This window comes from Dendropsophus ebraccatus, chromosome 1 (assembly GCF_027789765.1).
Source record: "Dendropsophus ebraccatus isolate aDenEbr1 chromosome 1, aDenEbr1.pat, whole genome shotgun sequence".
In the NCBI taxonomy this organism is placed as follows: Eukaryota; Metazoa; Chordata; class Amphibia; order Anura; family Hylidae; genus Dendropsophus; species Dendropsophus ebraccatus.
In genome coordinates, this window is record NC_091454.1 from 97799232 (window position 1) to 97865454 (window position 66223).

At 40.0% G+C, this 66223-nt stretch overlaps 1 protein-coding gene across 1 annotated transcript; it reads left to right on the forward strand.

Annotated features, from left to right (window-relative positions):
- The first annotated feature begins 3617 nt into the window (after positions 1 to 3617).
- SLC38A1 (solute carrier family 38 member 1) lies at positions 3618 to 53602 on the forward strand. The gene is made up of 16 exons (XM_069955982.1): positions 3618 to 3822; positions 18052 to 18241; positions 21603 to 21681; positions 22873 to 22988; positions 32748 to 32821; positions 33142 to 33234; positions 33887 to 33965; positions 36567 to 36649; positions 36944 to 37002; positions 37126 to 37248; positions 39133 to 39212; positions 43373 to 43473; positions 45274 to 45392; positions 48616 to 48757; positions 49423 to 49520; positions 50598 to 53602. Exons 2-16 carry the CDS (start codon positions 18123 to 18125, stop codon positions 50685 to 50687), a joined length of 1455 nt encoding a protein of 484 aa, XP_069812083.1. The 5' UTR covers positions 3618 to 3822; positions 18052 to 18122; the 3' UTR covers positions 50688 to 53602.
- The last annotated feature ends 12621 nt before the right edge of the window (positions 53603 to 66223 follow it).

A 66223-nucleotide genomic window follows, 5' to 3' on the forward strand; every position in this document is an offset into this window, starting at 1 on the left:
CGATTGGTTGGCCAGATCAGATGACCCTGCCATATAAAACGCGCAGCCGGCAGTGCTCGCTTCAGACGTATGCTGTGAGAGACTAGGGACAGAGCTGCTGCTGGTCAGGGAGAGCGTCAGTGTAGGATTTAGCGTTCCAGTAGGTAGGGAATACTAGCAATACAAGCAATCAGACCTTTTCAGGGCTTCAAATAATTTTTTAATAGTATTACTACAGACTGCTGGCTGGGACTTGCAACCGCAGCAGTGTGAACAGGTGATCACGTGGATAGCGGATAATGTGTCCAGTAACTTATCCATCACCCAGTCTACCCAAGGGAGTGGAACCCTTGCTCCATTAGCTCAGCCTCCTTCCCCACAGCCTGGCCCCTCCAGGGACCGAAGGGATTCAGACCACAATGCTCCCAGGAACTGTTTTCTGGACCCTTCCCTGAGTCAGAGCAACTGGAGCAGTTGATCTGTCCTGATGCCCAAACTATGCAGCTCACACAGTCAGTGGGTGATTTGCAAGCGGGGTTGGAAGAGATGTCTGATGATGACAATGATACCCGGTTGTCAGTGAGGTTGTTGTCATGGATGTAACTCAAAGTGAGGAGGAGAGTGAGGAAATGGAGTTGACAAAATGACTTTAGGATACACACCGCCACAGTTAATAGTTTGTTAATGCTGTTTGTGCCTTAAAGGGGAGGGTAACTATCACTTCATAGAACGATTGACTATAACTTTCATATTGACATGTCAGCCTCCTTACCCCCAACAGTTGCCAAAATAGGGCAGAGGTGGTCAGGTCGTCACCTTTTTGTTTCTGTTTGTCTATCCTGGAAGTGATGATCAGGAAGGAACAGATGCCACACTCTGCTGATGGCCCTCTGCCCCTTCCTTTAAGCAAGTAGGGTTAGGGTCAGCAAGTTTGGTGACATGTCAGAAATTTGGAAATGATGGTTACCCTTCAGTTTAATTTGTTGGGATTTATACATATTGTAAGTTTGCACAGTATGAGAGAGAAATCTATCTAGTTTGCTCATGCTAGTTTGTTAGCACTTAAACCAGTAAGCACTTAGAATTGTGAGTTGTCACATTAGTTAACTAGGGAATGGGATGTCACTACTGATGGGTTCATAGTTTTCAGTTCATAGTTCACATTGTAAAAGTTTAACCCCTTAAGGTCAAAGCCAATTTTCGTTTTTGCACTTTTGCTTTTTCCACTTTATGTTTAAAAGGCCATAGCGCTTGCATTTTTTTCACCTAGAGACCCACATGAGCCCTTAATTTTTGCGAAACCAATTGCGCTTTGCAATGACAGGCATTATTTTTCCATAACATATGCTGCGAAACCGGAAAAAAATCATTTGCGCTGTCAAATTGAAAAAAAAAAGGAATTTGTTTTGATTTCGGGGAGTTTTGCATTTACGTCGTCCGTCCTATGGTAAAACTGACTTGTTGTGCATGTTCCTCAAGTCGTTATGATTACAACGATATGTAACATGTATAACTTTTATTGTATCTGATGGCCTGTAAAAAATTCAAACCATTGTTAACAAATATATGTTCCTTAAAATCGCTCTATTCCCAGGCTTATAGCGATTTGTCCTTTGGTCTATGGGGCTGTGTGAGGTGTGATTTTTTGCGCCATGACATGTGCTTTCTACCGGTACCTTGATTGCGGATATGCGACTTTTTGATCACTTTTTATTACATTTTTTCTGGATTTGATGCAACCAAAAATGCGCAATTTTGCACTTTGGAATTTTTTTGCGCTTACGCTGTTTACCGTGCGAGATCAGTAATGTGATTAATTAATAGTTCGGGCGATTATGCGTGCGGCGATACTAAATATGTTTATTTATTTGTTTATTTATTTATTTATAAAATGGGAAAAGGGGGGTGATTTGGACTTTTAATAGGGATGGGGATTTTTTATTAATAAAAAAACATTTTTACTTTTATTTTTACTTTAACTAGAAGTCCCCCTGGGGGACTTGTATATAGACAGTAATGATCTCTCATAGAGATCAATGCTGTGTATATACACAGCAAAGATCAATCAGATCGGTGATAGATTGCTATGGCAAGAAAAAATGAAACTTCTGCAGAAGCATATAGCATTATTTATTACCTATCTATCTCAGTTTTGAAACTACCAAAAATCCTTTTGTTTTGTGTTTTTTTGTTCTGTTTTCTGTTTCTGTATTTCCTGGTTGAGCAGATGTACTCAGTACTAAAGGTTCCAGAATGCATTGCTGTCCCTCTGTTTTAACCAGGCTGTTGCACAGAATTAGGCATAATGGTGCCATTAGGCAGCCTCAGAGGCATGAATACATGCTGCCCCTGCTGTTTCCTGTCCATTTCCGTTGTGTTTCCATCAATTTCTGAGGTTGACAGGTTTTCACACGACCTTCCCTCTACCGAACTTGGGTCACCTGCAAAAATGCTCGAGTCTCCCATTGACTTCAATGGGGTTTGTTACTTGAAACAAGCACTCGAGTATCGGGAAATACTCGTCTCGAGTAACGAGCAGCCGTGCATTTTAGTACTCGCTCATCTCTAGTTTCTACTAATGCTATCAGCTCAACTTATTTAAAGCGAATGTACCATCAGGTACATTCACTTTAAGTATGGAAACGGGTATCTAACATAGCACCATCTTTTTTAAATTATCACGTATTAATAACACACAGTTCTTTTTCTTTCTTGTTAATACAAGTTTATGAGGTGAAGACTATTTCATGGAATGTATAACCTGTGAAGAATTGTTTTCTCCATTTCTAGGCATTCTGTAATTTTCTATGAAATGACATCAAAACTGCACTACACATTGGGATACAAATGGCTAAAAACAGCATTTATTCTATTTATCTCTTTTTTTATCATTTCCCATTGATTATATAATCACAGTGAGGCTCATAAGTCAATGGATCCAAACAGAAAAATGGTTTATACAATATAGTTGTGTAGAAACCATCTATTTTTGGAAAATGAAAAGTAAGGAAGAACCCAAAGTAGACCCACAGATGCTGGATTGGTCAACCTCAACCCCATGATTTCAATGCCACAAGATGATTGAACAGTTTTTACTTTAAGGGTGCCTTCACACCTACCGGATCTGCAGCGGATTTTCTGCTGCGGATCCACAGCAGATCCACAGTGGATTTGACTAAATGAATGAACACAGCATTAAATCCGCACTGTAAAATCCGCTGCGGATCCGCTGCTGATACGGTGTGTGTGAAAGCACCCTAAAAGGTATTTTTCAGGGAGGGTTTTATATGGCACTAAAATAATAAATCTGGTAATACTGTATATTCAATTCACAGCTTTTGGTCCTTTCCCTCTATACATAATATGTAATGTTGCTAGTGTATACACAAAAAGGGGATGGAGGATGAGGTAAAGGAAAGCAAGGTAAGTATATAGAATTTTACAATATGTTTTTGACTCGTACATCAAGTAATATTTTTTTCCAATGCATGCAAATATTCTTAGCTAAAATTAGTTTATTATTCAAGGAAGTGATACTGAGAAGGTAAATACAGAAGACGTTTCATGTGACTCATGTGGAAATCCTTGAAGTGGTTGTAATTGTGTGGAGTATTGCTACCAGTATGGGGAGCTAGCTGACAGAAGGCTTCATCTTCAGCCCTTCCCTCACTTCCCAGCACACATGCTTTAAGTCTGATGCAATCCTTTGTCTGCTCAGTAGAGTACGCACATCCACTTGGCCAGCTAGCACTGACTCCTCATCCCAGTCAGCCTGTGATCCAGGAATCTAGCTTTGGATGTACTGCCCGGTCATCAGACTAGCTGCTCTGCTCCAGGACCCAGGTAACACCCTGTCTCCCCATATATTTCTCCTCAGCATCTATCTACCTGGATGGCTTTACCTTGTGCCATGTACGAATAGGGAATACTGGCTTTTAACCTGAATACAGGCAGAAATGAGATGGACATGTATTTTCCTTTTATATATTCCTATATTTATCTATATGTTGCTCTAGAGTTCTGTTCCTGGGAGGTGATGAAGTAAGATGTCTAGGTAAACAGCAGCACGTTTACATCCTATGATATCCTCATTGAATGGATGCTGGACTGAGCTGCGATTCACTGCAGTGTACCAGGACTTCTGCTGGGCACATCCTTCATAGATGCATTGTATCCACAGAACTATATATGTATCATTCTCCTTCATTGTATTCATGTATTGGTTGGCTTACACAATGGGATTATAATGATTGACCCAGAACATAGACTACTATCTTGTGATGTCTGAGACTATAGGCATATGGTCGGTAGTGATGATGATGATGATGGTGACACACATCATGGAGGGTCCCCATCCTCTAACATAGACAATATGAACTACATGTACATTATAACAGCTGCCATCTTAATTGGTGGTGGGTTATTTGTCATGATTCATTCATTAGAGTCATACAGTATAATAATGTAGCATGTGGCGATGGTGAGTGGTGCCCTTTAACAATGTGCTGCTATCACATGATGTCGTGCAGTCACAATGTATTCATTACGGCAGGAGGTGAGACTGACGTCACGGGCACAATGTCATGAATATGCACATGTCCCCAGGCAATTGTCACATAATTCCCTCCAGTCAGCACGCTACGCAGTAATAGTCCAGCAGTTGTTACATGATATTTGTATGTGACATTACATTCTACGTGATTCAGCAGCATTTCGTACCTATATTTGTGTTATAGATGAAGAGATCAATGGTCTAAAATGTACTATTCCAATTTCTGGTTGACTGATAGGAAGTGACGTTTTAGGAAGGCAAGTTTTCTATCCACCATAATCCTCTCAGATCCCACACTATAATCCAAGGCACAGATCTGTAAGCAAGGCAGAACAGGCAAAATGAGTTCACTGATTTGTTTGCTTAAAAATATTCACATATGAGAAATACATATAAAATATATATATGTATAAATAAATTTAGTTTCGTCTAAGAAATACAAAAAAGGAGGTTGGCAGCCTGTAGAGAATGCATAAGGGCATCTATTCGTGACGTCCACAGGGTATAAATAGATGTCTGGTATCCCACTTGCAGAGACAGTCACCTAATTGCAGGGTTAACCTGAACAGCAGCCAGCAGTGATAATCCTACACATCTCCACATGTCCCCAAGGGCTCCAACTACTCAGGACTTACCAGTTTTCTGAGTGTATCAGTTTTTACAGAGTGTATTTAGTGCATAATGGTTTTACATTTTCAACTTTCCTCTTATTTTTTCCTTTGTATGTGATATATATATATATATATATATATATATATATATATATATATATATATATATATATATTTCCCTTACAGAAGAATTATTATAATATGCCTATCCTGAGACATTGGCCCATGGTGTGTGTCCATCTGTTTATATTTTACTGCTCTTAGTCTAGTTATATTTTTGTATTTATTCATTTTCATTTTACTGATTTGTTTTTATGCTGTTTATTTACAGTTAAAGTTGGGAAATATTTACTTAGTTGGTGTCCTAAACTTAGACTAAATGGTCTACGGATAGGTAGTTTAGCAAATGGCATAAGCCACATTGATAATTCTGGCACATCTGGCATCTGTTATATTTTTACAGTGCAGGCAAATTGTGTGCAGTGGTATTCCTATAATAAACAGAACCTGTCAATCACACCGCACTCCCACCAGTATTGGGCTTCTTGAATTTGTAACCAATAGGAGAAACATGGCAGTATAGAATAGTGATATTACTTAATAATGAGCATAACTATTATTATCATACCTTAATAGTTATAGACAGTATCTTCAAAATGCAATTTGTCTCTAAAACAAAAAGTGTGTCTCCCTGTTCTGTTCCGCTGCTAAATGGTATTTTCAGCATCTTATTAACATGTTTCCTGGAATGGTTGAGTAAAAACCAATATCGTCCTCACCAAAGCTCTCACAGGCTTTGCCACCCACTTTTTCCAGACTCCTGATTAGCAGTAATAATCACTCTTCAAAACCTTAGAAAATATGGGTAATAACCCATAATAATATTTAGTAAATGCTTTAATACTTTTACTTCTTTAAGAGTTCTTGTCATTAGAGACATGTCAAAAGTTTTGATCAGTTGGGGTCTGAGTGTTCAGACCATGACCGATCAAGAGACTGAACCAGGAGAAGTACACACACAGTGTATTCACTCCCGGCTCTGTGTTATGGACCACCACCTAATGTAAGAGTCCTATTTCACGGCCTGATCATAAAGTGTAAGCAGGCGGGCGATCTGCTAGATCGGCGCTTGTTTGCTGAACAATTACACAGGCCGACTTTCAGCCAGCAAGGGCTGCACAGACATCGTTAGTGATATCCGTGCAGCCCCTGCCTTTAGTGTAAAATAACAAAGTATTTACTTACCTTACCACTATCCGGGCCTTACCTGGTGTCCTTGGGCCTTTCCCAGTCTCTGCAGCTGCAGTTCTGCCTTCTGTTCCAGTCTCTGCGCTGATAGGCCATTCAGCCAATCATTGGCCAGGGTCCTGTCTCGGCCAATGATTGGCTAAGCGGCCTGTCAGTGCAGAGACCGGAACAGAAGGGAACATAAGGCAGAGCTGCAGAGACCCGGGAAGGGCCGGGAAATGTGGTGAGGTAAGTAAATGCTTTATTATTTTATACTACAATCATCAACCGTGCATCACTATTACACATAGCGATGCACGCTCAATGATTTTAGGTCTGGACCTAAAGAAACGATGAAACGATCATCAGTTGATCATTCCCTCTATTACACAGAGCGATGATCAGCTGATTCGGCCGATTATCGCTCCGTTTAATAGGGCCCTTAGTTTGTGGGGCCATCTAGGTCAGACAGACACAGAGCAAGGGAATGAACACTCAGACCCCAATTGATCAAAACTTTTGACATGTCTCTGGCTATGGCTAGGCTGTGTTCACACGCCGTAAAATAAAAGTAAAACATGGACATAATGCTAAGAGAAAAATATGGCTGTATTTTCAGGGTAATAAGGTGTTCTGTTGAAGTCTATGGGGAATTGACCTGTAGTGCACACACAGTAGAAAAAAAATGTCTGTAATTGAGTACTGGTGTAAAAATAATTAACACGCCTATTTTTTACGACTTTTTTTTTTATTTTCACTCTTTTCACTCAAAATTACATCAGTATTTTCATATTATTTTACTGTGTGTGAACATAGTCTAAGGCTCACACTGTATTTTGGTCAGTATTTAGTCTGTATTTTGGTAAGTATTTTAGTATTTTCAGTCAAAACCAGAAGAGGAACTGCTAAAAAATATTATAGTGGGAAGATTTGCACTGTTGTCTGTGTTTTGTCTGTGGTTTTCACTAAAAGGCTTTGTTACCACTTCGGGAAAATATCAGGGAGGCAGCTGTCTTAGGCAGCCGCCTACTGCAGCTGTCTTAGGCAGCCGCCTACTGCAACATAGACGGCCGCCTACTACTGATAGTATTACGGAGTGGGAACATAGCCAAATACTGACCAAAGAATATATGTGAGAACATAGCCTAAATAAAAGGATAATAGTCTAGTTATGGGTAGTCAGGCTGTGTTATAACAAAGCAGTTTACTCTAGAGCACTGTGTTCAAGCATGATGTTTGGCATGGTCCACCAAATGTCTGCATTTACAGTTTTACAAATTTCAATACAGGTGAGGTAAAGGTATTTTAATGTATACTGACTAAACCTATGCGAAAAGGAAACTCTTTGACGGACATTTTCTAACATGCGCCCCTGGCGTACACCATGGAGAAAGGGCAGTACATCAGTCATATCCGCTTCTCACCTGATAGGCAGGCGGGAAGGGGGGGAATGACAAGTGGCCTCCTCTAGCACCTTAATTATCATGACTTACATTCCCCTGAAGGTGTAAATCATGACACAAATTATTATCCGTTTTATTATGATTTACGCCTGCGAGCGGGAATGAATCATAATAAATCGGGTAATAATTGGTTTCTAGAGTAATTACGACACCTCCCAAGCAGGTGTAGATTTGCTGCGCATGTGCCTCTTAGTAAATCCAGCTGTGAAAAATGGGATGGGGCTCTATCTAAGACTGGCTTACGAGTACACCAGTCTTGATAAATGTCCCCCTTTATGTTAGACTTTGGACGTGTTTGATGTATATATTTGGAGGATTTCCTGGTATATACATGGATCGTAAATTCCACACATCGAGTCAACTTATTCTAAAATGGAAATGAGAAAGTCAATATATTCTTAGAGAACACTTGGCTTTACCTGTTAGTAAGTTTTGCTTTAAATCGCACATAGGCCCTTTTTGCATTGGGTAAACTTTGAAAAGCTGTAACAAAAATGTCTAACCACAAAACTTGCACAGGAAGTCAGTGAGCCCTCTGTGAGTGATACCATCTACACACCCTTTCTAATTTCAGCTTATTTCTCTAGAAAGGAATAAAACCGAACATGTACCCTTTTAAATTAGGCAGAAACATTGGGAATGTTGCTTTATCTATTCTGCTAATGTATATTTATAGGTTGTCCTGTATCAAGTACTATAATCTGTTCTGTATCTCCCCTATACTGCAATTTAGTTCAGATACCAACCACTTTCCCTCACAAGTGGATCTCTCTACATAAACAATTCAGTGGCTCTGCAGGTTAGTCTTGGCTTTGCTACATGGAACCCCTTTCAAGGTCAAAGCTTTAGTAGCAGAGCATCTACATAATGAAACACTGTGTACAGACACTTGATGGGAAACCTACTAATTTTATAAGTCCAAACATCTGCTCCCCTGAAGCTTTCTATAGGGTCTCTGACATTAGAAGCTTTCTATAAGGTCTCTGACATTAGAAGCTTTCTATAAGGTCTCTGACATTAGACTTTGCTGAAAGGCGACTTAGAAATAGGAAATCCTGACACCACTTCTGCACAACCACAGCGGACAAACCGCCAACTCTTTACAGGAAACGAGCAGAGTAATAATAAAAAAATATATTTACATATATGTTATATATATATATATATATATATATATATATCATATTACCAACTGACATGGGCTCTACACAAAACAGCAACAACAAACTAAGAAAATTATAAGATTTAAAAAAAAAAAAAAAAGAAAAGGAAAAAAAAAGTAAAAAAAAAAAAGGATTTTGACAAGGATTTGGGCAGTAACAGTATTAGCCATGTGATGGCTTGCAGCTGTGCTCTAGTGTGTGCACAAAGCATTCCTATATGGGTAATCAGGTGGCTGCAAAAAGGTAGTGGCATAGTTCCCATGCAAATCTAAGGAGGCACAGATCAGCATCTATACTATATGACTGGTACAACCACATGAGGTGGGGGGTAACTTCCTGGAGACTTCTTTAACTTATGAACAGAGTATGAAATGTCAGTCTTTGTACATTCCCTCATCGTTTTATCGCTCTAAAAGTCGTTTGTGTTTAGTTTTATTTACCAGTGAACAAGAATAACAGTAGAAGAGATGAGGTTTCAATGGTGGGTGACATGAGGCCTGCCTAGCTGACGTTAATCTGCTGAGTTGCAACAGATTTGACATAGGTTTAAACTAAAGAGTGCAGTCTAAAGGATTAAAGCATACCTATTATTTGGCTGGTGCGTCACTGGGGAGACAGAACAGTAAAATATTTTTGCTCTCACAGTAACTTAGAAACCTTATTGCTCAGATGAGGAGTAAGGAAAGATGTGAAAGTGCATTTGTCAGGTCCAATTCACGTTCCAAACTGCTGACACTGTCAGATAACTGGTAGGTCGAGACACATGGTAGCTTTAATATATCCTGCTGTGTCTCCAGAATGTAGAAAATGCATTTATTACCTAGTGCAAGGTGTCTGAAGATATAGTGATATATAGTTTGGGGGGAAGGAAGTACTGGATGGAATGACCTAATTAATCTGAACAAATGTATGAAAGGTCAATATAGAGATCACTCTATTGTTCTTTTTATACTCAGAAATTTAACAAAAATGTAATTAGAGCAAAGATGATTTCTACAGCAACATTGAAAAATAGAAAAAATACATCCTGAAAGAGCATTAAGCAAACTGTCTGCCACAAGATGTTTTTGTCAGTAATTTGTAAAATAATGTTAAAGGAGAAGGCATAGTGTAAAAATCCAGGTCAGGCAGGGGTGGGTGGTAACATAATAAAGAATCTGTACTTACAAGACCCCCCCTGGGGGCTGCTGAACAGTGCACGTGTACCTTAACGATCCAGCACATGTGCAGTGTTCAGACAAGTGATGAATAGGAGAAATCCTGACCAGGGGCATTGCTAATAATGAGGAGAGCAGGAAAGAAGGTAAGAGAGGCGTTGCAGGCCTAGGACACAGACACTGTAGGCCACACCAGTTTGACACAGGGCCGCAAGCTTAAAAGTTGTCCTTTAGGACTGCATCACCTGCTGAACTAACCGCAGGACAGATCTTGGATTAAAAGCAGCTATTCAACGGTACAAGCGATTTTAGGGGGGCGGGGGCAGATTGTGGGTACAGAGTCGCTTTAAGTAAACTTTTTACTTTTTGTATAATGAACATGTGGGCCACCATCCCTGTGGATAATGAGCATCCAGGGTTGTAATTGTGTTTAACCCTGATCTGTGTAAACTACTTGCTAGAAACTGTATTCTTGCCCAGGGTAAAGGAAAGCCTAGCTAAACTTCTGTCAAACAACCTTTTACCATCTTTTAATAGCAGGCTGTGCAGGTCCTCACTCTGTAGCTCCTGCTCTAAGAACAATATGTTACGAATAGCTCCTACTCTAATGGCCAGGATTGGAAGAATCTCCAGTCTTGACCATCCCCTGAAATAATCAAGGCATAATCAAGACAGACTACAGCATCTTTATGGATTAATGTGTTTAAAAAGGTACTAAAATATTAAATTTAAAAAGAATAATAATAATTTTATTTATATAGCGCCAACATATTCTACAGCCCTAATGGTAAAAATATTTTTTTTTTACTACTGTGTACATATCACCAAGTCAAAAAAGCTACAACTGCAAGGTACTGCATGTTGTATTACCTTGCACTGCCTTTACGAGTTGTAAAGCAACTGGAAGTAAAAGTCAATGAAAACATTGAAGAGGTTGCAGCATTGCCATGGGAACCTTGGCTCCTTCAAGTAACTGATCGGTGGAATGCCAGACCTGGAACCCCACTTATCTTATCAGGCTGGTTTCACACTGCATTTTTGCAATCCATTTTTTTTTATCCACTTAAAAAAAAAAAAAAAAAAAAACGGATGCATTTGTGTGCATCTGTTTGATCCATTCCCCATGGACTTCCATTATAAAAGAAACGGATGAAAACATCGTTTTTTTAACATACACAAAAACTCATTTTTGTGTCTGTTTTTAATCTTTTTTTTTTTTTTTTTTTTATTAAAAGTCAATGGCAAAAAGTGGATGAAAAAAATGGACTACAAAAACGCAGTGTGAACCCAGCCTTGGGCTATGTTCCCACAATTTATTTTTTTTTGACCTTTGTCTCCAAATAACAGCTGTCATTTGTACAACAACCGGTATTATGAAATAATGGCCGTTATTTGGACTCATATGGCCAAAAAAAGATGTGGAAACATAGCCTTAAAGGGGTAAAAATCTGCTGCTGAGAGATTAAATACGTGTTAGATTTAGAAGTCAGCTTGTACTACAGCTACAGTCTCATTTCAGTATGTGTCTGCAAGGACAAGTCAGCTTCTCCAGAGGTCTTTTAAGGCTGTACAGCATCCTTTCTCTTCCTGTTCATTGTATGGCTAATATTAACACATGTATATTACAAAGTATTATCACTACATCTTATGACATTGTGTAACATACAGTTACAGAATATTTGTACAGAACCTTTTCAGGTACCCATTAAGGAGCAGCTGTTGTTTCTGTTCTAGGACACACTGCCCTTCAGAATCATGTGCTGGCAGATACTGAAGTAGATAAATGGCCCGGTGGCAGAACTGAATGATGGCAGTCATAGTAATATTAAAACATTGCTAATTTCGGTTCACTCTAATTCTCTGCTTTCCATCTGAAATCTGACATACTGTGCAGAATTCAGAATGTCTAATTCTAGCAGGCAATGCCCTATGTAGCTGCCTGAATAACACCAGTGATTAGAAGGTGACACTTCCCAGTACCAGGAGACCAGTATGCACCTGGAAAGCTTATATGGCTAAAAACACTACTTGTCACACAGCTGCTTCCTGTCACTGAGAAACATGGAACATCTGAAGTAATATAACTGAGCTGATAAGAGAATCATTTCATTGTCCTTTTGTTTGGCAGACAGTTTGTTCAGCTACCGGTTAATTTTTCTCTATTATTCCATATACAGGCACACTCAGCTTAGCTGAACATTCATATATAATTAAATGGGAATATTGCAGTGATGTCGACCCTTGGCCCTCCTGCTGGTGTAAAACTACAATACCCATCATGCCTGGACACCCAAAAATCTGACTTAGTCTAGGCACGTATTATGGGAATTTTGGTTTTGCAACGGCCAGAGTGCCAAGGTTCGCCATCACTGGTAAAACCTCTGGCAGTAGCTTATCTTACTTGCGAACAAACCTATCCTCTTTTACCTGACATCTGCAGTTGGTAGTCCACCATAAACATTAGATAGTCTCCTAAAATTAGCAGGTTTAAAAAACACTTATCTAAGGCTGAGATTACACATTGTAAAATAAGAACAACAAAACGGCTTTAAAATAGGTATAAAAGGGGCTTTTTATATCTAAAAATATGCTCAATTAGGCTGGATTCACACTACGTATCTTTCAGTCAGTATTGTGGTCCTCATATTGCAACCAAAACCAGGAGTGGATTAAAAACACAGAAAGGATCTGTTCACACAATGTTGAAATTGAGTGGATGGCCGCCATCCCCTTCACGTCAGCAATCTGTATATATATGTTCCTATTGCACATGCCCCGTGCAGTAGGAATGTATATATACGTTCCTGCTTTGACGGGGCTTTGTGATGAGAGTGGGATCGCTGCAGGGATAGCGATCCTGCTCTCATCTGAGTGAAGCACCGGAGGTAAAGAGAATCAGCTGCGATCCCGCAGCTGACCCCCATTAATCCCTTAGTGACCGCCGTTTCGGGGCCGGTGCCGCCGCTGTATTTCATCTCCCCCCACCGTGAATCCACGGTGGGGGGAGATGAAATAAGTAAAATCAGACCCCAGATCAACCCCCCTAGTGCCCCGATCACTAACCCCCCTCCCCGCGGCGGCCATCAGATCCAAGATTTAAAGTGAAAATGAATGAAAGCCCCATGCTCTCCGCCACTGGAGAGCATGGGGCAGTGATCGGGGACCCCCCTGTGGTATATACCGCTGATGGCTTGTGCCATGTGCTCCCCGGCACTTTTTATCCCCTGTCACCATAAATGATTGGTGACAGGGGATAAAAAGTGATGTGCCCCCAACCCCCCCTGTCACTTCTGTCCCCCAGTCACCCTCCCCTACCCCATATACTCACCTGATCCTGGAGCTCCTTCCTCCTCAACGTCCTGGCTGGTTAAGAAGTGTGCATGCGCTCCACAACCAGCCAGCTCTGAAAATTTTAAGTGACAGAGACCAATTTGGTCTCTGTCACTAAACTATGATTACTGTGATAGAAAATATCACAGTAATCATAGTAATACAGTGAAAATGAATGTATAAAGTACAAAAAGTGACAAACATACAAAAAAATAAAACACACACTTTTTATTATAGTAATAATAACCCCCCCAGATTACCCGTAACCACCGCAGGTTGCCCGTAACCACCGCGCGTTGCCCGTAACCACCCCAGGTTGTCCGTAATCACGTCAGATTGCACGTAACCCCCCCAGATTACCCGTAACCACCGCACATTGCCTGTAACCACCGCACATTGCCCGTAACCATCGCACGTTGCCCGTAACCACCGCACGTTGCCAGTGACCCCCTCCAGATTGTCCGTTATCACCCCAGATTGCCTGTAACCACCCCAAATTACATGTACCCACCCCATATTACCTAAAAGCACTTCAGTCTATCCATAACAATTCTAGATTGTCTGTAACCCCTCCAGGTTGCCAGTAACCACTGCAGGTTGCGCATAACCACCCCAGGTTGCCAGATTACATGCAACCCCCCAGATTGCACGCAACCACCGCAGGTTGCGTCTGACCACCGCACGTCGCCTCTGACCACTGCACCTTGCCTCTGACCACCGCAGGTCGCCTCTGACCACCGCACCTTGCCTCTGATCACCGCACGTCGCCTCTGACCACCGCACGTCGCCTCTGACCACCACACGTCGCCTCTGACCACCGCACATCGCCTCTGACCACCGCACATCGCCTATGACCACCGCACCTTGCCTCTGACCACCACACGTTGCCACTGACCACAGCACCTTGCCTCTGACCACCGCACCTTGCCACTGACCACCGCACCTTGCCTCTGACCATTGCACCTTGCCTCTTACCACCCCAAATTGCCAGTGACCCCCTCCAGATTGCCCGTAACCACGCCAGATTACAGGTACCCACCTCAGATGACCTATTAGCACTTCAGTTTATCCGTAACCACAGCAGGTTGCCTGTAACCACCCAAGATTGTCTGTAACCACCTCAGATTGTCTGTAACCACCCCAGATTGTCTGTAACCACCCCACGTTGCCCGTAACCACCCCACGTTGCCCGAACCACAGCAGGTTGCCTGTAACCACCCTAGATTCTCTGTAACCACAGCAGGTTGTACGTATTCACCCCACGTTGCCCGTAACCACCCCAGGTTGCCTGTAACCACCCCAGGTTGCCTGTAACCACCCCAGATTGTCTGTAACCACCCCAGATTGTCCGTAACCACCCCAGATTGTCTGTAACCACCCCACGTTGCCTCTAACCACAGCAGGTTGCCTGTAACCACCCCAGATTGTCTGTAACCACAGCAGGTTGCCTCTAACCACCCCAGATTGTCCGTAACCACCCCAGATTGTCTGTAACCACCCCACGTTGCCTCTAACCACAGCAGGTTGCCTGTAACCACCCCAGATTGTCTGTAACCACAGCAGGTTGTCCGTATCCACCCCACGTTGCCCGTAACCACCCCAGGTTGCCTCTAACCACCCCAGGTTGCCTGTAACCACCCCAGGTTGCCGTAACCACATCATGTTGACCGTATACACCCCAGATTACCCGTAACCACCCCGGATTACCCGTAACCACCCCAGATTACCCGTAACCACCCCAGATTACCTGTAACCACCTCAGACTGCCCATAACCACCTCCAGATTACCCGGAACCACCCCAGACTGTCTGTCACCACTCCACATTACCTGTAATCTAATTTTTTTTTTAATTTTAGTAACTGCGCTATTCTAATAACTATTACTAGCTGCGGTTTTGCTCCAGCAAATTGGCGCTCCTTCCCTTCTGAGCTCTGCTGTGTGCCCATACAGTGGTTTATGCCCACATATGGGGTACCGTTGTACTCAGGAGAACCTGTGTTACAGATTTTGGGGTACATTTTTTCTCCTGTTCCTTGTGAAATTTAGAAATTTCAAACTAAACCAACATATTATTGGAAAAATTCAAGTTTTTCATTTTTACTGGCCAATTTTGAATACTTTCCTCTAATACCTGTAGGGCCAAAATGCTCATCCTACCCCATGATGAATTCTTTGAGGGGTGTACTTTCCGAAATGGGGTAACTTTTGGGGGGTTCTATTCTGTAGACATTACAGGGGCTCTGCAAACGCACCTGGTGCTTAGAAACTTCTTCAGAAAAATCTGCACGAAAAATGCTAATTGGCGCACCTTCCCTTCTGAGCTCGGCTGTGTGCCCATTCAATGGTTTATGCCCACATATGTGGTACCATTCTACTCAGGAGAACCTGCGTTACAGATTTTGGGGTGAATTCTCTCTCCTATTCCTCGTTAAATTGAGAAATTTCAAACTAAAGGAACATATTATTGGAAAAATTCGAGTTTTTAATTTTTACTGTCTACTTTTGAATACTTTCCTCTAATACCTGTGGGGTCAAAATGCTCACCACACACCAAGATGAATTCTTTGAGGGGTGCACTTTCCAAAATGGGGTGACTTCTGGCGAGAATTTACTCCGCTGGCACTACAGGGGCGCTGCAAACGCACCTGGCGCTCAGAAACTTCTTCAGCAAAATCTGCATTGAAAAAGCTAATCGCCACTCCTTTCCTTCTGAGCCCTGCTGTGTGCCCATACAGTGGTTTATACCCACATATGAGGTACCTTTTTACTCAGGAGAACCTGCGTTACACATTTTTGGGGTACTTTTCTTCTCTTGTTCCTCGTGAAATTGAGAAATTTCAAACTAAAGGAACATATTATTGGAAAAATTTGAGTTTTTCATTTCTACTTTCTACTTTTGAATACTTTCCTCTAATACCTGTGGGGTCAAAATGCTCACCACACCCCAAAATGAATTCTTTGAGGGGTGCACTTTCCAAAATGGTGTGACTTATGGCGAGATTTTACTCCGCTGGCACTACAGGGGCACTGCAAACACACCGGGCGCTCAGAAACTTCTTCAGCAAAATCTGCATTGAAAAAGCTAATTGGCGCTCCTTTCCTTCTGAGACCTTCTTTTTTGGTACTTTCCAAAATGGGGTGACTTATGTTTTTTTTCTCTCTGCTGACACTGCAAATGCACCTGGCGCTCGGAAACTTCATCAGCAAAATCTGCAATGGAAAAGCTAATTGGCGCTCCCTTCCTTCTGAGCCCCGCTGTGTGCCCATACAGTGGTGTACGCCCACATATGGGGTACCGTAGTACTCAAGAGAACCTGCGTTACAAATTTTGGGGTGCTTTTTCTCTCATTTTCCTTTTGAAAATGAGAAACTTTAATCTAAACGTATATATTATTGGAAAATTTAAATTTTTTATTTTTTTACGGCCTAATGGTAAATACTTTCCTCCAGCCCCTGTAGGGTTAAAATGCTCATTATACCCTTACATTAATTCTTTAAGGTGTGTAGTTTCCAAAATGGGGTCACTTATGGGGGTTTCCAGTATACAAACCTCCTAAATCAACTTAAAAAAAGAACTGGTCCCTAAAAAAATCAGTTTTGGAAACTTTCACGAAAATGTGGTAATTTGCTGATAAATTTCTAAGCCCCGTAACACCCTAAAAAAGTAAAATATGTTTATGAAGTGAAGCCAGAATAAAGAGGACATATCAGTAATGTGACTTAGTAACTAATTTATGTGATACGACTTTCTTTTTTTAGAAGCAGAGAATTTCAAAGTTCATAAAATGCTAATTTTTTTAATTTTTTATGATATTTTGATGTTTTTCACAAAAAACACACAAAGTAGTGACCAAATTTTGCCACTAATATAAAGTGCCATATGTGACGAAAAAACAGTCTCAGAATCGCTAGCATACGTTAAAGCATCACTGAGCTATAAGCGCATAAAGTGAGACAGGTCAGATTTTGAAAAATGAGCCTGTCTTTTAGGTGCAAATAGGCTTGGTCTTGAAGGGGTTAATGGCAAATATTTGCTGTTATTTTAAAACAACGGCTGTTATATTGAAATAATGGCTGTTATTTACTGTTATATGGCGGCCATCCACTCAATTTCACCATTGTGTGAACAGATCCTTTCTGTGTTTTTAATCCACTCCTGGTTTTGGTTGCCATATGAGGACCACAATACTGACTGAAATGTACGTAGTGTGAATGCAGCCTTAAAGTGTATGGACCCATCAGTAGAAAAACTGCAGTAATACAAGTCTTTTTTTTATAGACTTTAATAAAATTGATTATTATATTTAAAAAATGCATTTTATACCCTATATAAGGTATAAGTTATAAGGTATAAGGTATAAGGTTTATATTTTTTCCCCTGTTCACCAGATATAGAAATTTTACTATTTGGTTATCCATCTGTACTTTTCACTGTGGGAACTTTAATGCAAAATAGGCTAAGTGACTGTTATAACTCTTATGATAATATCTCACAAAATTGTTCACAATAACCATTAATAAATTATAACCTTGTTTTCTTACGACTTTTGACTTTTTTTTTCTTACAGGTTCAACACTAAGCATACTCAAAGAAAACTCCACATTGAGTAACAGGTAGCAACTGGAACAATAAAAAAAAATGCCGTTCAAAAATGGCTTGGAATTAACTGAATTGCAGAATATGAACACACCTGAAGATGACAACATTAGCAATGATTCCAATGAACTTATTGAAGCAGACGGCAACCGTATCAGCAGGTAGGTAATGTTTCTACTGTAATTTCACGATCACAGATTAAAAGATCCATTGCTTTTCTAGAAATTAACCCATCCTGGCTACATAACATCCGTCACTAAATTTTATCTCCTGTGGTTGTCACTGCAGAACAAATCTTACAAATGTCAAAGAAAAGTGTAATGTTAGTGTGAGATTTAGAAAAAAATATCTAGGGGTTGTTTGAGTTTCAAAGTTTAAAAAGGAAAAAAATGGTCTCAGATAATATGATTGTTACCACTAGGCTTGTCCTCCTCCACATAAACTTTTTTGCATAACATTCTGAGTAAATGGCAAAATAAACCTTTTCCTGCCTTTTTCTTCAGTCTATCCGCTTCGGGAGAGTGCCACGGATGCACTTGTTTCCCCCACCTTCTTGATGTATTAGCCTGGTATGTCACCCAGCGCAAGTAAAAATCCCACACAGGTACCCAGTTCTCCAAAAGTGGTGCAGGCATGGTGAGGCTGTGAGTCTGTGTCTCTCACTATGTCCATTGTGCCTGCATTGCTGTAGACAAAGGGATGCCTGAGGGTGCCTACAAAGGATTTGAATCTGGACCAGGTATTGTACCGGGATAATGCATCAGCAAGGGAGCGTAAAACATGGACCAAGGTGTAACAAGGGGTACAAAGAGTGTAAATCCCCCCCCCCCCTGTGACACTCTCCCCAGCATATACTAACAGAGTGTACATAAAGACACAGAGGCCACTTTGAACTTTATTTTCACAGATATTTTATTATTAGCAACTCAATCCTGCAGAAAGCAGGGCATGCCCACAAGGGTATGGCTGTATTACTTTAAAGGGGTACTTTGGAGACTGTTTTAAAAATTGCAACACAGACCCTCTGCTGCCACCACCGTTTGTGTAATGCACATTTTTGACAAATGTTAGCTGAAAGTAAGTAGTGAAATATACATTTCACTACAAATACCACAGATTATGGAGATAGTCATTTTTGTTGAGTCTGATCAGCTATGCCACTGACACTGCCATGTATTATTATAGGTCCTCTTTCTGAGGGAGGATAAGTGGCTCATGTGGATAATACAAAGACAGCAGTATTATAAATAGCAAAGAGTAGCTGGTAGGCCCCGTAACAGACTTTGTGTTTGAGACCAGGGGCTTCAGGCTAGGTTTACACACAGCAAAATAAGTATTAAAATACAGCCTTCTTTTATACCTAGTTCATGGTGGTATTTTGTGTGTGTGTGTGAACCAAGTTTTAAGGGGAGTCTGCCAACTGCAATTCATGTTCCAAACTGCTGACACTGTTAGATGTTAGGACGTGGAGACACATGGTACCTCATATATCCATCCAATGCTTTTATTCTCTGATCTTAGGAGTCAAAGAGGCTGTCCCAAGCTTCTGAACTGCTGGCAGCAGGAATGAGTCTGCACACACATGCACCCCCTTCCATCCCTGTCCCAGCTTGATTGACAGTCAGCTGGAAGATAAGCCATGTTTCTGGGGATAGGAATGGGAGGGGGAGCAAGGAGGCGTTACTCTTCTTCACAAGCTTGAAACCAGAGAATAAACACATTTTTCTAAGTTATAGAAGCACATACAGATATATAAAAAGATGCCATGTGACTCCTCACACTAACAGCTATTTAACAGTGGCAGCAGTTTAAAATGTGAATTGCAGCTAACAGATTCCCTTTAAGTTACCACTGTTGAAGTGTCTTTTTTTTCTTTTTTCCAAAACAAAGTATATTATAGAAAGAATCTAATATTTCCTATATATTATTCACAGCTATCATGCTACTTGTTTTGGAATTTAAGAGACTTAAATACTTTACAGGAATATAGTCATTGTAGCCTAATAAAATTCCCTAGCTCCTTATCACAATAGCCTCTTTGAAGTGTATCAAAGATAAATATAATTTTTTAAAGTGCAGTAACTTGTATTAATTTATAGGTCTAAATCTCAAGGTTGTCTGTATCATAACCACTTTTTGGAAACCTTTTATAATGAAGCACTTTAGGTCATGGTATTGTGCCTGCTTATCAAAAATTTTCATAATAAATGCATTACTTGCCTACAGTAACAACAGATATACATTTGAATATAAGACTTGTACTAGGAACATTGCCATTGCTATGAATTAAATATAAACTATATAACCTTTGCCCTCATTTTGATACCTGAGCAGATGTACTATAGTCTCAACCCACACAAAAGGTTAATCAATGGCTGGCTTCTTATGTTGGTCACTAAGGTAAGAAGATTTCGCTACCTGATCCTAGTTATCCTGCTGTGCTGGATTTGTCAGTGCTGGTTCTCAACTTTAGCACACTCCGTAGTAAACAAAGCAGATAAGTATAAAGAAGAAGATATAGACAACACAATGCTGCCTGTTGGTTTAGAGATTTTTTGTTTCTTACCCCCAAATAACTCCTTATTTCAGTATAAGAAGTACATGGTCAGCGTAGGAATTGTTCTGTTACCTACCATTGATTTGTGCTGTATCACCAGAGCGATCAAATTGGCCATTGCATTGTCATATGGACAATGAGGGGATGTAATGCTACAACATGCAGTGAGAGCTATTATCTTATTTAGAAAAAGACTGGCTACATGAAGTTTGTTTTTTATTTGTGCATGCAGCAGTCTTTATAATGCATGCAACAAAGACAAATGTATGTAGAATGTATGTTCCAATGCTAATATACATAAATAAATCCTCCATACAGTGCAAATAGTATTAGGTTCACACTACGTATATTTCAGTCAGTATTGTGGTCCTCATATTGCAACCAAAACCAGGAGTGGATTAAAAACACAGAAAGGCTCTGTTCACACAATGTTGAAATTGAGTGGATGGCCGCCATTTAATGGCAAATATTTGCTGTTATTTTAGAACAACGGCTGTTGTATTGAAATAATGGCAGTTATTTACTGTTATATGGCGGCCATCCACTCAATTTCACCATTGTGTGAACAGATCCTTTCTGTGTTTTTAATCCACTCCTGGTTTTGGTTGCAATATGAGGACCACAATACTGACTGAAATATACGTAGTGTGAACCCAGCTTAGTGTGATACAAATAATGATAATAATCCATTCATATGCGGGGTGGTAGGATTTTACTTTAATTCAAGTCTGGATGCACTTCTGCTATAAGATATTTCTTCATTGCATTGAAGTCAAATTTACACACAACGTATAATCATGTTTTGTAGCTTTTCTTGTGGGTGGGGGGTTTATTGGAGCTAAAACAAGTAAAGTAGTACATTAATTGAAAGTCTATAGTACATACCTTAAGGGGAATCTGTCAGCTGCAATTCACATGAATTAAGAATTGAGAAATGAGCACTTAATCCTTCACTTTCCCTACAGTAAATTTATTGCGGACCGTGAAAGCAGAAGAAGTCTTACTAACAGTCACCTGGAAAAGAAGAAATCCTGTGATGATTACGTAAGTGTCCTTGTTCTGTACTCTAATTCAATATGAGACATTAAGAATAATTATATAGATGTGAAAATACTGTACATTTATATACTACCATACACACCCCCGCCCCGTCCCTCTTGCGAAGCTGGTGTAAAATGGTCAGATGCAAATATTTATTCGCAAAACGGCCATTTATGAATAAATCTATTCGCATCTGGCTATTTTACGCAAAAAAAAAACATCTTTTTCCATTGATAAATGTCCCCCTTAGTGTCCAGCATTGTAAATATGCAGTACAGGAATGGTGCAAACACAGGAGCTACACCCATACCACCGCACCGTGGATATAACTTGTATATTACAACTAACCTTCTGCTGCAACAGCAGTGTTTTGAAGCTTGATAGAGAATCAATGGAGCTCTGGGAAGACATACATCTTCTGCTAGTCATCCTATATCCTTTGGTGAGGGAACAACTTTTTATTGTGGAATAACTCTTTAGCAAGGGTTGAACATACCATACTGCAACATATGCAACCGCAAAGTTGCCCATTAGATGAGGTGGCATACTGCTGCTTTAAATATTAGTCTCTTGACTATTAGATTACTTCAAAAGGACAGAGCTAATGAATTTAATGTCTAACAATTAGTGGTAGATTTTTAGGGTGCTTTTACAGGGGCCGACTATTGGCAAGGAGCATTGCTAGATGCACCCCTGATAATCAGCCAGTGTAAAAGTGTCAGCGAATAGCTAAGAAGGAGCAAAATGCACATCCTCATTTTTTTGTATATTTTGTGCTATGCTTAAATATATGGCTATTGGCCGCAGATCTCCTTGTGTAAACGGGATATGCATCCGACAGTAATATATTTAAAAGACCGCATGAACAATGACTGATCGTGCTTTCTAAAGGCACCACAAATGAACACCGATCTCATTGATCAGTGCTCATCTACATCCTTGCACAGCCCCATATCGGTCCATGTAAAAGGACCCTTAGAGAAGCAAGTTTGGGTAAGTGGTCTGTAATGAGTTAATAGAAAGCAAGAGGCCTATAAAATGTTCTGGCACATGGGCACTTGGCAGTCTCTTTCCAAGCCTGGGGTTAACAGTTAGATATTACCAGTTCTATTGTCAATAGTATTACATGTAAACTGTGTGTATCATGTTATTCTTGTAAATGTAATTCTAGAAGTGTTTATTTCCTTTCTACAGAGTCCGGGAACAACATCTATTGGAATGTCTGTCTTTAACTTAAGTAATGCTATTATGGGGAGCGGGATTCTTGGCTTGGCTTTTGCTTTGGCTAACACAGGAATAGTCCTGTTCGTGTAAGTATCCATAACTAATATATATATTATATTATATTATATGTATCATAGCTTGGTTAATATAAAATATCAGTGTATTTCATAATATATTTATTATGAACATAATAACATAATATTAGTGACTGTTTACTTGTTTTAAAATTAAAATTTTCCTATATCCTCTAATTACATGAACCCCTTGACCGCCCATACGTGTTTCTATGGCAGTCACTAAGGGGCTCTGGGCTGGTCGGACCCTTTTTAAGGTTGCAGCCTATTAGACCAGCCCTAACTGCCAGTACCACAGAAACCTCAGATTCTGGCAATTTAACCCATTACATGCCACAGTCAAGGGATGATCATGGCATGTAATAGATCTTTGGAGCTCTGTTAACCCAATGGCAGCCCAGCAAGACTATTGAGGCATGCCAATGGGCTTCCATGGCAGCCCTGCCAGAGGCATAAACACTGCACTGCAATAGTACATGAGCGAACAAAAAGATCACTGCTGAAAGTCCTCTTATGGGGCATGTTATAAAGTAAAACAAAAATGTTAAGCTCTCATATGGCTTATTTAATTAAATAATAAAATTTATACCTCCCAGAATGCAAACATGAAAACAATGGAGAAAACTATTTGGACAACAAGGACCAAATTCGTTTTTGGCAATAAGGGGTTAAAACTAGTAAACCATTTTGAAAATGTCACTTTTTTATTTGCAGATTTTTAATTTATGTCTCAAGTAAATACAGTTACATACAATAACAAATATGAGAAAAAACATAGCTGCTCCAGAAACAGCGCCACTCTTGTCCTCAATTTGTGTGTGGTATTGCCGCTTATTTCCATTGAAGTGAATGAGGCAGAGGCAGAGTGTGTAAGTAATACCACACACAATCTGAGAACAGGTGTGATGCTGTTTCTGAAAGTAGGTGGGTTTTTCTAATCCTGATAGCACCTTTCCACATATTTTAAGTGACTTACCTACATTTTTGGATAGTATTTGATGTCTTTATGTGAATATTTGATGCTTATATAGACTGTCAACATGTTGGATTTTTTTAGATGGATAGCATAAGTTATCTTCTGCAACTTATCACAAATCATGTATTTTTCTTGTAAATCTTCTTAGGGTATCCTCAGGGGGCAACAATTAGTTTGCTGAGTGAAAGGACAGGGTAATGCAGGGATTATAAGTATGGCTATGTTCACACAACGTCAAAAATATTAAAAAGGCGGCCGATTTTCATATTTAAAATAACGTCCGTTTTTGCCGAGATTTAACTGCAATGCAATGCATTGAAGTTAATGGGAAGACGGACATCCAATGCACACAGCGTATTGAATAACGGACGTTTTTGCCGCGGGCGTCAAAATAATGAACATGATCATTATTTTCTGACGTCTTTTGCAAACAGCGGATGTTTTTTATTTGTAGTTCACACACAGTTTTCCTTTTGTCACCGTTCTGGCTCCGTTTTTACTATTAAATTCAATGGACTTTTCAATAAAGCCGCATCCAAAGTCCAATTAGTAATTCCAAACTAGTATAATGTACAAACACCCTTCAGGGGAGTGTATAAGTGTATTGTGGTTTCTATGCTTTTGCACCCCTGTCCCCTCTCTCTCTGTTTCTTACATTATTATAAATGTCATTATGATATTTTACATATATGAATACTGGTTGTTTTATTTGGTTGTATTTTTCATGACTCTATGGCCCAGACTTATCAAACTGTCTATTTTTCCTCACAGCACCCATTCACAGCTCAGGTTTCATTTTACCAGAGCTTATTAACCCCTTCGGGACCAGGCTAATTTTCGTTTTTGCGTTTTCGTTTTTTCCTCCTTGTGCTTAAAAGGCCATAGCACTTGCATTTTTACACCTACAGACCCACATGAGCCCTTATTTTTTGTGTCACTAATTGTACTTTGCAATGACAGGCTGAATTTTTGCATAAAGTACACTGCGAAACCAGGAAAAAAATTCAATGTGTGGTGAAAATGAAAAAAAAAAACGCATTTCTTTTATTTGGGGGGGAATGTGTTTTCACGCCATTCGCCCTGGGGTAAAACTGACTTGTTATATATGTTCCTCAAGTCGTTACGATTACAACGATATATAACATGTATAACTTTTCTTGTATCTGGTGGCCTGTAAAAAATTCAAACCATTGTTAACAAATATACGTTCCTTAAAATCGCTCTATTCCCAGGCTTATAGCGCTTTTATCCTTTGGTCTATGGGGCTGTGTCAGGTGTCATTTTTTGCGCCATGATGTTTCCTTTCTATAGGTACCTTGATTGCGCATATACGACTTTTTGATCGCTTTTTATTAAATTTTTTCTGGATTTGATGCGACCAAAAATGCGCAATTTTGCACTTTGGGATTTTTTTTCCGCTTACACCGTTTACCGTGCGAGATCAGGAATGTGATTAATTAATAGTTCGGGCGATTACGGACACGGCGATAGCAAACATGTTTATTTATTTATTTATTTACTTTTATTTATAACCTGGGAAAAGGGGGGTGATTCAGACTTTTATTGGGGAGGGGGCTTTTTACTTATAACAATACTTTTTTTTTTTTTTACACATATACTAGAAGCCCCCCTGGGGGACTTCTAGTATATACACTTTGATCTCTCATTGAGATCTTTGCTGTATAGTTATACAGCAAAAATCAATGAGATCGGCACTCGTTTGCTTTCGGCTGCTGCAGCCGAATGCAAACGAGTGCCGAGACGGGGACGGCGCCATCTTCGATGAGTCCCCGGTCGGCATCAGACAGGGAGATCGCTCCTCCGGGACAACGTCCCGGAGGAGCGATCTCCTCCACTAGACACCAGGGAACGGCTGAATCCCGTAATCGGATGCAGCTGTCATGTTTGACAGCTGCATCTGATTACTGTTTTAGCGGGCACGGCGATCGGACCGTGCCCGCTAATACCAGCGGTCCCGGGCTACAAGCGGCACCCGGGACCGCTGCGGTTCTGAACGCCCGCACCCGCGTGAGGACGTACAGTTACGTCCTCGTGCGGGAAAGGGTTAAGACATAAAACCCACGTTGTGATTGGTTGTTGTGGGATTAAAACAGGTAATGTGGGTTTCAGGCAGCTTGATAAATCTGGGCCTATATTTGTGGGCTTGTCTATTTTTTGCTCCTCACATCTTTTAACTGAACCTGCTAAATGTGCACATTAATGGCAGTACATAATGCATTCATGAATATTACCTAAATTTAGCTCAGTGCTTTCAAATATTTATCAACACTGACTTATTGTTAGAACCTCTTTTTGCCATGCTAGGCAATGCTAGTAGGACCAATTATATTTTTTTTAATAGATCTTCTCTGAGGTTATACAAGATAATTGTTCATTCTGACCCTATGACTTTTATGTAACCATAATCGAATACATTCAATATGCAAGCCATGTAAAAACCAGGAGTGAATAATTCAGTGTCAAAACACCCCCAAATAAATAACATAGAATAAAGCAAGAAACTGCTTAAAGAGAACCAATCAAGTCATCTTGGCATTTCCTCTGACCATAGTAGTCACAGTCCCAGGGCTGTGCAGTGCTATAATCACACCTCTCTTGGTGTGATTCACAGCACGGTATCGTCATTGCGTGACAGAGAGGTGGACCTGGTAGTGCATGCTCACTCCGACAATGATACAGCACTGTGAATTACTACCAGAGAGGGAAACATATGTATTTGGGAAGTGTATTAGAAGCTGCATTAGCATGGTTTGTTAGCTTGTTAGGGTTTGTCCAGTGAAAATCTTTTTCTTTCAAATCAACTAATATCAGAAAGTTATATAGATTTTTATTTTACTTCTATTAAAAAATTTCAAGTCTTCCCATACTTATTAGCTGCTGTATGTCATGCAGGAAGTGTCTTATTTTTAGTCTGACACAGTGCTCTCTACTGACATCTCTGGCCGTGACAGGAACTTTGTCTCGGTTTTGTAAGAATCCCCTTGAAAGCCTCTCCTGCTCTGGAGAGTTCCTGTCTCGGCCAGAGATGTCAGCAGAGAGCACTGTGTCAGACTGAAAATAAAACATTTCCTGCAGGACATATAGTAGCTAATAAGTATGGGAAGACTTGAGATTTTTTAATAGAAGTAAATTACAAATCTCTATAACTTTCTGACACCAGTTGATTTGAAAGAAATTTTTTTTCGCTGGACAACCACTTTAATATCGATTTGTTAGTTACTTGGTTGCCTTTTAATATGTAGCACTTCCCTAAGGAAGACAGACCTGTTCTTATTTGGGTCTAGACTACACGTTCTGTCCTGAAGAAGTATAATCAGAAATAATGTGTGGAGTGTTAGTCCAGACCCCAGACTGGGCTAAGGTTCACCTCCCAACTAGGCAATGACCCTACACACAGCCGAGATAACACAGGCGTGGTTTAGGGACAATATAGATAAAAAATAAAAATAAAAAAAAGGCAAATCATAGTTAAGGGTCCATTTACACAGAAAGATTATCTGACAGATTATCTGTCAAAGACTTGAAGCCAAAGCCAGGAACAGACTATAAACAAGGAACAGGTCATAAAGGAAAGCCTGAGATTTCAAATCCATTCCTGGTTTTGGCTTAATATCCAAAATATACATAATCTGTCAGATAATCTTTCTGTGTAAATGGACCCTAACACAGATCCCAATGTGCTCCACCTGCATAAACACAAGTGACTCAAATTGAACAGCACAAAATCAAGGAAAAAGTCCGGCCTTGGCACAGATGATCAAGTTGCTTGGGGTTACTTTATTTCCAGGGTTAAACCATACCACATACAGGACACCATGATTAAGGGTGGTATCCACACCAGAAACATTGGGCATGGATGGAGTCCTGTATATGTGTTTACTTCCAAAGTGAAATAACCCAATAAATGTCATCCTCTGTGACAAGAATGGACTTTTTTTCTGGATTTTGTAGCTTAGGGACAACCATGTAAATGCTGTTGAATTTCTCCAGTGTATTATACATAAGCACATAGGGAAGGGAAGGGGGTAATCAACATTACATATCCCCCTAATCCTGGACCTAGGTCCCTACAAATTCATGCCAAAAATTCAGGAAGATGGTGCACATCTTTGGACATGCACTTTCACAATGTTAAGAGTATCACCTATAGAAAAAATATTTTTTCACATGACTGGAAGGAAAAATGAATCCTAATATAGAAAACCATGTGGCTATTATGTTTTGCTTTCTGTCTTCTGTTTTAGTACTGTAGTTGAATGGTGTTTCCCATTATATTTACTCATTTATAGGTTTAAAGCTGCATGTTTTGGCTTTATCATCTAGGATTAGAAGAAGAGACTTGCAGCACTCACCACTGTTTCTCGTAACTTTATTAAAAAATAAAACCTAGGTCGGTAGTGCAGGTCTTTTTTTGGGTAGTAATAAAGTACTCAGGAATCAGAGATGAATGCTTCAAGTCTCTTCCTCTATACTTGGGTGTTGGTGCAAGTGTAACAGTTTTTTTATGTGTTTATTGCTGAGAACCACTACATACTACGTGATTTAGTGCTAGTGACTGCAGATTACCTATTTGGACAACAGTGACTTGTTTTTGGCTTTACTCCTGCTTGTAAAGAACATGCAGCAGAAAACAAAATATGTGTGAGTGCACCTTAAGGGTAGCTTCATACGTAGAGAATCGCAGCGAATTGCACGCTGAGAGTTCCGCAGCGAAATCTGATGCGTTTCTCGCTGCTGTGAGTTTGAATGGGGTTACATACTTTACCTGGTCCATGCTCCGGCTGCATCTGAGGCTCCTGGAGGTTACCCGCAGCCAATGAGTGACTATGGCGGATATCTGCAGCATCAAATCTGCGCCATCGAATCTGCTGCAGATCTGCTGTGGATCCTGTACGTGTGAGTGCAGGTTTAAGACTTCCTACTGATCAATTCTTTAGATGCACAACTTACTAATAGTGTTAGCTAGGGTCCCCAATATGTTTAGTAATAGAAGACATATCTAAAATTAGTTTTGAGTAGAAGAGCTGGTGTCATGTATAGAGAGGTGTCAGCAATACTTCTGGTCCCAAGTGTGAACTTGTTTCACAATACTTATTTAGGTTATCATGTATTCGTGAACCCTGCAACAGGCAAGTTAATGTTTTTTATGTACTAACATTACAGGACTATTAGTCTACATTTCCCGGACCTAGTTCTTTGCTATTGTGTAACACAGTGCTTCCCCTTACAGTAATCTGCTATGAGTAACGGAAAGTTTTGTCCACTGACAGAGAGCTGCTTAGGAAAAAACACAGACAAGACGGGCTGTGGTTCTTTAAGAAGCTATCTTTCTCCACTTCCATATTTGAATAATGCAAGTGATTCATTCACTGTTAGTTTGTAGAAAGAAGCTCATGTGAAATATGCTTTAAGTGCGCTAATTCTTACATAACTTATTTTGAAATCTAACTTTTAGCATAAGAATATAGTCATGGAATGTAATGTACAAAGTAAAGATATATACTGATAGATATGCCATTGAGGTTTGTTACTCAAGTCGAGCATTCGTGCATTTAAGAGCTCATGCAACATTAAGGCCCTATTCCACGGAACCCTTTCGAACGATTATTGTTCATAAAATCGTTCAAACGACCGCTCGTTAACGATATTCGTACTGTGGAATAGCTGTAAACGAGCGAACGACAGCGAAATCGTCGTTGAGTCGTTCACTTTTTTTTTTCAACATGTCGAAAAAAAATTGCTGGTCTTTCAACAGTAATTCGCTAATCTTTTTGTTGAATAAAAAATCTTTCAGTCGTTCTTGAAATGTCTACCTACATTTCCCCACGTTTTAAACGACCGTGTAACGATGTAACGACCACAAAAAAATTGTTACACTACAGATATCGTTCACGTTCCCACTCGTATTATGTGTTATCGTTCGCTTAAAAAAATTGTTAAGCGCTCGTTAACGAGCGGTCGTTGGAGCGAGTCTATGAACGATAATCGTTCCGTGAAATAGGGCTATTAGTCGTTACTGATCATGGCATCTAAAGGGTTAAACACCCAGCATCTGACTTACCTCCATTCGCAGCCGTTATAGCAGAGTGACACACTCACAATAATGTAAACTGTCCTCTGAGGTGTCAAAACCTTGACATTCAATTACACTGAAATGCACAGGGAAGTTATAGAGGACCTGTCAGTGCTCCTCAAATGTCTATATTGATTGCATTCCTAATGAAATAACAATTCTCTTGCATCTTTTCAAAGAACTCTGCTTTGTGTCGTTGCTCTGCTGTTCCTCCTGGAAATGTAAAAATAAATTGGCAATTGGCAATAGTGCTGACAGTGTGTCAGAATGTGTGGAGGATGCCCCTCTTGTCAATTTATTCATACATTTCCAAGGAAAAGCGCAATGCAGGGTTTTAAGAAAAGATACTCCTGCATATTTATACAAGTGTTTACTAAAACCGTCAGGAGAGTTGTCAGGTCAGCTTTTTACAACATATGAAGCCCAAATATACTCCTAACTTTGTATTATGGTATCTAATCTATGCTAAGTCCAGTGGTTCTTCGCAATTGACTCAAACAGCACATGATGTATCGGAACAGTTACAAAAAAAACTGTTGGTTGCACAAAGTTTGTGCTTCCTTCTAATGGGTTCCTTCTCTAACCACACTCCTAGGCTGCTTAATCTTTTCCACTTAAGATCATTTTTAGCTTTTCTTCTTGCTTCTATTCATGCATCTTTTTATGTTCTCACATAATTGCCAGGCAGTACTTTGCTACTGGACTAAGCTATAGTGCTATTCACCCTGAGCATTTTGGTTCATTAATAGCATACCATGACTGTAACACTAATAGGGGGAGATTTATCAAGCTTTCTTACAGTAACAATGTCCTTTGTTGCCCATAGCAACTAATCAGAGTTCAGATTGCAAAAATTAAAACTCCCTGGTAAAATGAAAGCTGAGCTCTGAGCATTCTTGCCCTATTACACAGACAAATTTATCTAACAGATTTTTGAAGCCAAAGCCAGGGACAGATTCTAAAAAGAGAACAGGTCATAAAGGGAAGACTGAGATTTCTTCTCTTTTCAAATACATTCCTGGCTTTGGTTTTGATGATCTGTCAGGTACATCTCTTTGTGTTATAGGGCATATGATGGATAAATCTTCCCATAGTCTTAATGAAATAAGTATAATCAGTATTGCTCTGGGGTGCCTAGGGCCCTCCCATCAATGCAAATATTACCAAATTTACCTTTTTTAGGCCATTAGGAACCAGCGAAAACTACACTATACTACAAGACACTACATTTACTGTGATTTGTCCAAAACTGCTGATGCCCCCCCCCCATGTTTTTGTGAATCACAGCAAAATACAGAGACATGGACCCGCCAGTTTCCCATGGACCAGTCTAAATCTAGCCAATATTCACATGAATATTTATACTCTATATTTTATTTTTTAAACAATTAAGGTCTTAAGCTTTAAAGCAGGGGTGGGGAACCTTTTCCCCTGTCGAGAGTCATTCGGGCATTAATAAAATTATTTGAGGGTCGCTGCACTCAATGTTAGGCCATGTTCACAGTAATCACAGTCGTTGTTGCAACGCCCATGATTAGTATGGAACTCACGTTGTGCTGAAGGCTGAGGAAATCCCAGCCGGAGTGTATACACATAGTATACACTCCGTCCGGGATCCCTAGCGGCACCACAAGAAACTGACATGTCAGTTTTCTGCAGCCGCTATTCAGTGAAAACCCTGTCAGTTCACACAATGGAGCATCACGCTCCATTGTGAGCAGTCGGGAATTCTAATGTGGGCGCACACGGATGCGCCCGCAAGATCATCTGGACCGTACTGGATGATCCTTTCTGAGACCGACTGTTCCGTGACCCGTTCTCATATAACATGTGAACATGGCCTTATACTGTGCATGGCAGTTAGTGGGTTGGCAGCAGCCGAGGCAAGGCAAAGTGTTGTTCCACTTATGCCCCTGCTATTGTAGTCAACCCTCTGTGATGCCCCTAGTACCTGATGTAAATCCTTAGTGATGCCCGGTAGCTGTAGTTAACCCTTATTGATGCCCCTGGTAGTCCTAATTAACTTCAAGGGATGCCCCTAGTAGCTGATGTTAACCCCCAGTGATGCCCCTGGAAGCTGATCTTAAACCCCAGTGATGTCCCTGGTAGTCTAGTTGACCCCCAGTGTCTGTACCAAATTAAAAAATATACATCCCACTCACCTTTCCTCCACTCCCACGCTGCCCAGGTCCTCTTCTCTCTCCTCTAGACTGCGCCGCTTTGGTGGGGAAGAAGCCTGCTCAAACAACATCCTTCTGTGTCTGGCGGCGGTCACATTCACAGACAAAGGAGGATGCTCTGCATGCCGATTCCTGCCCCACCAGAGTGGTGCACATCTCAAGAGAGCCGCTGGATGTCTCAGGTGCCGGAGTTTCCCCACCCCTGCTTTAAAGCAAAAGAAATGACACCTTTAATTTTAATCTAACTAGATAATCTGGTGATTTGGCATAGTTGCAATTCAGCATGGTTGTGCAGGATCTAAATAAGGCTGTTAATCACCTATAGCATAACTATGCCAAATTGTTCACAGGTCCGGCACATTGGGTAAGGTGAGGCCAGTGATGCAGTGGGTATTGTTATGCCTGAGTTTTTTGTTATCACTCCTTTTTTCTTGAGATTTATATAGTGATTGCAAACTGGGTGTACTAACAGCAAATTCTGACTTTAACATGTATAATCTGTGTTTTCCCCTACTTTCTAGGTCGCTCTTAATTTCAGTGACTTTGTTGTCTATCTACTCTATTAACCTTCTACTGAAATGCTCCCAAGAAACAGGTGATTTATGTATTTCTTTTTTTAAGTTATTTATTTAAAAAAAATTCTTTACTATTACATTGGTACCCCAAATGCACATATATGTGTATTTTAAATATAAATATACTGTATTCTCACTATGTTTATAAATTGTAAAATCATAAAAATATGCTATAGGTTTGAATAGCTGCTACCCTAAACTATTTACTGCTAACAACATCAAATAACATAAAATACATAACTAAAACTGCACAAAATTTAGCAATAAAGATATCTCAAACATTTAGAGGCTGTGGTAGTAGTGTCTAGAAGTACTAAAAAACATTCTTTTATGTAACCAGGTTGTATGGTATATGAAAAGCTGGGGGAGCAAGTATTTGGTACACCAGGAAGGTTGTTGGTCTTCGGATCAACAACGCTTCAGAATACAGGAGGTAAGTGCTCAAATTTTTGCATGTAAAAATTGTAAAGCTCTTTTTATATACATTTTATTACAAAAACAGCCACAATAAAATTAATTTAAATGTTTAACAATTTACCATTCAGATGTTAATGTTTTCTTGCTTAGTTATCATACATGAATTAATTTAACTGAAATTGTAAATTAGAAGTTACTGTAGGACCCACAACACCGTTTTTTACGTGAAAAACACCCATCATTTGATAAAGATGGATGTCATTAATGATCATAAACAATAATGACGTCCGTCTTTATCAAAAGATGGTCATTTTTAACATAAAAGAGAGGGCAAAGCCTAGCTGTGAGGTCATATAAATCTGGAGGATTAGTTTGGGCATAAACAGAGAGTAACAGGCATTGGGTCTGGCTAAGCTCCCAAAGGTAGGCATTGACACAGGGAAGCAATATTTGGTCTCCCAGAAATTGAGTTGCTCTGGTGAAAAGAAACACCAGGTTATTTCTTGTGGGATACTTCTTCGGATGAGAAATTGCATGGTCATAAAGTGGTGTTCTTACCTGGCATGGGAGCTTTGCCACCACAGGGTTCCCAGTAGAGTGGATCAGAAATTTAAATCGTGATTTTGCCAGATTGTGATTTAATCTTTAATTGTATTTCTTTTTTACAGCAATGCTGAGTTATCTGTTCATAGTAAAAAATGAATTACCAAATGTAATTAAATTTCTAACTGGAATGGAAGATACATCGTAAGTGGCCAATTGGGTTTTATGTACTATATTGTCTAATATAGTCTTTAATTTTAAGTTTTTGGTGGGATAAAGATGTTAATTTTTTTCTCCATGAGATAAACAAAAACTGCAGCTGTAGATAAGAGAAAGTTGTTAGCAAAACACATCTACATACACATACTGTACATACCCCTTGGCCTGGCCAAGAGTTGGTGTTTTTGACTGGAGACTACCTGATAGTCTCTCCTGTCCCCTATTACTATCTATACCTATAGTTAGCCCTGTTACTGTACCTAATTGTCAACCCTGTCCCGAGTTGCTGTACCTGATCATCAATTCTGTTAGTGTACCTGGTACTGAGCAAAAAAAGAAAGTTAAAGCAAGCTTGTAACCACTGCAACCTATGTGTACTTAAGAAAAAAAACTCGCTATACCTAAGGCTCTGGGGTTGCCAATCTGTGTCGCACAGACTTTTCACCTGGAGACAAGACAAGCCGCAAAGCATACAAATGGGAATAGTACAACAATCTAAATAAGCGTCCATTTAAACAGAAAGATTATCTGAATAGTCTGACAGATTATCTGTCAAAGATTTGAAGCCAAACCCAGGAATGGATTTAAAAAGAGGAAAAATCTCAGGCTTTCCTTTATGACCTGATCTCTGTTTATAGTCTGTTTCTGGCTTTGGCTTCAAATCTTTAGCAGATAATCTGTCAGATAATCTTTCTGTGTAAATAGACCCTAAAAATCCCAAATTTTATTAAATAGAAGACCATAAAAATACTACAAACCGAATGTGGTCTCTTGTTATTACAGCATGTTGTGATCAAAGCCGAATACCAGCCGAAATGTGTCAAGCCATTGAGACCGCACTCTGCACTATTTTTATGTATTTCTATTGAATAACATTTCGGATTTTAATCAAAAGATTTCTCTTTGTATTAAAAAAAAAAAAAAGAACCTGGCTCTGATCAGTAAAAAAAAAACTCCAGGTGATACACTTCTTGTAAGTATGTATTGCTGTAAGCAAAACATGTTTAGTGTCTGTGAGTGTCTGACACCTGCAAGCATCTGGTGCAGCATCACAGTTTGTCATCTTCATTTCTACTTTATTCAGCTCAAGATAAACAGCATTTAATGTGTCTGTCAGTGGCTTTCAACCCTTAAAGTAATTTATATGCAAGCTCAGTTGAGCCAAACATAGATGGAAATGGTAGAATTCACTGTGTTGGATAAAAGATGTTTTAGCTGGCAGCTTTCCAATGCTTGTATTGTTACGTAAGACTTTTAGACTTGCAGCTGTCAATCAAATGGCAATAGTCAGGTTAAAAGTATAAGATTAAAAATGCAAGATATCCTAAAGGAAATCTGTCACATGGTTTCAGGCAGCCATAGCAGCTACAATATAGGCCAAAACCTAAGGGTAGAAGAACATTACACTTATTTTGGTGGGAATTACCAAATTGGTGTGGACTGGTCCACTATGTGGGTTCTCTGATATATGCAGTTATTTATACCTTTATTTTTGCTATTTGCGCTACTGTTTCAGTATTTAGTTATTTGGTGGTGTGGATGATCTAATTTTGCCACAGGGCCCTATGACTTCTAGTTACATCCCTGATTATAGGTAATTACAGCACCAGCAAGGGCTTAAAAGCATGTTCACAGGAAAACATTTAAAATTGTGAATGTCTGCATTTTATATATGCAAATGAGCTGCAAGTGCCCACAGGATGGGGTTGATCTTCTAAAGTTAGTTTTTCCAACCCCTAGAGCTGTGCATCTCCTCCCCCTGCATTTAATTGACAGCTTCTCTGATATATGTTGTAAGGGATGGGAATACTGGATACTTGACGCAATAAGCCCAGCTCCGCTCACAAGCAGAAGTTCACATTTATGCCTGTGAAACGTAAAACCACTCTACAGATTACATTTAAAGCATACTCTAATTCTTGTAGATACATTAACAGTACAAGATAAGAAACTGTAATGTACCTTATGTTTCTTTTGCCACAGGCTCCGCTCTTCCTGGGAAGGGAAAAGAAGTAGACTCTCATAATAAACTCATGAAACATTTTTCTTTAATATGATATATTACAAAGGTTCAGATCATTTAGCGTTTAATATATTAGTATGTAATATAGATAAAGCACATAGTAAAAAAAAAAAAAAACAGCTACTGTATTAAAAATGGGGGGATCTTTATGAATTCTTGTAGACTGTGCAATTGGTGTACTAGTGATGCTACCAAAAAAAATTATGTAGTTTGAAATCCAACCTTTACAATTCTTATTTCTTCTGTTCGGAATCGTAATTCTGCTCCAATGTGTATTTTATTGATAATTTCCCCATGGAATAAACACGTTGTCACATAATAGTCCCGATAATTCTTAGTGCAAAAATCGGAAAGTACATCCACCCATTTAGACAGAGAATTTCTGTTGACTCAATCAAGGACCCTAGTGGTCCTTCCGCTGTATAGTACATGAGTGAAATGGTGAACGATGGAAATTGTTCAGGGGTTATAGGCATTCAATAGAGAAACTAACTAATACAGTAAATAACATTTTTTCACTTTATGTCATCAGCAGTCACTATTTATTCTACTTTGCTTTTTAGGCCATGGTATTTAGATGGACGATTTCTTCTAGGTGTTGTAACTATAGGAATTATTCTTCCATTGTGTCTTCTCAAAAATTTAGGTAAGATATAATCTTCCAGGCTGGATCAGCTACTTCTATTTCTATCCATTTTATGTCAAGCTAATAAAGTTAAAAAATGTCTTAATACATGCTGATAATATGTAAGTACTACATACAATGCACAGTATAACAGTCAAATTCAATACATGTTAATATGACTGCCACCTGCTGGTGGAGAGTAGTACTGCTGTTCTCTGACAGTAATGTTTATGTAGTATATTTACAGAAAGGAATCATCATATATCAACTGTAACAGTTGTAAGGCAGCCTAAACATTGTTTTCAATCCACACAGGTTACCTTGGCTACACAAGTGGGTTCTCATTGACGTGTATGTTTTTTTTCCTTGTGGTGGTAAGTTCAGAATTTTTTTTTATTGTTTAAAATGTACAGGTCAAGATGGTGTTTTATTTATAAAATGATGTTATTAAAACTCTTTATGCTTATATGTTTGTTTTTTTATTCTTTTTATTTCAGGTCATCTACAATAAATTTAAAATTCCATGCCCATATTTAAGTGTTAATGAAACCTTAAACAATCTTCATAATGCAACATTAGAAGAACAGTGTACACCAAAGTATTTCACATTTAATTCTAAGGTAATATTTTAATACATTAAAATGCCTTTAATAAAAGAAAGAGATAATAGATTTTTTCATTAAAAATTTATGTTAGGCTTTATTGATCCCTGTTCTTACAAATTAATTGTATATATTTTCTATGACAGTATGATAATTAATACTAAGGCTTTGTTCAGACTACCTATTAGACCATCCGTTCCGTGACCCGGCCGGATCACCGAACCGCTGGTCTCTGAAAAGATCAGCCCGGTACCGGTCGGATGATCTTTGCAGCCGCAGAGTTCTGGTGTCCCCACTGCACAGTAAGGAGCGTACAGCGCCGCTCGCTTAATAGTGTGCACTGACAGGGTTTTCTGCAGCCGCTATTTACTGAATAGCGGCCACAGAAAACTGACATGTCAGTTTTCTACGGGACCGCGAGAGATCCCGGCTGGAGTGTATACACATAGTTCCATTGAAGACAAGGCAACGTATCTTTTCGTGAAAAGTCTGGCCATTGTTGCCAATTGCAACAACAGCCATACTTTTACGAAAAGATACCTTGTGTGAACATGGCCTAATAATGTATCTGGCACCTATAAGAAAAATTTGTTTCCTATTCTTACAGGAAGAGTATTTATAGTGTTTCTTAGATATATCAATGATAGTAATCCAGTGCTACTTGACAAAGCAAAAAAGCAAGTTTAAATATTTTAAAAAGTCTTAAATAGTCATACACCTTAGCTTGGCCAGCATTGGTTGCTCCCTCTCCGTATACACATGCATTGCAGCTCAGCATGCATGTGTTATCAAGGGTGAGAGGAAATAAACTGCTAACACCTCCTGTGGGATTGAGCGTGCTGAAAAATTGGACAGCCCCATACACATTAGATATTCTGCTGGTCCAGTCAGCAGGGTCACTCAACACAATTTAATGTGTATAAGCACCTTAAATATTCTTAAGGGTATAAACCCACACACCGTATATGCAACAGATATGCAACAAATACGCAGCAGATTTGTTGGTACAGATTTGATGCTGTGTTCAGTTATTTAGATCTAATCTGCTGCGATTTTGCTGCGATTTTGCTGCGAGTTTGCTGCGTATCGCAGCAGTAAATACGCTGCATATACGGTGTGTGGGTTTATACCCTAACAAACACTTTTTTAACATTTAAAACACTCAAATCACTACAAAGTGTTTTCAGAACCGTTTTTTACAACCATCTTTAGTGGCTTTTATTTTGGTCACATTTTGCAAATGTGCTTTTTTGGTGTTTTTTAAGTCCTATTGAAAAGCCCATGAGAAAATAAAATGTCAGAAATAAATGTAAAAATAAATTGGGTTAAAATTTCTAGAGAATCTGCTACAAAGTCACTGTAAAATCTGCACGTGCAAACTTGACAATTTTTTGGGTTCACCGAACCCAAACACTTGGCAATTGACTCCCGGCGGCTGAACACAATGGATGCCACCCTATGGAGTCCTGGAAAACATGGATACAGCCATATACAGTACCTTGGCTGACAACTACATAAGGTATATGACCACCTTTGGTATAAGCTAGTGTAAACACTGCTGTTATTTGGGACTCTCACCACCACCCACCCTAACATCAAAACATTGTGTGTGAGTCACTGACTTGGTTACATTCATAATTTCCATAGAGTTAAGTGGAGAGCACATGTGCAGCCGCCTCTCCTACCTGTGGCTGCAATAACGGTCTGTTGGGGAGGGGTCTACTGGGAGGTGGGATGGGGACCCCTATGTTTTTTGCCCAGACCGTTACATCCACATTCATTGGTTTTCCTTGTTGTCGTTATTGCAAATGTATATGACATTTGCAATGATTAACTGTGCACAGAGGCTTTTACCAGATTGAACGTGGCCTAATTATGTGTGTCTCTTCTTTTCATCTACAGACTGCTTATGCACTGCCAACACTTGCATTTGCATTCGTGTGTCATCCGTCAGTCCTTCCCATATACAGCGAGCTCAGAGAGTAAGAAATAAACACATATGTAATAACACAACTGTCAGGCTGTAAATAATGCAGATTATATACTGTAAATGATGAGGCAGTATTAGAGATATTTAGTATGTGCGGATTTACTTTACCTTTTTATAATTTCTTTCATGTTTACAGGAGCAGTAAAGTTGTCCATATATGTTAGATGAAAGTCAGCCAAACCCACCAATTTTGGCAGGACTGGTTAAAAAAGTATTGCCTATGAGAATTCCTTAAAGAGTCACTGTCGTATTTTTTTTTTTTTGCAGAAATCAATAGTCCAGGCGATTTTAAGAAACTTTGTAATTGGGTTTATTAGCCAAATCTGCCATTATCTGCATGTAAAAAGCCTTTTCCCAGGTCCCCCCCTCCTTCCTCTTTTTCATCCACTCTGAAAAATCTGAAAATTGTGACTTGTTGCAGGAGTCGTACCCTGTCTGTTCTAGGGAGAGGGGAGGGGGGAGGAGGAAGGAGGGAGTTAGCCGGCAGCAGAAAGCAGATAACAGAGGATTACAGGCACGGAGCTGGGTGACAGCTGTAATCCGAGCTCAGACAGGTCACTGGTGACTGTCACAGGAGATATCCCGTGAGGGATTTGTAGATTAACTCTTTGTTGTCCTGTTTTGGTCTTTTCTTTAGCTCTCTCCGTAGGAGAACAATGAAGACAGGGGGGAGAGCTTCAAACTGCTTTTTCATGATAAAAATGCATTTTTCGGATAATAAACCCAATTACAAAGTTTCTTAAAATCGCCTGGACTATTGATTTCTGCAAAAAAAAAATTCACGACAGTGACACTTTAACCTAATGACAGGGAAAGGTTTGGGAATGTTGTATTTTAACATACCTGCCCATGTCTTCTACAAAAGTCAATGTTGGAGGTGTCTGAAAGTGGCTTATTCCCTTTTCATCATTGAAGCATTGAATCATCTAAAGCATATGGACAACTTAATAGTGTCTTTATTTCATTAGTTGGCTAACACTGTTAGATATATCTGTATCCTAAAACCACATTAATGCATTAAAGCATCTTTCCTTTATGATGTCATTGTCATATGTGAAGGCTAGTGCTCATTTTATGTGCTGTGATAAAGCTTGTTCCATATCTTTCATAATCTCTTTATGAAATTCCATATCTATACAGTCTCTCTAGCTGAATTCATAAGATTACTTTGGCACAGTGAGATGAATATATTTCACTGCGTTTTCTTCATATCATGTATCTCCATATCATGTATTGCCTTTTAATTCATTGAAACTGCTAAATTTTACGAAAATACATATCCTATTGTAGAAAAATAGCTTTGTCCACTGGACTTCATCACACAGGGGGAAATTTATCAAACATGGTGTAAAGTGAAACTAGCTCAGTCGCCCCTAGCAACCAATCAGATTCCACCTTTCATTTCTCACAGACTCTTTGGAAAATGAAAGGTGGAATGTGATTGGTTGCTAGGGGCAACTGAGCCAGTTTCACTTTACACCATGTTTGATAAACTATAAATGACAGGTTCATAGTTGGCATAGTTGTATTCTCTTATACAGGAGAGCTGTCACTGAATTCTCTATCTTTCCTGCAGTACTCTCCTCCACATACTACATACAGGGCCGTATTTACCATTAGGCACCTGTGGTCCGGTGCCTTGCAGGGGGAATGAAACAACTCTTTTTTTTTTTCTTTTTTTTTTTAGTCTTCAGTCTTCCACCTCCTGTTCAGACTTGCCAGTAAATCTGGTGTCTTTTCGAGGGGGGGGGGGGGGGGGGGGGGGGGGAGTTATTCAGGTCTGGTATAGTGATGTTATCCAGTCACAGTATGGCGGTATTGTTCAGGTCTGGTGTGGCAGTGTTATCCAGTCACAGTATGGTGGTATTGTTCAGGTCTGGTATGGTGGTGTTATCCAGTCACAGTATGGCGGTATTGGTTATGTCTGGTATGGCGGTGTTATCCAGTCACAGTATGGCATTATTGTTCAGGTCTGGGGTGGCGGTGTTATCTAGTCATAGTATGGTGTTATTGTTCAGGTCTGGTGTGGCGGTGTTATCCAGTCACAGTATGGCAGTATTGGTCAGGTCTGGTGTGGTGGTGTTATCCAGTCACAGTATGGCGGTATTGGTCAGGTCTGGTATGGTGGTGTTATCCAGTCACAGTATGGCAGTATTGGCAGTATTGGTCAGGTCTGATATGGTGGTGTTATCCAGTCACAGTATGGCGGTATTGGTCAGGTCTGGTATGGCAGTGTTATCCAGTCACAGTATGGCGGTATTGGTCAGGTCTGGTATAGCAATGTTATCCAGTCACAGTATGGCGGTATTGGACAGGTCTGGTATAGCAATGTTATCCAGTCACAGTATGGTGGTATTGTTCAGGTCTGGTGTGGCAGTGTTATCCAGTCACAGTATGGCAGTATTGGTCAGGTCTGATATGGTGGTGTTATCCAGTCACAGTATGGCGGTATTGGTTATGTCTGGTATGGCGGTGTTATCCAGTCACAGTATGGCATTATTGTTCAGGTCTGGGGTGGCGGTGTTATCTAGTCATAGTATGGTGTTATTGTTCAGGTCTGGTGTGGCGGTGTTATCCAGTCACAGTATGGCAGTATTGGTCAGGTCTGGTGTGGTGGTGTTATCCAGTCACAGTATGGCGGTATTGGTCAGGTCTGGTATGGTGGTGTTATCCAGTCACAGTATGGCAGTATTGGCAGTATTGGTCAGGTCTGATATGGTGGTGTTATCCAGTCACAGTATGGCGGTATTGGTCAGGTCTGGTATGGCAGTGTTATCCAGTCACAGTATGGCGGTATTGGTCAGGTCTGGTATAGCAATGTTATCCAGTCACAGTATGGCGGTATTGGACAGGTCTGGTATAGCAATGTTATCCAGTCACAGTATGGTGGTATTGTTCAGGTCTGGTGTGGCAGTGTTATCCAGTCACAGTATGGCAGTATTGGTCAGGTCTGATATGGTGGTGTTATCCAGTCACAGTATGGCGGTATTGGTTATGTCTGGTATGGCGGTGTTATCCAGTCACAGTATGGCATTATTGTTCAGGTCTGGGGTGGCGGTGTTATCTAGTCATAGTATGGTGTTATTGTTCAGGTCTGGTGTGGCGGTGTTATCCAGTCACAGTATGGCAGTATTGGTCAGGTCTGGTGTGGTGGTGTTATCCAGTCACACTATGGCGGTATTGGTGAGGCCTGGTATGGTGGTGTTATCCAGTCACAGTATGGCAGCATTGTTCAGGTCTGGTATGGCTGTGTTAAATGTGACGCCTGGAGCTATTACCTACCAATCTATCAATCCTGTGGTAAGGATTCGGCAAGACATTATGTAGACGGCTCTATTCATTGATTCAATGTGGAAATTTGTTTGTGTTTTAAGCAGTTAAAAAGCATGAAAAACGCAATTTTGACAATGTTTCTGCATTTAGAGAAATGCATGTGCCCAAAACCACTCTCCCCCATGTTCCCCAAGATGGGGTGTCTTCAGGTTTAGTGCCTAGGGCAGCAGAAGCTGTTAATACGGCCCTGACTACATAATAGTCTCCACCAGTTCCCCAACTCCCACATTACTCCCCAAGCTTCCTACATTCTAACAAAGAAACATACAGTCCCTTCTGGACCATTGCTGTATAGTATACTGCTCTATATATAGTAAACTATATACCAATCAATGCCACCCAGATTGCACAGATTACTACTGGGCACAGCATCAAAGAGCTTAAAGGGAAACATTCACATCTCTCCAAGTACCACTCCTAAATGATGGGCACCCTGAATGCTGGACTATGCATTAAGCTTCCAGCACTTAGGGTACCAATCAATGCCACTCCGCCACTTATTATTGGGCACAGCATCTTAGAGCTGTGCCCAGCAGCTATAAAGTACCCCCTATACACCACCATTTATGACTGGGAACAGTGTCAAAGAGCTGTGCCCAGCAGCTATAAAGTACCCCCTATACCCCACAAGGGACGTGACCAATTCAATTAAAATTTACAATATATATGGAACAGCTAAAAGCTACAGTATATCATGTGAAGGGCTGCCTCAATTGTAAAGAAAAAAAAATGTCCAATGAATCTTGTTTTTCTTAAATATTGCAAAGAATAGGTGCTAAATTATGTCTTATGTAATTATTATTATCTTTTTTTTTCTAGTCGCACACAGAAGAAAATGCAGCTGGTATCACATATTTCATTCTTTTCTATGTTTCTTATGTACTTTCTTACTGCCATATTTGGATATCTGACTTTTTATGGTGAGTTATAGTTCTATTGCTGGTAGCTAACTAGGTTTTACGTCAAATGCTTCAAGGCCCTAACATTTTTCCCAGTACTCAAGATACTCCCAGGGCCTATAATACAGCCAAACGATATGACAAGCAGACACTTGCAAGAAAAAAATACACACAGCACATAACAATACTGGTAGGCAAAAAGAAGAACGTAAATAGCAACTCACCAACAGACGTTATGAACCTGAACAATGTAAGGAATCAAGCAGAAGACGATAAACAGAAACAAGAACAAACAACTTACTCAGGCTAGATATCCCTAACCTTTCCCTGATCACTATACCTAACACCAGGCACCAGTGATCCTCACTGACCCTGCAATATGATTATGATACCCCTAGCTTACAAACCTTTCTCTAGCAGAAAAGCAAAGAGGCACTAGGACACAGAGACAAGAGCAAGGTAGAACAGAAATAGTAAATATCAGGAATAAGGTAATTTGCAATCTCTCCTATCTCTCCTAACCGCCCCTCGTCCTTCCCATACACAGGAATGTTCTTCACAGCCTAACGGCTGCAAAAGCCGTTTACAGCCATCAAAAGTCTAAAGTGTATGGGGACCTACAATGCGTATGGGTATCTACTGGAGCCTGGTAAAATGTTAGCAAAAAAGTGTATTATCTTAGCTAGCAACAATTTTGGCAAGGTAAAATTTGAAGCATTCTAACAGACTTTAGCAAGTCTATGTTCACATTGTGTTCTTCAAGGCCTCCATTGTAGTTACCATTCAGCACTGGCAGAAAAAGCCGACCACTAACAGACACGAACAAAGCCCAACAGACCCCATTAACTTTCATGTGTGTAAACGGATTTAAATAAAATGATGCAACATTTTTCTTTAAAGAGACTCTGTAAGCAGGCGTATGCTTTCCTATCTCAGGGTAGCATAAACTAGTGACAGAGAAGCTGAACAGAATGATGTATCACTTACATTGTTCTGTGCAGCTGATTGGAAGATATCCTCCTGAATAACATGGACAATAAGTAGTCCTCTCCATTATGTGCATGAGCCCAGTAGTCCTGGATATTCATGAGAAGCAGAAAACCCCGCCCACCAGCTGCTGATTGGCATTTATCTATTCATGCTGTGTATAGGCAGTCACCCGTCAATCAGCAGCTGAAGGGCAGGGGGAGGGGTGTGGCAAGAATCCTATTCTCCTGCATATCAGGATAACAGCTGTACAGAATGATGTAAGTAATATACCTGTTCAGCATTCCTGTCACTTGTTTATGCTGCCCTCATTTAAGGCAGCATAAACCTAGAGACAGAGTCCCTTTAACCAGAGCCTCTGGCACTGTGTGAACAAAGCTTAACCTAAAAAGTGCAAGGCTTTCTCTAAACCAATACAAACTATGTACAATAGGTCTGCAGAAAGTCCAGTGCAAATTTTATAGCTTGCATATATAATGCACATAAAAGTACACACCGGTTCACAAAACTGTGGTCTGTATAAAATAAAGAAAACACAATTGGTGGCTAAAGGTTGATAAACTGAGAACACACAGGACAAAGAGAAAGAAAAGTAGAGGCAGGAAATGGAGGGAAGTATCTGGATAATCATTAATTATTCCATATATACAACAGAAACAATCGGCACATTGCTGTTGCATAGAGATGCCATGGTCTGTGGTGTTGCCCTTGTGGAATAATGTATAATTCACAGTTATCTTTATTTTTACTCTCCCTAATATGTTTGACAATTATTTTCTATAACCTGACTGATATATCTTTATCTGTTACTGATATAACATTTGATTTCTTTAGATAAAGTGGAATCTGAACTTCTTGGGACATACAGTAATGAAAAGGACGTTCTTATATTGACTGTACGCCTGGCTGTTATAATTGCAGTTATACTTACTGTACCAGTGTTATTTTTTACCGTAAGTACACCATACAGCATTACTGTGACAATATTTGTGAAATAGTTAAAATTAGGTTTATAAACATGACTTGTCCTACTTTCATTAGAGTGGTATTCTTATCTGCAACATCCATGGCACATTCTCTGGACATGCCATGAGGCCCTGATAGATTGGGTTCCCACCCATAGGGTTCAATCTCAAAATTAAGACAGCATAGCAGTCCTAAGTAGCTCACTGTGCTAGACTGTTTAGGTAACTCCCACTTACCTATATGAGAATTATGTAAACTACATAAAACAGCATGTAGCAGCAGTACAGTATGGAACATGATGCAAAACAAATTAGATATAGATAATACTAGTAGTTGCCCTTTTGAGAGATTTATAGAAAGAAAATCTCCAGAGGTTCAGATTTAATTAATCCTCAAAATTTGGGGAAATTCTGAACAAATTCAATCAAATTCAATCAATATGCTTATCTTTCCAGACAAGAATACTCCTTAAAATGGGCACTATCACAGAAAAAATCCTTTAACATGTGCTTGTGACATGTAAAAATATGTTTATTATGACACATTTTAAACTTATTATTTGTAGATAGGCTTGAAAGATTTTTTATTTCTAGCAGAGCATGCTTGAAGGGAACCAATCACTAATGCTAAGAAAATGTGCTGATACATTACTCAGCACACTTCCCAAACATATTCTTATAGCCTGCGTTCCTGTCTGGTATAACACGCAAACTTACTTTTATAAAGTCCTGCACTCTATGTTAATGAGGGTTAACTTGTCATCTGAATGTTTGCCTTTTGCCAAGTAGTCACAGTCCCTCCGGCTATAATTCAAAGTGCTGTATCCGGAGTAGGTCACCGAGATGTGGAACTTCAACTTCCATTACGTCAGTTCTCTGACCTCCTCATTATGGTGCAGTGCGCAGTACAGCAGAGTCCTATCCCCGCTGTACTGTGCTTGCACAGTAAGGACCGGTTTGTTGCGGAATTTCACCAAACTGGCTGTCTAACTCACTCGCCTCCTCTCTCTGCTCGGAAGAATTAACATATCAATTCTTCCGAGTGGAGAGGCACAGAGAGAGGAGGCACGCAAGCCCTCCCATAGACAGTTAGTATTAGGGTATGTGACGTCCCACACTCCACCAGGAGTACGGGAGGTCAGCTAGGTATTGATTTACACTGCCACCCTGTCCACGTGGGCACAGGAAGACTGGTAAAGCTGCCACCAGGTTCTCGTTAAGATATAATACTACTATATCGGGCCAGAAGCCAGCCCTGAGTGGATAGCGTTTGGTTGCGAACAAGGGCGTGTGGGTTAGTTGATTGAGACAAAAGAACAGCAACAGATTAAATGGGTTATTTAGTTGCCTTAAGGGCGCACTAAACAACACACAATATACACGGAATAATATATACAGTGGTCAGAGACAAAGTACAGGTGGTAATACATACAATACAGTATTAGGCTATGTTCACACTGCGTATACGTACGGACCGCGAACTTACGCCCGAAGTCTACTTACGCTTCCCGAGCGCCCTACGTAGCGATCTGACAGCGGTCTTTTACTTGGAAATCTTCGCCTAGCCCCGGACACCCCACAGAACCTTTTGGATCGGCACAAAAAGCTGCAAAAATGAAGAAATCACCACTACGTACGGGACCGCATGTAACGCTACAGGCGTACAGGCATAAGCATTTTCGTCTTCAAACAATGATCTGGTTAATTTTTTACGCCGCCGCGTACGATCCGGGCGTAAGTTCGTACGTAGTGTGAACTGTGCAGCCGTACTTCGTATACTTTCCATTATACGCAAACTACGTAAGTCTCCGGCCGCTTATTCACGGAATGCGCTACGGCCGGAAACTTACGTAGTGTGAACATAGCCTAATACAGTATAATACATATAATACAGTTTTATACAGTTTTGGCAATGGGTTGTTACCATAATTTGCGGGTCTGGGTGGTAGAGCAAAGCATGGGAGGCGTGTGCTTGCTGCTTGGATTTTCAGGAACTTCTCCGACATATAGTCATGGCCTCCCCAGACAAAGAACAATAGCTCCGGCCTAGGCCCTGGTATATATATGCCTGGCCGACACCCCCCCCCCTCCCAGGTGTGGGCTGGTGTCAGCTACTCCCCCTTGGGCTTACAGCCCAAAACCCCTATAACCCCAATGTGGGTCATATCCTCACAACACCGGGTCATAGGGGGGGGGGGGTGAGACAATTCAGAAGATGTATGTTTTCTATGTCTAGGCCACACAGAATTTCCATAACTCGTTATGGAATTATGGTGCCACTCAGTCTAGAGATATTTACACTGATCTAGGTAGGGGAATTTGTTATCAGGGTTTTGGATGCCTGTTGGTCTATCAGAGTGGGAGTTTTCACACTTAAGGACCTGGAGAGCTCTGGACACTAGGCCCCCCTGTGGAATATGGTTTCCTGGCAGATGGTAAGCTCTGGGCAATCAATGACTGCCCCTTATATCTCCAATACATACAGTATACATTGATATACCTCTCTATATATTGGTGAACCATACTCAGTTTCATCACAGGGTATGTTCACACTGAGCAAATACGGTGGAATACGGCAGTGGCACTCTCCACCACAGAATCCCACTGTGCTCAGTGTCTTGTAGTGAGTGACTGGGAGGGCGTTTGCACACGTCCACTTCCTCCCCTCTTCGCTCAAAAAAGTGGCGTCTTTGAGCGGAGAGCGCAAAGGAGCGCGCGCTTTCCCATAGAGGGGATGTGACACACTGAGGCAGGCGGAATTCCGTCTATTTTACTCAGTGTGAACATACCCTTACACTGGATTTCATTGAGGAATTACGCCAGTTCTACTCCGTGTAAACTGGCTCTAATGAAGATGACAGAGGACTGACCTGATGGAAGTTCCACCTCTCGGTGATGAACTGGAGATACAGCGCTTTGAATTATGCCCAGAGAGGTGTGATTATATCGCTAACATGCCCAGGGACCATGACTACTTGGCAAAAGGAAAATGCCCAGGTTACTAGTTGGCCCTCATTAACATAGAGCACGGGACTTATAAAAGTAAGTTTGTCTGTTATACCAGGCAGGGATTCAGGCTATAAGGATAGGTTTGGGAAGTGTGCCGGGTGATGTATCAGCTTGTTTCCTTAGTGTTATAGGCATTTTTTAGTGATTGATTCCCTTTAAGATGATAGCCATCTTTAATTTTTTATTATTTTCTTATTCAAAGGTTCGATCCTCATTGTTTGAACTGGCTCGGAAGACAAAATATAAATTCTGGCAGCATTTACTAGTGACAGTAATCCTTCTAGTTGCAATTGACCTGCTTGTTATTTTCATACCAGCTATGAAAGACATTTTTGGAGCCATAGGTAAGGTATTGTTTTATATATATATATATATATATATATATATATATATATATATATATATATATATATATATATATTCACTTCCTCCTAAGGATATAATAGTAAGTAAAGTTTTATAGATTCAATAAAGATGTGAATTATAACTGGATGTGTGATACTGGATGCTGAAATCTCTTTACCAGGGTTTTGTATCCATAACTTACACACTTTTAGAACACTAAAGAGAGAGCCAGGCCATACACCTTAAGGCCCTACACTAGGGTCACAGCTTAGGTTTTCACTCTGGTAAAATAAAAGCTGAGCTATGATTGGCTGCTGTGCAGTTTACACTAATTTATATTGTAGAATTTGATAAATCTGGGCCATTGTATCAGTTATTCCTACAGTGTTTTTTTGAGCACTGACTAAAGCTGTGTTGCAGTTCCCTGCAAAGTCTTCTGTGCAAATGACATCAAAAAAGACATTGGTCCTTTTATTTTAAGGATCACCAGGGGTCCCAGAGGTTGAACCTTCAGTTATATGCCGTAACATTATCAGATGGGCAAACCTCTTAAAGAAATTAATACAAGAAAAACATGTAAACTTTATTCACCCAGTTTTGTTTTTAGTTTATGTGCAGCTATATCATTTAGTCATATTTATTGCCATTGTATTATACTTTACAGGCGCAACATCGGCTAATATGCTAATATTCATTCTTCCCTCAATATTATACCTGAAAATTACTAATGGTAATGATGCTTTGATTAAGGAGAGATTTTGGGTAAGTTACCTTTGCACAGTTATAATCTTTGAAATGGTTTTGGAATAAGCTGTTTTTAAAAAAAATAATAATAATAAAAAAAAAAACGCATAGGATTCCCCCCCCCCCCCTTTTCCATAACCAACCGGGTTAAAAACCAAGCAACAGCAGCCTAGTAACACCAGGGTGGGAAGGGCCATTGTTTTTGGCCCTCCCCAGCCTTAATATTACCAGCCTGCTGTTGCCCAGTTGGCGACGGTAAGCCCCCCCCCCTGTATCGGCCTCAGCAATTTTGGGGGCCTGGCTTACCGTCGCAGGGGGCAGAGCTTACCGGGACATTCCGGGACTGCTGGCAACTGCGGAGAAAGACTCAGCAGGTAACTCCCAGCCCCTAGCATCAACCCCCCCTTCCCCATGGAGATCGCACTGCATCTGCCCCAGCAAGGAAGGGGGCACTTAACCCCCTTCCTTGCTGGTGCAGGTGCAGTGCCAGAACAGTCTGGTCCCCAGGGGCTAAAGCCAGACTGTAACTTCTGTGTTCTGGGATTTCAAATTTCCCGCTCAGAAGCAGACTGCTTTCTGCTTCTGGGTGGGAAACCCTGTAGGCAGGGAATTGCGGCTTAATGAGGGGATTCCCTGCTCCTGTACTGTAAGGAGGGGTGCGCTATGCACCCCTCCTTACTGTACAGCCCCAGGGGGTTAGTAGTAATGCTGTTGCATCACTACTTAACCCTTTACACTCCGTGGAGCGGGTGCACTGCACCCGACCCACGGAGCATACCGGCTCCACATTAGGTGGTGAAATACACCACCTCTAGTGTGGAGTTAGTTTGCAACACATGTGCGACTATTTTAGATAGTCGCACATGATAAATCATACCTATTTTCAGCGTAAACTGAAGTAGGCATGATCAGTGTATGTCTGGGAAAAGTCGCTAAATTTTGAGCAGCTAAGTGGCTGCTCAAAATTTTGCGACTTTTCTATGCCAAGAAAATGGCTTAAATTGTTAATAAATCTCCCCCATTGTGTCTTTTTATAACCTGAATGTATAACTTGTAAATGGTTAGATATAATCTCATATTATTTTTTTCCTGCAGGCATTTGCTTTCTTTGTACTCGGGTTGTTATTCTCCATGGTGAGCATTCCTCTTGTTATATACGACTGGGTGCATTCAGGAAATCCATAAAATGGAAGCTGAGCTTGTCTACAAGGGGTCTTCTTGACACCACCTCCACCACCTTCACCACCATTGTTTTAAGGGCACACATAGGCAATAGCTTGGGAGGACAAATCTTATTATACCTCACTGGATTTCTCTATTCCATGTCTTTTGATATCCCAATTCTGTTTCTGTTCTCAGTGAAATATTACACTGTATTATGGCAATTTGTCTTACTAGCTTAATCCTGTAGGTTTTGTTCTAGCCATCACTGATCGGGTTTCTAATTTCAGATGATTCTGAAAATTGCCTCAAGTACATTTGCAATGTTTTCATCAAAGTTTGTTAAATCTTGTAATTTACAGGTGGAAAAAACATTATTTCTTAATCAACCTACATAATGATACTGCCTACAGCTTATTTATTGATAACACCTATCATCTTTGAGATCACTTTCAGGATTATTGGATTGCTATTGGTATAGAAACCTACAGTGCAAATTCATCTGGTATTATTTTTCTTATAGAAATTAGAGTTTAAATGCTCATTAATGGTAATGTAAAGCAGGTTGGTTCCAGGTTGACTTCACCTTACATTTGACATTATTAAATTGTAATGTACTATGAGTCCTGTAATGCTGTAATCTAATACTGCCTCCCAAAACTTACAGTAGAAAAAAAGAAAAAGAAAAATATGTTAAACTGGAGTTTTTGGTTGCATACAAACCTGCTGACAGGTATCTTTACCAGCAGAGCTGGCAGATCCCATTGCTAGTCTTCTTTTTTTCTCCGTGGTGCTGTTTTTGAGTAATTAGATCTAAAGCATATATGCTAATAAGTTTTTGGTGCACTGGGGGCGTTCCTTGGACCATCAGTGAACCGTCACACCAGCCCGCCAGCTCATACATCCTCTCCTACTTATGAACATTCATCATATTCATCTATTCATAGGTAGGCAGTAGGTGGGGATGTATGAGACGGCAGGCAGATGGGACGGTGCCCTAAAAAAACTAATAAACATATTAGCCTAAAAACGTCAAACCACAAGGAATAAAAGTAGACTAGCACTGGGATCTGTAGCTCTGTCATTACAGGTACCCTTTAAAATATAGATGTATAGTTAGATAATTAAAGGAATTGTCTCACAAAGACAGTGCTTGTCTCTTTATTACATGTATGGCCAGTCTTTGAATGGCTATCATGTAGTACAACAGTAGCAGCTGCAGGGAAAATGCCTGGCTGGCCATGGCTTCTCTTGGCAAACTAGCTCTTTGCTGGAGCACCAGTGGTGTCTCATATGCCAGTCCTAAGTAATTCCCTGGCCATGTGCGCAGAGTCCATGCCCCTTTCACACACAGCTGCAGCCGTCTTCCCACGATCTTGGAGATGCAAACGGGAGCTGTGTAAAGGTGCAAATCTAAAGGTACACTGAGAGAGTTGCATACATGGCTAATAGCCAGATACAAGTTTTGTAGAAGTTTCTTAAAATGGAATTCATTCCGATTTTTTTATAAGATATATATATATTGATTCATGTAAATCTGACCAATGCCATTTTACTAAATGCTATGCTAAAGGTTCATGTATGCAGAAAGGTGTTCTATCTGTCTTTTTGCTTCAATAAGCCTTGGTTTTGGATTTACATGACATTATTACATCATTATGTTTATTCCTTGACCCTAATAAATGCTGTGGATATGTTGACTAAAATGTATGTTATTGAAGGAATATATGCTGCAGATGTGTTTTATTTTTCAGTTCTGATATTCTGCTATTTGTACAATGCTGCTATATTGTGTAGTATTTGAATGTCATTAAGTTCTCATCAGTAGATTCATTGTCCTTTCCTAGGCACATTCAGAGCACAATAGTTAGTAGTAAATCTTTTCTATGTGTATATCGGTAGAACAGTATATTATTTAAGTGTATTTATTAAGAACTGAACAAGAGCACAGGTTTGTATACCATGACTATTAATCTTAGTTGTACAGACCTGCTTATCCAGCAGTCTGAAACAAGATATCTTTACATTCCAAATTCATAGGTAATATGGAAATCTATAATTTTAAAACTATATCAGGGCACAAATTTATTAGAATTGATTTTTTTATAAAGATCAAAAATAAGCACTGCTTACTTTCTTAGCTGCCATCAGCCTGAGGATCTCATTACGCATTATTATTTCTTAATGTTGTCTCCATAAAAGTATCAGTTTCCCTTTAAGCTGACCAGCATTTCAATAGTAAGAAGTATTAGGATACTAATATTACAAGGAGTCTGTAACAATAGAAATAATTCTTCCCGTTTCCATTATTTTGATTGTTTCAAGCCTAATTCCTAATGTTAATTCATTTTCTTGTATATAACTGATAACATAATGATCCTAGTGTTTAATAAGCAACAACCAAGAAAAATATAACCTACATTAGCTTGGAGAGAACGAAAAATATATTCAAAAGAGAGGTCCCATGAAATAAAAAAGGCAGGCAGGGGGATGCGGGAACATAATAAACAAGGTATACTTACCCATCCAATTGCCTCTATTGCACCGCTTCCGCCTCTCGCTGACAGCTGTCATTTTCAGCTGGCATCTGGGTATGTCACATACCCAGCCCCCCCCCAGCTGCAACATCACTGCCAGGTTGATTGCCCACTCAGCCAGTCAGTGAGCTGCCCCAGTCACTGTTTGGGTGAGTGGGCAATCGATGATCGGAGTACGTGATGTTGCAGCTGGAGGAGCCACAGGAGGCTGGTGGCTGTAAGGGAGACCCGGGAATGGTGGTACAGGGCGCAAGGATAGGTAAGTATACTTTCTTTATTATGTTCCTACACACCCCGGCCTTCCTGCCGTTTTTAGTTTCATGGAACTTCTCCTTTAACACATATACTGTAGTTTTCACATTATAAGACACACCTAACTATAAGATGCACCCCTGGTTTAGACAACTAACAGGCTACTTAAAGCGACTCTGTACCCACAATCTGACCCCCCCAAACCACTTGTACCTTCAGATAGCTGCTTTTAATCCAAGATCTGTCCTGCGGTCCGTTTGGCAGGTGATGCAGTTATTGTCATAAAAAAGTTATTTTAAAATTGCAGCCCACTGCCCTACAGGCGTATCTGTGCCCTAACTTTGCACCACCCCCTCCATCCCTCCTCCCCACCCTCTTCATCATTAGGAATGCCACTGGAACATTTACTTCTGTTTGAACATTGCACAGGTGTCTTAATGATCCAGCCCATGTGCTGTGGTAACACAGGTGGTGAATAATAGGCAATCTGCCTGGAGCATTCCTAATGATGAAAAGGGTAGGGAGGAGGGACGGAGGGGGTGGTGCAAAGTTAGGGCACAGATACGCCCGTAGGGCACGGGGCTGCAATTTTAAAATAACTTTTTTAGGACAATAACTGCATCACCTGCCAAATGGACCCCAGGACAGATCTTGGATTAAAAGCAGCTATCCGAAGGTACAAGTGGTTTGGGGGGTCAGATTGTGGGTACAGAGTTGCTTTAAACTTCCCCAGTGGTCTAAGGCAGTAAAGGAGTCAATACAGTGAAAGGGTCAAAGTTTAATGAAATGACAGGGACGCTTTTTTTAACACTTTCCATGACAGTAAATTATACCCACACATACACAGCTCTGAAGCATGCAAAATACACACCAAACTCTGCTGGATCATACACACCCGGCTCTGCTACATCAAAATACATATACATACAACTTTGCTACATATACATACCCACAGACACACAAAAAGGAATCGGTCAGGGTAGTCTGACACCGTCTGGCCACCTTGTCTCCAGAATATAAGATGAAGGTAATTAGTATCAATATATTTTCGTGCTGAAAAGTGCATCTTATAGACTAAAAAGTCTGGCCCATGGCCACCCAAAAAGACTTATACTTTCAGTAGTGTATTGTCTCCTTGCCACAGTTCTGCCATGATTTGCAAAAAAAAAACCCTGCCTTTTACCACAATTATGCATAAATCAGGGTATTCATGACATTATCTTTCCTGTACTATGAACATCACACTAGTGCTGCCAAAGTTACAGTGGGGTTGGGGGGGGCCCAGGCTTTGTAAACAGCTCGGGGCCTATGGTAAAGTTAATCCGCCCCTGCTAAACACTATCCCATTCTGATGGCTGGCAAATAACTTTCCACACATATCCTATCTACTTCTAAAGAGTCAGTGACTTAGCTGACTTCTAATAGCCCTCTTTGTTGGCACTTTGGTTTGCCTTTAAAAAAAAAATATACACATATAAAGAACAATTCTTGATACAACCTTGCAGCACAATCAACATATAGTTGAATATAGGTAAAATGTTAGTGGACTTGTGAAGTGGGGTAGTCAATAATTATGAGGATTATGTGACGCCTTTTACACCCAGCAAATAAACTTTGCCATTAAACCACTAATTTTTTGTAACATGGTAATGTTATCTGATGTATTTATATTATTGTTTAGTACTATTTTAGTCTGTGAACTAGGTATGCTTTTGGCGTAGGGAGCAACTGCTTAAAACTGCTTTCTGGCTTTGCCCCTAGGTTACTGTCAGTTTAAAGAAATAAACTTTATTTATACAGTAAAATATATATTTTATATATCTGTGAAGTTTTTAAATGCAATTTTGTCTTGTATAATATATTGTCATGTACAAAACATACAAAATAGCATCTTCAAAGAGGATTATTAACATTTTTCTCAGTTACTACATTTAGTCACACAAAAAAAAAGAACTTTTGGCTTCTCAGAGAGGCATGTGAATAGTTCTTATCAGTCAGGGTCTGAGTGCTCAGTCCCTGACTCATCAGAGGAATATGTGGGGAGAGTGCTCCCTGTTGTGTCTTTGTGAGGAGGTGTGCCCCATAGACTTGCATTATGCAGCCCTCACGTGACACATAGCTGGGAGAGGAATGCGCTGAGCGTGACCTCCTGGAGCGTGATCTCCTGATCAAAAGGTTTTTTTTGTAACAGTGCCTCTTTAAAGCAATTACCCAGGGACCCCCTTTAACTAAAGGGCATTTTACAAGAGACGATTATCGGCTAGGAGAATTGCTAGAGATGGTCCTGTGGTCGATAATCGCCCCATATAAAAGTGACACTGATCAGCCGAGGACAAAGAAAAGGCCCAGTCCTCGGCTGATTGGATCTTTAGAGCAAGCTTTAAAATTTAACATTATCGGCCACACATTGTTCTGTGTAAACAGGGATATGTGCGTCCGATAACGCTAAAAGAAAAATGACAGCACAGATATGTAAATACGTGGATGCTGGATAACAAGCAGCGTGGATGAAAGTATACATTGTTGCTGGTGATCTTTAAACTGACAGCACAGATACTGTATATACATATCTGTGTTGTCAGTTTACCAGGCTGTACGAACAATACAAGGATTGTTAGTGCAGTCCTGGTCCCTTGATTTGTCTTGTTGATTAGCACTCATTTGTGGCCCCTGCAGCCAACAAATTTGTTAATCTTAAAGGACCCTAAGGCTCATTTGCCTCAGTATATGAGTAACAGTAAAACTTTATACTTTTTTTTTTTTACTGGTGATTTAGTAGTATGTAAAAAAAAAAACAAGGCTGTGGTGTAGAGAAATAGAGAGAAAGAAAAAAGCATTCTGAACCAATAGGATAACAAGAGGTAAATTACAGACTACCTCAGACTCTCTGTAGACAGTGCAGCTATGGTGTAGTTGCAGATCACAGCTCACTGAGGGAATTAAATAAGTGAACAAAATTTTTAAGTGTATAACTAGACATTCAACTTAATATTTTAATAAAAAGTTAAGAATGTACTTTGTGCACATCTGCTTTGGAGGCTACATCCAGAGCCCCTGTCAAAGATTCCTTTTTTTTTTTTTATTCAAAAGTTTTAAGTTTTATCTGGGATGAGAAAAAAAATCTACTTTCTCAAAAAAACAAACAAAAACAAAACAGCACCACTCCTCTAGTTATGTGGTGTTACAACTCAGCTCCAATCACATCAGTCGAACTGAGCTGTAATGCCACACACAAACTGAGGAAAAGAGTGGTGCTGTTTCTGGAAGAAAGCAGGCATGTTTTTCTAATGCTTGGTAACCCTTTGAAGAGAGAAACATGTACAGCAGAATACACACAATCAGGAATGATGTAGGCACAACTGTGCAGCTAATTACAAAGAAAATTAATTAGGGAATTTTTGCAACCACAGACCCTAGTTTTGCTGAAACCTTTTGTACGTGTCTAGTTGAGATGCCTTCCAATGAGCAATTTAGTTCAACCCATTTCTGTACATCAGCTTTAGATGGGATTATCATTGTTGTCCAATATTTAGTAATTAATGTCTTGTATATGGAAAAGTACAATGGGAGAAAAGGAAGGGTGGTGCTTGAGTCCTAGATTTAGTAGGCAAAAAAATCTCTGAATCTTCTCGCCACTTTGCTTTTAGTGCTCCCTAGAATTACTCCAGATACGTCTACTATCTGTAAACAAACCAGAAACTCCTTTACTACTGGTACTTCACTCCTATAGACTCACTCTTATTTACCCTGGTGTATCTCCCTTTTGCTGGAAATGTTACACTGGAGGAATACAAGATTAATTATTAAACACATTTTTGGGGGCTGACCAATGTTATTATCCTGTTTATAATACAAACCACAACATCTATATAAACTGAGCCTAATGTGATTATTATAAATTCCTGTTCTGCTTGCTTACATAATTCTGACAGAATTTACTCTTAGGGTATGTTCACATTGAGTAAATGTGGCGGAATTCCACAGCAGAGAGTCAATTCTTTGCGCGGAGAGAATGAGCGGATGCGAGCGAGGCCTCTCATAGACAGGCTATGGCATACTGAGGGAGGTGGAATTCCGCCGCATTTACTCAGTGTGAACATTCCCTTAAAAATAATTCAGATGTCCTGATTGATCCTGTTTGAGTTCATGTAGGTTAAATACTGAGACAGAGCATTTTTCATCCTCCACATTTAACTTACCATTTTTTTTGAATATTTATTGCAAAACTTAATCATCCATGATGTACAAGTTAGGGCAGAATCATATTCCAGATGATGGAGCTACACAAGCACATGCACACCAGGACAGAATTGTGTATAGGGGAAGGTTCACACAGGACTGAAATGCTGTGGTGATATTTGTAGATTTTGACTTCCCTGTCGACGTTAATTGGGAAAATCTGCAACAAATCTATGCTTTGTGTGAACCTATCCTAATAATTGTTATTCCCAAAATGTGTAGCTCTATGCATAAGTCATTCTCTGGTTATTAATGTGTCTATATGTACATATGCTGTAAATAGATAATATGCTATATATTTTTGCAATGGTTTCTTTTTAGTTTTAGTTTTTCAAGTTAGAAGAAACATATTTTATGTATTTTCATAGATGTAGTTAATGTGTTATAATTCATAGAAAAAAAAGAAATTGCTCTCAAAATTGATGTTAAGAACCAATGCACCATATATGATCTTTCTTTCCCAAGCCAACAATAACTACTTGTCTACCTGAGCAGTATATTGAGCTCTCTGCATAGATGTACTATTTGATTAAATTATAGTTGTCTTTTATTTATCAGGTAACTTACAGGGGTTGTCTGGTTTATAAAGCCTATTTTAAATACATCTTAGGACACCTTAAGCTAAAAGAACAAGGGGGGTGGGGGAGATTTATCAAGACAGGTGTACTTGTGTGCCAGTCTTAAATAAAGCTCCACCCCCTTTTACACAGCTAGCTTTACTAAAAGGCACGTCTCTTGTTAATGGCGAAACCTGGGCTTTGCAGGTGTAAACCATGATAAATTAGGCACAGAGCTTACAGTTAAACAGAAGCAATGTATTGCTTTATTTCCCAAGTGCTGGCACTGCAAGGGAAATGAATACTTGCCTCCAGATTCCCCCACAAAGTACAACTGTTTGCTGGGAATCACAACAGCAGTGCACTCTGTTTTCATGTTTAGGGCACCTACCGTATTTTGAAAACAGGAATTGCCCAAAGCATTTAAACCCATTTACTCTCTATCCTATTTACCCATTACTCTCTATCCTATTTACCCATTCACTCTCTATCCAATAGAGAGGGACTCTATTCTCATGATTGGTGGGGATCTCAGTTGGGGAAACCCCACTGATCTTCTTGTTATCACCTATCCTGATGACAGCCCTTAGATTCAAATGCAGAATAAAACAACTAAAAGCATTATGCCACTGACCTATACGGGTGGCCTGCAGTCATAAGAGCTACATGTTGATCTAATTCTGCCAGCAGTGATAAATGTAATTGCCATAATTGTGGGTTCTAAACTGTGATTATTTATCAGTATTCACGTTATTGATCTTACACAGTCTACATCATGCAGTAAAGAAAAACAATGATGGGAGTTGTTTAATTCCAGAAATAATATGGTATTTAGCAGCAAGGCTAGAATTTGGAAAGGAAAAAGAAAATTAGATGAAAAATATTTTGAATGTGAAATTTCATGGTCCTAAAAATGTGTCTAAATAACTTCCAGTTCTCCTGCCAGTATATGTGAGGCCAAAGTTTCTTTTTGTTATTACTAAGGATTAGGACTTGAATGTTATTTAAATAAAACTCCACCTGACCTTTGCTCTTCTAGATTTCACCACTTCAATATAAATTGTTTCATTGGTGCACATTTGATAGAATCTGTATTTGTTATAAGATGTAAACATTAAGTGTGATGCTTCTAAAACTGACACATACTGATGTTTTTAATAAAGATAATGAACTAGTTGTTTCGTGTTTTCTTTCGCTTTTTTGTTGGAAATTCTGTTTTCAATTTTTTGTTCAAACGACTTTATGGCTGGGTTCACACTACGTATATTTCAGTCAGTATTGTGGTCCTCATATTGCAACCAAAACCAGGAGTGGATTAAAAACACAGAAAGGATCTGTTCACACAATGTTGAAATTGAGTGGATGGCCGCCATATAATGGCCAATATTTGCTGTTATTTTAAAACAACGGCTGTTGTATTGAAATAATGGCAGTTATTTACTGTTATATGGCGGCCATCCACTCAATTTCAACACTTTCACACTACGTATATTTCCGTCAGTATATTTCAGTCAATATTGCAACCAAAATCAGGAGTGGATTGAAAACACAGAAAGGATCTATTCACACAATGTTGAAATTGAGTGGATGGCTGCCATATAACAGTAAATAACAGACATTATTTCAATATAACTGCCGTTGTTCTAAAATAACAGCAAATATTTGCCATTAAATGGCGGCCATCCCCTCAATTTCAACATTGTGTGAACAGATCCTTTCTGTGTTTTTAATCCACTCCTGGTTTTGGTTGCAATACTGACTGAAATATACTGACTGAAATATACATATACTGACTGAAATATACGTAGTGTGAACGCAGCCTTAAACTGTAACTATGTGTTTAGCATCCAGAAACAAACAAGGATCGAAAGGCTTGAATTCCTATCTTTCAACATCATGTTTTTTTCCATTATATATATATATATATATATATATATATATATATATATTACATTTAATATATACCATAGGTTAAATATGCTAAAAATATAACATTTCTTACATATTTTTTTAGCAGTTGGAGACCTGTTTTTCTGATGTAGAGGTACAAATAAAAATAAAAATAAAAATTGGGGGGGAGGCGCAGTTAAAATTCAAGAATATATGTGTGTTGGAGATGCAGCGGCGCACCGGAAACTATGGTTCATGTCTGGTGGGGTTGTACTTGCCTCCAGCCCTTCTGGAAGGCAGTAGTAGCCCTTATCTCTGAGATAACGGGCGCTCTCATCCCCTACACCCCTGAATCTGTCTTGTTGTTTATGTTCCCCATGGCCCAACAAAAATACAAAAGATCCCTCACCCGGCATCTGCTGCAAGCTGCTGAGACAGTAATCCCCAGGCACTGGAGATCTACGGATGTCCCGACCCTGGAGGAATGGTTTAGGGAAATCTCCCACATTCATCGCATGGAGGAGCTCCTGGCGATAACTCCGAAGGAGATTTCCTCTTACACCTCCACTTGGTTTCCCTGACTAGATTTCCTCGCCTCACCCCGATATAAGACGGTCAGCCTTGCACAGCCGGGTGGCCAGGATCCCCCTCCCCACTAGGTCAATGCTGGCTGGTGTGACTCTGGGGCGCCCGGACTTCCTAGGTTCTGCTTATCGACGATTATTCAGGTATGGATCATGTAAATAACGCGAGTTTCTCTCTTCAGCTTTTTCCATCCTTTTTCTCTCTGCTTTACCCCTCCATTTCCCCTTCCTTTTGTCTTCCCTTGTCTGTCTCTTTATGTTGACAAGCCAAACACTTCCAAGTTAGTAGTTGCACTATGTTAGGGCATTGCCAGGCGCCTTATTTATGTTTATGCAAGTTGTTAGACTACCCCAAAAGCTCTTCTCATACGCCCTCGTGGTATTTTTACTCTGCTCTTGCTTAAGGTTCTTACCACATGTGTGTCGGTAGCGTGGCTTGCTGCGCCTGGCCACTTAGGTTTGTTGGCCTACCCCTGCTCTTCATGCCTTTTATCCTGTTTTGAATTTTATTCTTCTGTAATATGTAAAATCTTTAATAAATACTTTAATTGGAAAAAAAAAAATTAAAGAATATTATTTTGCACAAAGAGTAATGGATGCTTTAAGATATGAACATAGCTTAAGATATATAATAAAAAGAAAACAAGGGCAGACAAAATTAACCAAGCTAAGGCTAGGTTCACACTGCGTTTTCAGCATCCAGTTAACGCATCCGTTTTTTGAAAAAAACGCATAAAAAACGGATTGCAAAAAACGGATTCATTTGTGTGCATCCGTTTTTCCATTGACTTCCATTATAAAAAAAAACGGATCCGTTTTTTTTGACGGACCAAAACGGACAAAAAAACGTTGCTGACCCTATTTTTCTGGACGTTAAAAAAAACGGATCCGTTAAACGGATGCTGAAAACGCAGTGTGAACCTAGCCTAACCAAACTAAGCTTTCACTTCTCTTTTCTGAGCTTCAGCAGCGCAGACACCTGGGCTGTCATTTCTCCAACTAGCAGAAAATACTCGGCAGCAGACAGAGCGTCCTATTAAACAAAGCAATTTTTTGTTTCCACCGATTAACTTTTGCAAAAACCCTAAATTATTCACCATAATACACGGAACGATAGTAGTTACGATTTCAATTACAATAATTGTTTATACACTCTAGTTTACGAATGATGGTGATAATGAAGGAATGATGTGTATATACACCAAAAGATTTGCAAACAATTAGAGAACGATTAACGATGATTTTATTGTCAGCTCAAAAGATTTGATCAACGACATACTAACATATTTTTGATAAGTCATTTGATCAGTGCCTGCATACACACGGAAAGATTATCACTTAAACTCAAACGATATACTGATTATTTTGTGCAATAATCTTTTGGTGTAATAGGGCCCTGAGTGTTTTGCCTACTCGGTACAAAAAATAGGGTTCTGTCTGCTGTTTACAATTTTAACTATTGGAAACTGTTGCATGCAGCTCAGTGCAAACCTTATGTAAAATTGTGTAACTCATTGGAAAGCATGTGTGCAGCCTTGTACTGTAAATTTATATGTAGGTTATGGTAATCATACAGTCTTTTCACATAGGATGTAGGTATTGATTGTCAAATCCATTATAATTCTTCATAATAAATTAAATGGATGTATTATAGCTTTGGTAAAAAAAAAAGGTATGAGTGGTTAACCTGGTGGATAACTGGTCTGCTGGACAAAACTGGATGCTGGAAGGCTTCCAAGTGCTGATTAAGTTCCATTTGAAGGCTACAGTCTTCATTTCTTCATACATTTTCAGACCTCCTAATATTCAGTCTGCTTCTAGGTTCAGATTTTTCTCATGTGGGTTCTCACCCATGTGGGATGCGAAGTGTCCGTATTCAGCAACCTCTCTACACATATACACACCCTATGTGATTCTCTCTCTTCAAACTACCTTTTGTGTGTTTTCTCCCTATCTACAGCCAGTGTAAGCTGCCCTTTATATATGGCTTCTTTGTCAACATTTTTTCTATCTTCTGTGTATAACCCCTTTCCCGCAGCTACATCTTCTTTTGAGACAAGCCACATGAATGACTAGGTAACTTTAAAAGAAGACAATTTAGCTTTCCTGTATACTAAACATTGATCACTTTCCCATGAAATAAGCTGACGTTTTTCGTGGTACACCTAGAGAATGAATGGTGAGTCCGACGCTCCATTCATTCTCTATGAGCGTCTGACTCATCTCAGCGGCGCGATCAAGTATGTATGAGGGGCTCTAGCAGGGAGTCGGGAGCCTGTCACCCCGGCACCGGGGGTGACAGGTCCTCTTGAAACAAAACAATATTTTAAATAAAGCACAAATACCAATTAAGCACTCATACCATGGATCATTAAAAATTAGATAGTTAATAATTAGATTAGATAATATAACCATAGCACCACAAAAGGTACATGTCATGAATGTGCCCGTGCTGAACTCCATGCTGTGCGGCCAAGATGGTGCTGATATTCAGGGTTTTTGTATGTATTGTGCAGTGTCCTGAACCCTGTCTAAACACTGGCCTGTTTCTGTCTGGATGTTCGGTCCCACCCGCTTGCTTTTTACTCTGGCTATTTAGGAGTTACTCTGCTTCCAGTTCTGGCCCACAGATGATTTAGTTAGGTTTCCTGGTTTTCTATAAGTGTTTTGCTTAGTCTCACTCTAGTGTTGGTTATTGAGCTTGTCTCTGCCTGTTTGTGCCTTTGCTATCCTCTGTGTTTATCCTGACCCTTTTGCCTGATATTTCTCACCATCCCTGTTTGCTGCTAGTCCTGACCTTATTGCCTGACTTAACCTTGCTTTTGGATCTTGATTGGTACTGCGCTGCCTGACTGGTATGACTTGGACTGTGAACTCTTCTTTATTGTGTTTTTTGTCTTGTTTTGTGTTCTATCTAGCCAGTGCAGGGACTGTCGCCTAGTTGCTCGCTGTTGTTTAGGGCAGATTGCGGCAAGTAGACAGGGACTGTGGGCGGGGCTTCAGCTTAGGGCCCACTGTCTGAGTCCTTTTCCTTCCTTCAGTGCGACTATTCCTTACAGTACGTGTATCATTTAAAATGCCATTAATGTCATAAAAAAACTACAAATTTCTATAATTTATATAAACACTGAATGGTCGCTTTAATAGAGACACTCGCCTTTTCATCATCACATGTCTCGACGTCAGTGAACTAGCCAGACCTTCCCTCCGGGAAGGAACAACCAAGCCAAAGGCGTTCTACAGTCAAGGAAACTACCTCAGCAAGGTATCCATCCACAGACAGCTGTTTCAGAGTTTTTGCCCCTCATCAGTGTGGAGTAGGTTTCTGGCTAGTGGGAGCAATGACTAGTAAGTGCATGCAAAAGGACGCTGGTTGACCTAAGAGAGATCAACCAAAACACCGCAGACACCATCACGTGTTTCAACGTCAGTGTATTCTAGGGGGCAATGTTCTAGAATACACTGACGTTGAGACACGTGATGGTGCCTCTGCAGTGTTTTGGTTGATCTGAGGTCAACCAGCGTCCTTTTACTCGCCTTTTCATGACTGGAGCTTCTCTGTATGTGTGCTGGATGAGGTCTACTTCAAAAACACATGCGGCTCATAAAGTCAACATCACCACTCAACCAGTTAGGTGGAATGCAATTCCCAAAGCTAAACAATCAAAACAAGAATGACTTTTATTGACATATAGTCCTGAAGTAGAAAATACTTTCTTTTTAACCTCTAGATGACCTAGGACGTACCTGCCGCCTGTCACTAGATGGCATAGCAATGATCAGTTTATGCAATCTATTGATTGCATGTAAGAGTCCCCCAAGAGGACTTGAAATGTGTAAAAAAAAAAGAAAAAAAGTAAAAATGTTTTTAAAATAAAACAGGGAAAAAGCGCCAGGATTGACGATTTTTTTTTGTTACATTTTATTAAACATTTTATTACATTTTATTAAACATTTTTATTAAACGTGATCAAAATGTCCGATCTACACAAATGTGGTATAAGTAGAAATCAAGGTGCAAAAAATGACACCCCATACAGCCCCGTAGGTTAAAAACTAAAACCGTTATAGGAGTCACAATAGGACCATTTTATTAATAATTAAAGGACAACTCCCACGAAATTTTTTTTTAGCTTATTAAACACACATTACAAAGTTATATAACTTTGTAATGTGGTTAAATAACCGGTCTGGCCCCCTTCCCCCACTTTCGGACCCCCCGCCCCCCCAGAGCCGGGGGGTGGTCCAGGTCTTCTTCCTCCTCGGCGTCTTCATAGAAAGTGAATGGGATGGAAAAGGCTGCTGGTGCACATGCGCACCAGCAGCCTTTTCATTGGCTGGAGCGCATCACATGGCTTCCAGCTTGCTCAGCCCTTATTGGCTGAGGTTGCTGGAAGCCATGTGATGCGCTCCAGCCAATGAAAAGGCTGCCGGTGCGCAAACGCACTGGCAGCCTTCTCCATCCCCAGGACCCGGAAGTCAGAGACATCGCTGGACCGTGGCGACGGAGAGGCGGACGGCGGCGAATGGAGTGGTGATCGTCACCGGAGGGATGGTGAGTATGGTGTCTGTGTGTGTCTGTGTTTTTTTTTTTTTTTTGGGGGGGGGGGTCCAGTGGGAGTTGTCCTTTAATTGGGAAATAAAGAGATTTCATTAAAAAAAATAGAAAATCTGTGTAAACCTGTTGTGTTCGGACTGACCTACAGAATAATGGTATCATGTCGCTTAAATGGTATAGTGCATTACGTAGACACAGGAACCCCCTAAAAAATTTCAAGATTGCATTTTTTTTCAATTTCATCAATTTAAATTTTCATAAATAATATATTTGGGGTTGCATCATACATGTTATGGAAGAATGAAAGGCGCCATTACAAAGTACACCTATTCCTGAAAAGAATGAAAGCTGAGGAGGAAAAAACAAAACGCGAAAATGAAAAATTGGTGCCATCCACTGGGTCATTTTGGGCTTGGTACTAAAAGGGTTAAAACGTGTTGTCAGCTTACATATAAATTCAGGTCATTCTTGCTTTCATTGTCAGACTTTGGTAATAGCATTGTCAGGAATGTGTAGTACCTGGTGTGAACTGGGCCTGGTGTTTATTTTTGTGTGGAACACCCGACTGCTTCTCAGCTTCCAGCAATGCAGGAGTTAAGCTGAGAAGCTGCTGAACTTGATAATGCACCTGTGTTGTCTGTGTGATTGACGGTTTCCTTTGCCTGTCTGCTACCTGGAAGATCAGATCGCTGGTCCAATGGGGATCTGGACCGGGCTCTTGGTAAGCATAAAACTGAGGGTGCGTTTACACAGAAAGATTTATCTGACAGATTTTGGAAGCCAAAGCCAGGAATGGATTTGAAAAGAGGATAGATCCCAGTCTTTCCTTTATGACCTGATCCCAGTTTATAGTCTGTTCCTGGGTTTGGCTTCAAAGATCTGTCAGATAGATCTCCTAATCCCTCTGTTTTGCTCGACTTGTTACCTGACCTCCTGCCTGACT

Coding starts and splice junctions, on each gene's coding strand:
- SLC38A1 (XM_069955982.1), top strand. CDS start 18,123: ATGCCGTTCAAAAATGGCTTGGAATTAACTGAATTGCAGAATATGAAC. Junction 18,242..21,602: donor GACGGCAACCGTATCAGCAG/GTAGGTAATGTT, acceptor CTTTCCCTACAG/TAAATTTATTGCGGACCGTG. Junction 49,521..50,597: donor TGATTAAGGAGAGATTTTGG/GTAAGTTACCTT, acceptor TTTTTCCTGCAG/GCATTTGCTTTCTTTGTACT.